The sequence below is a fragment of the Haliotis rufescens genome, unplaced genomic scaffold (genome assembly GCF_023055435.1).
Source record: "Haliotis rufescens isolate VD_foot unplaced genomic scaffold, xgHalRufe1.0.p SCAF_14, whole genome shotgun sequence".
Classification (NCBI taxonomy): Eukaryota; Metazoa; Mollusca; class Gastropoda; order Lepetellida; family Haliotidae; genus Haliotis; species Haliotis rufescens.
This window is the reverse complement of record NW_025963824.1, coordinates 36,355,172-36,427,260: the sequence shown is the minus strand read 5'-3', so window position 1 is coordinate 36,427,260 and position 72,089 is coordinate 36,355,172. Positions and strand designations below refer to the sequence as shown.

At 42.0% G+C, this 72,089-nt stretch overlaps 2 protein-coding genes across 5 annotated transcripts in view; both read left to right on the top strand.

Annotated features, from left to right (window-relative positions):
• LOC124113186 (deleted in malignant brain tumors 1 protein-like) overlaps positions 1-5,756 on the top strand; it is a 22,576-nt gene extending 16,820 nt beyond the window's left edge. The window contains exons 10-14 of the mRNA XM_046473460.2: positions 1,766-1,976; positions 2,355-2,557; positions 3,454-3,797; positions 4,696-4,806; positions 5,424-5,756. Coding sequence (XP_046329416.2) covers positions 1,766-1,976; positions 2,355-2,557; positions 3,454-3,797; positions 4,696-4,806; positions 5,424-5,682 — 1,128 coding nt within the window. The 3' untranslated portion in view covers positions 5,683-5,756. The remainder of the gene's footprint in view (positions 1-1,765; positions 1,977-2,354; positions 2,558-3,453; positions 3,798-4,695; positions 4,807-5,423) is intronic.
• Positions 5,757-31,061: 25,305 nt separating this feature from the next.
• LOC124113184 lies at positions 31,062-71,669 on the top strand. 4 transcript variants are annotated; one of them, XM_046473454.2, is made up of 22 exons: positions 31,062-31,462; positions 37,039-37,679; positions 43,495-44,418; positions 46,880-47,029; positions 47,685-47,853; positions 48,957-49,084; positions 49,721-49,787; positions 50,474-50,670; positions 53,197-53,364; positions 55,595-55,850; positions 58,515-58,630; positions 59,405-59,504; positions 60,500-60,781; positions 62,829-62,913; positions 63,660-63,748; positions 65,002-65,114; positions 67,049-67,216; positions 67,805-67,955; positions 68,645-68,698; positions 69,458-69,616; positions 70,037-70,153; positions 70,859-71,669. In XM_046473454.2, the coding sequence occupies exons 2-22, from the start codon at positions 37,113-37,115 to the stop codon at positions 71,200-71,202; spliced, it is 4,404 nt and encodes a 1,467-aa protein (XP_046329410.2). In that variant the 5' UTR covers positions 31,062-31,462; positions 37,039-37,112; the 3' UTR covers positions 71,203-71,669. The 4 variants fall into 4 exon arrangements, with proteins under 4 accessions (XP_046329410.2, XP_046329411.2, XP_048251334.1 ...); XM_046473455.2 differs by lacking the exon at positions 31,062-31,462 and adding an exon at positions 34,154-34,217; XM_048395377.1 differs by lacking the exons at positions 31,062-31,462; positions 37,039-37,679 and adding an exon at positions 41,697-41,785.
• Positions 71,670-72,089: the final 420 nt, after the last annotated feature.

Sequence of the window (72,089 nt, the reverse complement as noted above, 5' to 3'; positions counted from 1 at the left end):
CATAGATATTATCAAGGCGTTTTTTAGTGTTGATTACCCAAAGGTCTTTTAAGTCAACATTAAAACATATGCCCAAAACTTCAAAGTTGCCATCATGCCAATCTAGCTTTAAGTTAGGACAAAATCGGACTTTACTACCAGCCATACTGCCTATCCATATTGCTTTGGTTTTTTCAAAGTTCATTTTTAATCCTGAGATTTTGTAAAAAGTTTCAAGTGTATCCATGGCTGATTTTAATGATTTTTCCGAGCCATCTAAAAAAAGTTGGGTGTCGTCAGCATATTGGCCCAATGTGTGTTCAATATCGTGTAGAAGTATGATGTATCTCTATTGAGTGTTGACGGGGTAAAAAGAGAACTTTTACATGTATCTCTATTGAGTGTTGGCGGGGTAAAAAGAGAAACTTTAACATGTATCCCTATTGAGTGTTGACGGGGTAAAAAGAGAAACTTTAACATGTATCTCTTTTGGGTGTTGACGGGGTAAAAGAGAAACTTTAACATGTATCCCTATTGAGTGTTGACGGGGTAAAAAGAGAAACTTTAACATGTATCCCTATTGAGTGTTGACGGGGTAAAAAGAGAAACTTCAACATATATCTCCATGGAGGGTTGGCAGGGTAAAATGAGAAACTTTAACAAATTCCCTTTTATATCTTCATTATTACGAATCATGATACCGAGAATTTCAGCTACAAAAAGAAACAAATTAATGTAAATTATTTAAAATGTGATCGACAAAGATGTAACACTCTGGATATGTGACCTAAATATAATTTATCTTACAACCGTACTGTGGGCCAGTTGGTCTGCTTTGCGAAATAAACGTGATTTATAAATAAGGTAAATATTTGACTTGATGACATAAGCAAACAGAAACAATCTGCACTGTTGTATACGTAAACGGTTGCCGACAGGCTGTTGGGCCATGTGATAGTCACGGGCACGGATCAAGAAATGTTTTACTGCAAATGCTGGTCGAGGACAAATTGGTTGGTTGGTTGTTTATTGTTTAACGCCGCACTCAGCAACATTCCAGCTATATGACGGCGGTCGGTAAATAATCGAGTTTGGACCAGACAATCCAGGGATTGACAACATGAGCATCGATCCACGCGATTGGGATCGATGACATGCATCAACCAAGTCAGCGAGCCTGACCACTCGATCCTGTTAGTCGCCCCTTACGACAAGGATAGTCGCCTTTTACGGCTAGCATGGGTTGCTAAAGACCTATTCTACCCCGGATCTTCACGGGCCCGATTGGAGGCGAGTAAATAAAACCCCATTCCCTCACTCACTTTCCTGCCCATCTTCCTCTCTATGTTGTTTGTCAGTTAGAGGAAGACAGACATGTGTACACAATCTTCCTCTCTATGTCGCTTGTCAGTTAGAGGAAGACAGACACATGTACACCATCTTCCTCTCTATGTTGTTTGTCAGTGAGAGGAAGACAGACACATGTACACCATCTTCCTCTCTATGTTGTTTGTCAGTTAGAGGAAGACAGACACGTCTACACCATCTTCCTCTCTATGTTGTTTGTCAGTTAGAGGAAGACAGACACATGTACACCATCTTCCTCTCTATGTTGTTTGTCAGTTAGAGGAAGACAGACATGTGTACACAATATTCCTCTCTCTGTTGTTTGTTTGTCAGTTAGAGGAAGACAGACATGTGTACACCATATTCCTCTCTATGTTGTTTGTCAGTTAGAGGACGACAGACATGTGTACACAATCTTCCTCTCTATGTTGTTTGTCAGTTAGAGGAAGACAGACACGTCTACACCAACTTCCTCGTGGACAGAATATTTGCAACCGAGTCCAACAATATTGTCCGAGGTGAGAGGTGGAAGATACCAATCGCCTGCTCCGTGCCTCGTTCTGAATCCTTCTCCATCCATTATAATCCTTACCCGGATGTAAACACGCGACGTGAATCAGAAGTGGAGGAGACGAAGAGAAATGTCAAAGGTCAGATCTGGTTCAGAAAAATACACTCATGAATGTCTGTGATGAACATACAGTAAACTACGGGTTATAACGAACACGCTTATAACGAACTGACGGATATAACGAACTTACTTTTGGGTCCCGACTATTTGCTGTTGTTATACTGTATATATGCTTATAACGAACTACGGTTATAACGAACTAAAATTAGTAGTCCCTTTGAGTTCGTTATAACCGTACTTTACTGTAATTATCAAGATGGTATATATGTAAAGTGCATTGTTAGCACATGTTCAAGTGTCGTATTATAGCAGATATCATTGCTTTTTCATGTATTTTTTAAATTTTGAATATAGTTTTTTATGTGATGACATCTACAATGAACTGCATCGTCTTCAGTGACATCGATACTGGACTTTATTAACATGTCATGCAACGCTGGATCGTTTAACATCCAAATTGATCGCCACGCCCTGAAACAACTCTACCCAGCCTCTTCAGAGAAAACCATCGCCCTTTCCGATCCCACATGCACTGGCACCATCATCAACGACAACATCGTCATCACATCTGAAGCCAACTCCTGTGGAACTATCGTCAAGGTAATTGTCCCAGCCATTCAACGCGGTCATTCTAAGGAAGAGTGAGTGAGTGAGTGTGGTTTTACGCCGCTTTTAGCAATATTCCAGCAATATCACGGCGGGGGACACCAGAAATGGGCTTCACACATTGTACCCATGTCGGGAATCGAACCCGGGTCTTCGGCGTGACGAGCGAACGCTTTAACCACTAGGCTACCCGACCGCCCCTCTAAGGAAGAAACATTCATCTTTCGAGATTAGAATAATTCAGTTCTTGTTGATCAGGCGTGTTTAATGTTTAATGCTAGCTTCGGTGCTAGGATCATTTACTGTCAACAACAACGTGGCTGTTCAGGTTCCCGAGCCGTCTATTCCGACTTGCCTCCCTTGTGCGTGACAGAAATGCCCTGATTCTGATTGGTGGTTTGTCAGCATATCCGTACCCATGGCGTGACCGTCACACATCCAGGCGTGACCTAAACGTCCAGGCGTGTCCGTCACTCACATTTCGTGAGTTTAAGTGTTCCGTGGTCTAAGGCGCCGCGATTCGCTGTGCAGAGTTGCGTCCCTTGGGCACGCCAGAAACCTATGATTGTGGGTTCGAAACCCGGTTCGCCCCGATTATGTTTCTAGGTTTGTCAGCACCATACCCGTGCTCGTGGGATTCACCGAGGTGGTAAACGTCTGAGACCTGCATCACTTTGGGCTTTCCTCCCACATTAAGCTGACACGCCGTGATATAACTGGAATACTGTTAAAAGCGGCGTTAAACCCAACTCACTCACTCACTCACTCACTTTTACATTGTAGAATTGCACATTTTATACTTACAAACTTAAATTCACTGAAAGTATGATGTTGCAAAGAATTTTGTAATGCCTCATGTAAGTTATCTCCCCTTAATGTATCGTGTTCAGTTGGAATCAGGGGACCATGTCTACACCAACGTTATCGTGGACAGAGTCTTTGCCACCGAGTCAGTCAACATTGTCCGAGGTGAGAGGTGGAGGGTCCCCATCACCTGCTCCGTGCCTCGTTCTGAATCTTCCTCCATCAACTATCAAACGTACACGGATACAGATAGAAGACGAAATGCACTGGCAGAGGATTTGGAAGTGGAGCTCGTGAAGAGGATGGTCACAGGTCAAATTCGGCTCCAGCAGGATTTCCCGACCAGCATAACTATCTACGAGGACAAGGCGATGACGATCCGACAGTTCACAACCCCACAGAAGAGACTTGGGGAAGACATCTTTTTAAGGTATCGTCCAGCACAGAGCTACGGATGCCACATAACATGAAACTGCGAATGATGTACATATTCAGCCTGTGAGTGAGTGAGTATGGTTTTACGCCGCTCTTAGCAATATTCCAGCATATCACGACGGGGGACACCAGAAATGGGCTTCACACCTTGTACCCATGTCGGGAATCGAACCCGGATCTTCGGCGTGACGAGCTAACGCTTTAACCACTAGTTTACCCGACCGCCCTATTCAGCCTGTAGTTCGCCAGCTAAAGAATAATATAGTTCAGAATGTCAATCAGGAACAGAGGGCAATTGTCTAACAAACAATACCTTAACAGTATTTATCTGGTTTATAGAATTCATTTCCCGTAGTTATGGAACAAATCCGTCTGTCTGATAAAGCGGCTTAAACTGTATTGTTCTTATCAGTTTATAAAACAGTACAGAACAATTTATTCACTCCAAACCACCAGCGCTGGTACAACAGAGTACAAACGAATACGCATGTGAGTGAGTGAGCTTGGTTTAACGCCGCTTTTAACAGTATTCCAGTTATATCGCGGCGTGTCAGCTTAATGTGGGAGGAAAGCCCGAAGTGATGCAGGTCTCAGACGTTTACCACTTCGGTGAAACCCACGAGCACGGGTATGGTGCTGACAAACCTAGAAACACAATCGGGGCGAACCGGGATTCGAACCCACAATCATAGGTTTCTGGCGTGCCCAGGCGACGCAACTCTGCACAGCGAATCGCGGCGCCTTAGACGACTGGGCCACCCGTGCCCCCCTAATAAGCATGTACACATAAAGAATTAATACGTGACTAGGATGATCAAGATGAGTATCATCAACTGGTTACGATTTAATAAAGTAAGGACGTGACATGTGTTGACGCTTGTGTGTCGTGCCAGGGTACAACTGGACCAGGCTGACTCGGACTTGAAGCTTGTGGTGACGTCATGCTTTGCTCTACCGACATCCTCTGAGACAGTGGGCACTAAGTACTCCCTCACCGAGGGCAGGTATGTACAGCACTATCATGTTTATGGTGTGGCTCGCTCGCCCTTCTGTCAAGACATTCGAGCCATCATATTAAATGTGAACTAATATAATAATGAAGCAATGTCATGTACTTTAAAACAAGAAAAAGCTTTTAAGAGAATGTTTGAAGAAATATAGAGACGAGTCGATTAACGGTGAAAGTTATGGGATTTGCAGAGAACATTTTAAAATCAATCAACGACGTCATGGTCACCGATGACGTCACAATGTTGAGCAAAGCTGGCCCATTGCAAATCTATCTTGGCAGACATGTCTGTTTTGCAAATTATTTACCCAATCACATTATTGTATCCTTTCAATGGGATTAACGATAGCCACGGGTCGTTTATTGTCCACATCAAGCATCGTAAGATGAAGCCAAGTGTTTTGCATCGAAGTTAAAACATCACATCAATTTCAACACTCATAACGGCAATATCTTCAGTCGTTGTTTTTTTTATATTACATAGCATTGTACAAAAAAATGAATTAATTTGTAAAGATTAATGTAAGCGCCCCTTTGGTATTGTAATCTTGAAGCAATTACACCCCCGACCTTTCATTCCATTCCATGTATTAACTCTGCCATGTGTTCCAGCTGCACAGTGGACAGTGGGACACACGTCCTCAGGACAACCAACCACTACACAGACTTTCAGATGAAGGTGTTCAAATTCGCGGGGAACTACAACCAGGTGTACATCACGTGTGACGTCAGAGTCTGTCCGGTACAAGATAGCTCCGCCTCCTGCCAGCAGACCTGTCAATCACCGGGGAAGAGGAGCACTTCCAGACAGGAGGGGCGGAACAGAGTTAGGTTTGGCCCTGTCATAATTGAGGACTCGCCTGTCAACTGAGACCTGCCCCAACGTGTATCGTTGTCCCTCAGGCTCATGGTATGAATAAAGATGTTTTCGTCTTTCATAAACAAGCTGTGTCATTGGTCTTGTTGGTTGGCTAGTACGTAGTTATCTGTTGATGCCATGTGGAAAGATTGTCCGTGTCATTAGTTCAGAGTTCCGTGAAGATCCGGGGTAGAATAGGTCTTCAGCAAACCCTGCTTGACGTGAAAGGTGACATTGCTTGTCGTAAGAGGCGACTAACGGGATCGGCTGGTCAGACTTGTACATGTACGCGTATCGTATTGCATGGGTCGATGCTCATGATATCCATAACTGGACTGTCTGATCCAGACTCGATTATTTACAGACCGCCGTCATTCAGCTGGAATATTGCTGAGTGTGGCGTTACACAACAAACAAACAAACAAGCAAACTGTTGATGGAACAATGGGTGAGAAAAAACTCATGTGACGTTATGAAAAAAATATGAAGCAATTTTCAATTGTTTGCAACAGAGTCTGACGACACATTGCTTAGGTTGCTTCACAAATAATCAATGCAATTAAAAAACAACCATTAGTTCAGAGGTCAATGGTTCGAATACCGGTATCGCAATATGAGCGTTGGTTCGTAGCACTAATATAAACTCTTTGCTAGAGGATTTTTCTAATTGGTGAATGTCTGTTCCCTGTATCACAATTAGGGCTTTCATCCCTTGCTAAACCGACAGCCGTGACATTACTGAAATAAAGACTGTTCAGCTAATTCCACTCACGAGAGATAAATCATTTGTTGCTGTGTAATTATGAAATCCTAGTAACCGGTGGCACCCATCAACACATGCAAAGGCAAGTCAAATGTTCACCTGAACAAGTAAAATATAGAGAATTGCATCGAACATCATTTTTGTCACTGATGCTGCAAATTTGAAAAGTCATCCACATGTCTACCATAAACCTTTTTGAAAGCTGTTGAAACGAAAACATTTATTCCCTTTAAAAAATAGGGGATTATATTTTATTTGGTTAAAACCAATTATTAGAACAAAGATAAGACATTATTGTAGTGTTGACGACAAACATCTATGCAAGAACGCGCCACACCCGTGCGTAAGGTGTCATTCCAGATTTGATTTATCTCTGTGGGCCATTATTTATGTCAATCAGCAATGCGCGGAGCGTCTGGGGGCTATTGGATGCTGGAACAGACCTGCAACATGCAGTGACCAATACTCTGAATTGTTTACAGTCTGTGAAAGGCCAAGTGTTGTGCCGCCCCTTATAAATCGTCATAATGCCAACAGACGTCAATGGTGTTCACAACGTCGCCACTGGGGTGATCATCGCTGGTCGCGTGTCACGTTTTCGTGATTCACATTGCATTTCCTTGATGGGTGTGGTCGTGTCTGGCGCTATCGCAATTAACGCCAAGCAAATGTCAACCTGGCACCTCGTGACAGACTTGGCGGTTGATTGTTTATGATGAGGGCTGTCATCTCCAGGACAGAGCGAACCTCACTCCATATTGTGCAAGGAAGGGTCACTGGACAGTTGTAAGGGGACAACATACAAACACCCTTTCTTGGGTTGCAAGGTTGTGTACCCCGTTCCACAAAGGAATGTCAGCACTGAGACGATGTAACTTCCGTACTTTAACATAGACTTAAGATCGCTTTGTGCAGAGGGGCCCTGGACGACATCACCCATGCCCACGATGCACGAACCGTCAATGAAGACCCCCAGCAGGACACAATGACTACTCATAGTGAGGAACATATCCCCCGTGTGACCAACTCAACAATGATGACCTCCAGCAGGACACAATGACTGCTTATAGTGAGGAACATATCCCCCGTGTGACCAACTCAACAATGATGACCTCCAGCAGGACACAATGACTGCTTATAGTGAGGAACATATCTCCCGTGTGACCAACTCAACAATGATGACCTCCAGCAGGACACAATGACTGCTTATAGTGAGGAACATATCTCCCGTGTGACCAACTCAACAATGATGACCTCCAGCAGGACACAATGACTGCTTATAGTGAGGAACATATCTCCCGTGTGACCAACTCAACAATGATGACCTCCAGCAGGACACAATGACTGCTTATAGTGAGGAACATATCCCCCGTGTGACCAACTCAACAATGATGACCTCCAGCAGGACACAATGACTGCTTATAGTGAGGAACATATCCCCCGTGTGACCAACTCAACAATGATGACCTCCAGCAGGACACAATGACTGCTTATAGTGAGGAACATATCTCCCGTGTGACCAACTCAACAATGATGACCTCCAGCAGGACACAATGACTGCTTATAGTGAGGAACATATCTCCCGTGTGACCAACTCAACAATGATGACCTCCAGCAGGACACAATGACTGCTTATAGTGAGGAACATATCCCCCGTGTGACCAACTCAACAATGATGACCTCCAGCAGGACACAATGACTGCTTATAGTGAGGAACATATCTCCCGTGTGACCAACTCAACAATGATGACCTCCAGCAGGACACAATGACTGCTTATAGTGAGGAACATATCTCCCGTGTGACCAACTCAACAATGATGACCTCCAGCAGGACACAATGACTGCTTATAGTGAGGAACATATCTCCCGTGTGATCAACTCAACAATGATGACCTCCAGCAGGACACAATGACTGCTCATAGTGAGGAACATATCTCCCGTGTGATCAACTCAACAATGATGACCTCCAGCAGGACACAATGACTGCTTATAGTGAGGAACATATCTCCCGTGTGATCAACTCAACAATGATGACCTCCAGCAGGACACAATGACTGCTTATAGTGAGGAACATATCCCCCGTGTGACCAACTCAACAATGATGACCTCCAGCAGGACACAATGACTGCTTATAGTGAGGAACATATCCCCCGTGTGACCAACTCAACAATGATGACCTCCAGCAGGACACCATGACTACTCATAGTGAGGAACATATCTCCCGTGTGACCAACTCAACAATGATGACCTCCAGCAGGACACAATGACTACTCATAGTGAGGAACATATCTCCCGTGTGACCAACTCAACAATGATGACCTCCAGCAGGACACAATGACTGCTTATAGTGAGGAACATATCCCCCGTGTGACCAACTCAACAATGATGACCTCCAGCAGGACACAATGACTACTCATAGTGAGGAACATATCTCCCGTGTGACCAACTCAACAATGATGACCTCCAGCAGGACACAATGACTACTCATTGTGAGGAACATATCCCCCGTGTGACCAACTCAACAATGATGACCTCCAGCAGGACACAATGACTGCTTATAGTGAGGAACATATCTCCCGTGTGACCAACTCAACAATGATGACCTCCAGCAGGACACCATGACTACTCATAGTGAGGAACATATCTCCCGTGTGATCAACTCAACAATGATGACCTCCAGCAGGACACAATGACTGCTTATAGTGAGGAACATATCCCCCGTGTGACCAACTCAACAATGATGACCTCCAGCAGGACACAATGACTGCTTATAGTGAGGAACATATCCCCCGTGTGACCAACTCAACAATGATGACCTCCAGCAGGACACAATGACTGCTTATAGTGAGGAACATATCTCCCGTGTGACCAACTCAACAATGATGACCTCCAGCAGGACACCATGACTACTCATAGTGAGGAACATATCTCCCGTGTGATCAACTCAACAATGATGACCTCCAGCAGGACACAATGACTGCTTATAGTGAGGAACATATCTCCCGTGTGACCAACTCAACAATGATGACCTCCAGCAGGACACAATGACTGCTTATAGTGAGGAACATATCTCCCGTGTGACCAACTCAACAATGATGACCTCCAGCAGGACACAATGACTGCTTATAGTGAGGAACATATCTCCCGTGTGACCAACTCAACAATGATGACCTCCAGCAGGACACAATGACTGCTTATAGTGAGGAACATATCTCCCGTGTGACCAACTCAACAATGATGACCTCCAGCAGGACACAATGACTGCTTATAGTGAGGAACATATCTCCCGTGTGACCAACTCAACAATGATGACCTCCAGCAGGACACAATGACTGCTTATAGTGAGGAACATATCTCCCGTGTGACCAACTCAACAATGATGACCTCCAGCAGGACACAATGACTGCTTATAGTGAGGAACATATCTCCCGTGTGATCAACTCAACAATGATGACCTCCAGCAGGACACAATGACTGCTTATAGTGAGGAACATATCTCCCGTGTGACCAACTCAACAATGATGACCTCCAGCAGGACACAATGACTGCTTATAGTGAGGAACATATCTCCCGTGTGACCAACTCAACAATGATGACCTCCAGCAGGACACAATGACTGCTTATAGTGAGGAACATATCTCCCGTGTGACCAACTCAACAATGATGACCTCCAGCAGGACACAATGACTGCTTATAGTGAGGAACATATCTCCCGTGTGACCAACTCAACAATGATGACCTCCAGCAGGACACAATGACTGCTTATAGTGAGGAACATATCTCCCGTGTGACCAACTCAACAATGATGACCTCCAGCAGGACACAATGACTGCTTATAGTGAGGAACATATCTCCCGTGTGACCAACTCAACAATGATGACCTCCAGCAGGACACAATGACTGCTTATAGTGAGGAACATATCTCCCGTGTGACCAACTCAACAATGATGACCTCCAGCAGGACACAATGACTGCTTATAGTGAGGAACATATCTCCCGTGTGACCAACTCAACAATGATGACCTCCAGCAGGACACAATGACTGCTTATAGTGAGGAACATATCTCCCGTGTGACCAACTCAACAATGATGACCTCCAGCAGGACACAATGACTGCTTATAGTGAGGAACATATCTCCCGTGTGACCAACTCAACAATGATGACCTCCAGCAGGACACAATGACTGCTTATAGTGAGGAACATATCTCCCGTGTGACCAACTCAACAATGATGACCTCCAGCAGGACACCATGCCTGCTTATAGTGAGGAACATATCTCCCGTGTGACCAACTCAACAATGATGACCTCCAGCAGGACACAATGACTGCTTATAGTGAGGAACATATCTCCCGTGTGACCAACTCAACAATGATGACCTCCAGCAGGACACAATGACTGCTTATAGTGAGGAACATATCTCCCGTGTGGTCAACTCAACAATGATGACCTCCAGCAGGACACCATGACTGCTTATAGTGAGGAACATATCTCCCGTGTGGTCAACTCAACAATGATGACCTCCAGCAGGACACCATGACTGCTTATAGTGAGGAACATATCTCCCGTGTGATCAACTCAACAATGATGACCTCCAGCAGGACACCATGACTACTCATTGTGAGGAACATATCCCCCGTGTTACCAACTCAACAATGATGACCTCCAGCAGGACACAATGACTGCTTATAGTGAGGAACATATCTCCCGTGTGGTCAACTCAACAATGATGACCTCCAGCAGGACACCATGACTGCTTATAGTGAGGAACATATCTCCCGTGTGATCAACTCAACAATGATGACCTCCAGCAGGACACAATGACTACTCATTGTGAGGAACATATCCCCCGTGTTACCAACTCAACAATGATGACCTCCAGCAGGACACAATGACTGCTTATAGTGAGGAACATATCTCCCGTGTGACCAACTCAACAATGATGACCTCCAGCAGGACACAATGACTGCTTATAGTGAGGAACATATCTCCCGTGTGGTCAACTCAACAATGATGACCTCCAGCAGGACACCATGACTGCTTATAGTGAGGAACATATCTCCCGTGTGATCAACTCAACAATGATGACCTCCAGCAGGACACAATGACTACTCATTGTGAGGAACATATCCCCCGTGTTACCAACTCAACAATGATGACCTCCAGCAGGACACCATGCCTGCTAATTGTGGGGAACATATCTCCCGTGTGACCAACTCAACAATGATGACCTCCAGCAGGACACCATGCCTGCTCATAGTGAGGAACATATCCCCCGTGTGACCAACTCAACAATGATGACCTCCAGCAGAACACCATGCCTGCTCATAGTGAGGAACATATCCCCCGTGTGACCAACTCAACAATGATGACCTCCAGCAGAACACCATGCCTGCTCATAGTGAGGAACATATCTCCCGTGTGACCAACTCAACAAATACACAGTACAGTAGTGTCAAGGTTTACTTACAGTCACAGATACACAGTACAGTAGTGTCAAGGTTTACTTACAGTCACAGATACACAGTACAGTAGTGTCAAGGTTTACTTACAGTCACAGATACAAATACACAGTACAGTAGTGTCAAGGTTTACTTACAGTCACAGATACACAGTACAGTAGTGTCAAGGTTTACTTACAGTCACAGATACACAGTACAGTAGTGTCACGGTTTACTTACAGTCACAGATACACAGTACAGTAGTGTCAAGGTTTACTTACAGTCACAGATACACAGTACAGTAGTGTCAAGGTTTACTTACAGTCACAGATACAAATACACAGTACAGTAGTGTCACGGTTTACTTACAGTCACAGATACACAGTACAGTAGTGTCAAGGTTTACTTACAGTCACAGATACAAATACACAGTACAGTAGTGTCAAGGTTTACTTACAGTCACAGATACACAGTACAGTAGTGTCAAGGTTTACTTACAGTCACAGATACAAATACAAAACAGCTATACACGGAAGTAACACCTACGAAGTTGGAAAGCATTTGGAAAATGTCCATTTGCATATTCCGAATCCTGCCATTATTTCGTGAAGGGGAGCAATCTCATTAAAATCAGATCTTAGTTCTCGCTACCGCTAAACAAGGATCTGAGGACATCCCATTACGAGTCACGTCAGACCGACCTTTCGCAAACTCTGACGGACCAATGGAATTACTGACAAGAAGTCGACATTAGCCAATCAGAAGGCAGCTTTCTCGTGCTTTACGGCACTAATTTCAAATTGGCGACTACGTTTCGAAACATATTTTGACAAATTCTCGATTAAATATTTGAAACCTGAGCAAAAGAACGTTCTAGAATGGTTAATATATGGTCTAGATTGTATAGAATCAGTCGTTAAGCCCGTAACTATCGTTCGGAATACCCCGTTTTAACGTTTTCGAGGCTGCATGATTAGAAATCACATTCTGACTGTCACTTTCAATATCTGGTAAGCGACGCTCTGATTGGTCGGATGAAAGGTCGTTCTGACGTGACCCCTAATGGGATGTCCTCAGATCTTTGTTTAACGGTAGCAAGAACTAAGATCTGATTTTAATGAGATTGTGAAGTGGAGTTTATAAACAGAGCACAGAAAGTGGTATTGAGTAGTACCAATCCAAGATAACGTTCATATAACTGAGGCGACTACACCATCAGTCCTCTACATCACCAGACAAAGTGTTATGAATGTGTGTGAAATATTTATTTGTAAAGCACTAGTGAATCATATTGCCTACCGCTTTCCTATATAATCTGGCAGTTAAATATTCTCGCTAGGTGCTTCAGAGTTAAACATTGAACGAACCACTCTACAGTACTATTAATGTTTATGTAAAGGTATTAGGGGATCATTTTGAGAGAAACATCATGACACTTTAATCAAATATACATGGGTTTCCTATCTGTGAAATAGAATAGGGAAAGAATCTGTTAGAAAAAAACGTACTTCTGACGTAGGCGACTATACGCCCACTCCTCCATATCACCTGATGAATGCGTGACAAATGTTCATTTGTACAGCACTGTTAACCACACTTTCTTACGGAAGCGTAGTGGGGCCACGGTGAATGTTTTTTGCCAAGTATCTTCTACGTAGGACTTACTATCTCCTACGTAGGACTTAGTATGGCCTAGAATTACTATCTCCTACGTAGGACTTATTATCTCCTACGTAGAGCTTACTATATCAAACGTAGGACTTAGTAGGACCTGAGATAGTAAGTCCTACGTAGGAGATACTGAGATAAAAAACATTCACCTGGCCCTACGACGCTTCCGTACTTTCTACAGCTTGCTTTTATCTCACATTTAAATATTCCCGTTAGGTGCTTAACCTTTAATGAACTGTGGGCGTTAAGTGCCACCAGCGAGCTTCATACGAGAACAAATTGTGCTGAATAGGATTCTGCAAATGAGAATGTACAGATAAGCTTGTAGTTTATGAATTATATTAGATATTAAATACACGGTATAGCTTCAACAATCATTTATATTTTACACTACCGATGAAATAGTTTTATGACAAAACCTAAATGAATATTGACAACTTTTCTAAATTTGAAAATTGGATAGGGAAATGATCTGTTAACAAAGGACGAGTATGCTGCAACCTCATGCAATGGTCACTGCGTTGAACACTAACACATTCTCTGTTCGTTTGGTTTTGGCTACATATGGGAGATGCAATTAAGTAATAATAGTAGAAGCTTTATCTTGGAATTTGTAAACCGTTTAAAAGCCTCGTCTGAGCAAGATTGGCATGCAGCTGTTTCATCTAGCACTAAATCCCAGAGTTACTCTCTTTACAAAATTTCATTTGGCTTAGAAAGCTTTATCAAGGTAGTAAATGTTTCAAAATTCAGAGCTGCTCTTGCTCAGATGAGATGCTCCTCCCATCGGCTGCGAATTGAGACCGGTCGATATATTAAGGAAATTAGAGAACAGAGACTGTTTCATGTGTAACCAGAATTTTACTGAGGACGAATATCATTTTGTGCTTGTATGCAATGCTTATAATGATTTAAGAGCTGAATACATTCCTCCTAAATATTTTACAACCCCTTCTAAAAATAAATTTAATGCTCTTATGTCATCCACTAACTCTTAAATCATACGAAATCTAGCAGTCTACGTTTACAAAGCTTTTCGACTTCGTTCATTATATACAGTCTAAATATGTATTTGTGTATATGCATGTGTATGAATGTGTATGGATATGGATGTATATGTAAACTTGTGGTAATTCTTTTTTCTCCCTCTCTCTGTAAATAGTTCTGTGTAATAGGCCTACGGCCTAACACTTTTTGTGAATAAACAAACAATCTAGTAAGTGATATCAGGTTGCCCAGGGATTTCCTAATATACAAACGTGGCTTCTGCTGGTAATATAGTGTTGTTGGAAAAATAGATCAGTGTTTGTCAAAACTGCAGAAAGGAGTGAAGGGTCTTATTTCGTAGGTGTGGTATTGTCCCCGGGGCTGTCGCAGCAAATATTACAGATATCTGTTAAAATCGACCGAATCTACTGGGAGGTGACCATTAGGGATTTTTATTTGTTTGTTTGGTTTTGTTTGTTGTTTAACACCGCACTCGGCAATATTCAAGCTTTTTGACCACGGCCTGTAAATAATCGTGTTTGGACCAGACAATCCAGAGATTGACATCATGGGCATCGATCCACGCAGTTAGGATACGATGACATGCATCAACCAAGACCAACCTGACCACCTGATCCCGTAAGTCGCCTCTTAGGACAACCATAGTCGTCTTCTACGGCAATCGTGGGTTGCTGAAGACGATTCTAACCCGAATCTTCACGGGTCCTATTGACGCGGTATACCGCTAGTATGAATATATGTACCTTCGCCCAAGGAAGAGTACGTCTTTGTAAGCGTGTGTTTGTGTGCGTGCGCGTGCGTGTGCGTGTGTTTCTTTCTTTTTGTATCGTTGAATGCGCGCGCATTCGTGTATGTTATTGAAGGCCGCAGTAGTCCAGCTATATGTCGGCGCTTATAGTATACAGGTCGATAAGAAAACAATGATAGTACTTCTAACTGTCTTTAGCGGTTACAACCTCTCGCACCCGCCTCCATTCTCCGTGAAGATTCATCTGGAGAATGTTTGTATGCTTTGTTTGTCTGTTTGTTTTATAACGCTAAAACCAGCAATACTGAAACTATATGACTGCGGTGTGAAATAATCGATTCTGGACCAGATAATCCAGTGATTGACAGCATCAACGCCCATCCACACAATTAGGACCTCGTATGCTATGCATAAGCATGTCACCGAGCCTGCCCCGTTAAATGTAAGCTCTGAAGTCGCTGGTCACAGGTCTAGTCATCCATCGTATCATCACAAGGTTAACCACTAGCTTCTTTAACTGATAACTGACTGTTGATCTAATTATGTATAAGGCATATATCGCTTACCTTTTTCATTTCGGGTGGCAGGCGCGGTTGGATGGCAAGGGTTGTAATGAACATGCAGTTATTCATATGAACGTATCTGATATCTTTCTTGACAAGTTCTAAATAAAACCGGGGCGGTCGGGTAGCCTAGTGGTTAAAGCGTTCGATCGTCACGCCGAAGACCCGGGTTCGATTCCCGACATGGGTACAATGTGTGAAGCCCATTTGTGGTGTCCCCCGCCGTGATATTGCCTGAATATTGCTAAAAGCGGCTTAAAACCATACTCACTCACTCACTCACTCACTCACTAAATAAAACCTGCAGTTGATAGTTTAGTTCATATTTGTTCAACCAATGTCTGCTTTTGGCAGAGATGATTAATGTGGAGAGGGACTTTGAACTTTGTAACTGTTGTAACTTAAACTCAAATGCCTGGCACAGATTTGCTGTGTTGGAATAACACTCTCTTGAAAAATCAAATGGAAACAACAAAACATATTCGCCCGCTTGTTCGATATGTTATTAATATTAATATTATTCACTGCGTTTCCATCGACAGGCAACAGTTGCATTCAAATAATTAATAAAGAGTGGTTGATTGAGTGAGGTTTTACGCCGCTTTTAGCAATATGCCAGCAATATCACGGCTGGGGACACCAGAATGGGCTTCACACATTGTGCCAATGTGGGGAATCAAACCCATGTCTTCATCGTGACGAGCGAACGCTTCAACCAGTAGGCTACCCACTGCCCCGCTTAATGAAGAACAAACAGACACGAATTCAACAAGGTTGATAGACTACGTTTATTCCAGGTGGTATGAACATCAATAGCAAACAAATGTACGGATTAGTTCTGGCAGTCAGACATAACCATGCTGTCATGCTTCGACTTTGTCATACAACTAGCACTGGGTTGTTATGTGTTTCTTGGTTAAAGCCACACATTCCAGCGGCCTGTAGATAATCGAGACTTGATCCGACTATGCATTGACTACTAGTTTGCGTATTGATCCAAGTCGGGGACTCTGACACGCAATCAACCCAGAACAACCAGCATAGGGTAATGGGGATCAACTTAGACCTTGGCCTTCACAACTACATTGACATTGACATTCACGACATTGACCTGCAAAACAACCTTGACATTGACCTCCAAACAACCTTGACATTGACCTCCAAACAACCTTGACATTGACCTGCACAACAACCTCGACATTGACCTGCACGACAACCTTGACATTGACCTGCACAACAACCTTGACATTGACATCCACGACAACCTTGACACTGACATGCACGACAACCTTGACATTGACCTACACAACAACCTTGACATTGACCTGCACAACAACCTCGACATTGACCTACACAACAACCTTGACATAGACCTGCACGACAACCTTGACATTGATTTAAACAACATGTTGATAATAATTATTCCAAACAAGTGTCACACTGTTTGTTTGTAAAGACATGTACACATTATATTATGAACAACGACGTCAGGGTGCTAGGACATGTAAGGTCTGAGCCTGTACAACCGATTCATAAGGTCACTCTTGCGACACTAAGGGTTGCGGAGGGCTAGTACTTACCCGGAACCCCACGAGGTCATTCATTACAGTATCAGAAGGATAAAAGCTTCTTCAAATAGTCAAAGTTGTGTATAGCCAAAGCATATTCAGATAGTAATTTATGCGATAGGATTTTATTTTTCGTCCATTCAATGAATAGAAGAAAAACTCGGCATGCCCTCCATTCTGACAATAAACAACAATATCATCGCCTACTGTAATAGATGTAGAATAGCTTACAGTTTTGTGAGGACACTGAGCAAATGAATTTAAAACACCTGTCTCATCTACTATCTTTACGACACCCTTAGTGGATTTAAGTACTTCGATTTGGTTTACACCTATTAAGCATGTGTTTTCTCCAGCATTCTGCCTAAAGTTTACATTAAGGTTTGTTTTAGTTCTGTTGGTGAAGAGAAATGTACCGTTATAGTTCCTTATGGTGAACGATAGCAAATTGTACCGTTGAACGAAGAGTGAACGATGTTTAACAAACCACAGAAGCTTGTTTCCAAAACATGAAAAACTCAAGGTCTCAGAGTTGTGCGCATATACATCTTTCACATGAAGTCCCGTCGTCGTCAATACCTTAATGTGACTTCTGGGTGAAATCGTCATGCTAATGAAAACAAGGTGTCTTTTCTCATCATGTTGAAACATGCGAAAGTGGCCATGCAGAATAGTTATCTCCCCTGTACCATCAAAACAGAAGGATGATAAGGTACTGTCCACAGCTGATGTGAATGTCATATTGAGTAATCTACACCTGGAATGACTAAACTCTATTGTAGTATTGGATGCCACGCGGAAACCGGTGTCGAAACGTGTCTTGCGTGTCAGGTCAAACCCATATATTCTCTCTTTTTCATAATCTGCAAAATAAATGACATAGTTATTGTTTGTGTTGTAGCCAGAGGGCAGTACACACCTACATGTGAGAGTTCGATTATCTGATGTGGACGGGATCCGCACAGCGGGAGTAGCTGTAGTGTGGTCACTCTGCCTACCTGCTGCCACATCATGAGAGGCTAACATAGTCACATGATACTCTTCTCTGACGGCTGCTACACTGTCTTCTCTGATGGCTGCTGCACTGTCTTCTCTGATGGCTGCTGCACTGTCTTCTCTGATGGCTGCTGCACTGTCTTCTCGGATGGCTGCTGCACTGTCTTCTCTGATGGCTGCTGCACTGTCTTCTCTGATGGTTGCTGCACTGTCTTCTCTGATGGCTGCTGCACTGTCTTCACTGGCCGTTGATGACATGACATGGGGCATAGGATCAAGATTTCCATTTGTAAGACCAGGATGTACTGCCAAGTTATCTCTGAGCATACTTCGTATTAATAACATGGTCTTGGCATTTTTGCGGACAGTCATCACACTTTCTTGCTTTGCTGTGCCATCTGAGCATGCCATCTTCCTTATCACAGACACAAAACACTGCACTTTGTCTCGACCTCGTTCTCCTTGACAGGTATCACTCAACATGCATGTCACACTGCATTTTAAACCCTGGCTTCCATCTTCCGTTGTTATGTGGACTGGGGGCTGTGGGCAGCACAGGTCGCCTAGCGCTGTAACAAAAAGGAGTACGCTGGTTTTACCCATGAACATCGTTCAGAAAGAAGATAAGGACTTTTTCCGCTGCTGATATGAGACTTGTTGAGGAGGACAGCTCTATACTGTCTGCAGTTGACGAGTATCAATCCATATGAATACATAAATGATACTCATTGAGGGTATAGAGGTAATCGATAGAGTGTACTCGTTCTCGATTCCACCAGACTACTAAATTATATATACCGCATCAATTTAAAATTGATTGGAACTAAAGTTCAAAATAGATTCGAATAAAATGGATTTTGAGAACTAATTATAATGTACTTCCAGCATATTCAAACGGAAATATTGATTTATTCAGATTATTGTGTTAAGAAACATGTAACGTGTTGGAATGGAACGTTTAAGATGCTGGTAAACGCGTGGAGGTTTCTAACGCTACACTCCATATTTCAGAAATATAATTATTCTACCTCGACACAACCCTGACAACCTGATCTGTTAAGTCGCCTCCTACTACAAACCCAGTAAAGTTAGGATGTGTTCTCAGTCGCCACCTACTACAAACCCAGTAAAGTTAGGATGTGTTCTGAGTCGCCTCCTACTACAAACCCAGTAAAGTTAGGATGTGTTCTCAGTCGCCACCTACTACAAACCCAGTAAAGTTAGGATGTGTTCTGAGTCGCCTCCTACTACAAACCCAGTAAAGTTAGGATGTGTTCTGAGTCGCCTCCTACTACAAACCCAGTAAAGTTAGGATGTGTTCTGAGTCGCCTCCTACTACAAACCCAGTAAAGTTAGGATGTGTTCTGAGTCGCCTCCTACTACAAACCCAGTAAAGTTAGGATGTGTTCTGAGTCGCCACCTACTACAAACCCAGTAAAGTTAGGATGTGTTCTGAGTCGCCTCCTACTACAAACCCAGCAAAGTTAGGATGTGTTCTGAGTCGCCACCTACTACAAACCCAGTAAAGTTAGGATGTGTTCTGAGTCGCCTCCTACTACAAACCCAGTAAAGTTAGGATGTGTTCTGAATCGCCTGCTACTACAAACCCAGTAAAGTTAGGATGTGTTCTGAGTCGCCTCCTACTACAAACCCAGTAAAGTTAGGATGTGTTCTGAGTCGCCTCCTACTACAAACCCAGTAAAGTTAGGATGTGTTCTGAGTCGCCTGCTACTACAAACCAAGTAAAGTTAGGATGTGTTCTGAGTCGCCTGCTGCTACAAACCCAGTAAAGTTAGGATGTGTTCTGAGTCGCCTCCTACTACAAACCCAGTAAAGTTAGGATGTGTTCTGAGTCGCCTCCTACTACAAACCCAGTAAAGTTAGGATGTGTTCTGAGTCGCCTGCTACTACAAACCAAGTAAAGTTAGGATGTGTTCTGAGTCGCCTGCTGCTACAAACCCAGTAAAGTTAGGATGTGTTCTGAGTCGCCTCCTACTACAAACCCAGTAAAGTTAGGATGTGTTCTGAGTCGCCTGCTACTACAAACCAAGTAAAGTTAGGATGTGTTCTGAGTCGCCTCCTACTACAAACCCAGTAAAGTTAGGATGTGTTCTGAGTCGCCTGCTACTACAAACCCAGTAAAGTAAGGATGTGTTCTGAGTCGCCTGCTGCTACAAACCCAGTAAAGTTAGGATGTGTTCTGAGTCGCCACCTACTACAAACCCAGTAAAGTTAGGATGTGTTCTGAGTCGCCTCCTACTACAAACCCAGTAAAGTTAGGATGTGTTCTGAGTCGCCTCCTACTACAAACCCAGTAAAGTTAGGATGTGTTCTGAGTCGCCTGCTACTACAAACCCAGTAAAGTTAGGATGTGTTCTGAGTCGCCTGCTGCTACAAACCCAGTAAAGTTAGGATGTGTTCTGAGTCGCCTCCTACTACAAACCCAGTAAAGTTAGGATGTGTTCTGAGTCGCCTGCTACTACAAACCCAGTAAAGTTAGGATGTGTTCTGAGTCGCCTCCTACTACAAACCCAGTAAAGTTAGGATGTGTTCTGAGTCGCCTCCTACTACAAACCCAGTAAAGTTAGGATGTGTTCTGAGTCGCCTGCTGCTACAAACCCAGTAAAGTTAGGATGTGTTCTGAGTCGCCTGCTACTACAAACCCAGTAAAGTTAGGATGTGTTCTGAGTCGCCTCCTACTTCAAACCCAGTAAAGTTAGGATGTGTTCTGAGTCGCCTCCTACTACAAACCCAGTAAAGTTAGGATGTGTTCTGAGTCGCCTGCTACTACAAACCCAGTAAAGTTAGGATGTGTTCTGAGTCGCCTGCTGCTACAAACCCAGTAAAGTTAGGATGTGTTCTGATCCTAATTCCCTGTGGATTCTCTGGCGTATAACAACAAATTGAATAGGAGGATTTCTAATCATGATGAAAGTTTGAGCCCCTGTATCATGATTCTGTCTGGCGGTGTGGAGTTTAGGACTGAACATTGAAGAATGATCTGCTTTCACCCTGGTTCTTAGCAATATTCCATTTATCTGTTAGAAATTGATTTCTACTTTTATGATGGTGAATGCCAGATTGAGAACTTTTGCGAACCGATCGTTTAATATTTCTGATGGGGAGTAGGTGGGGGGTAGAAAATGTACGAAAGGGTTAAAAGATGCTGTCGACAATGCTATTGTATTATTTCAAGTAGTAAATATATCTGAAGAAGTGCATTTAATACAACGTTTAATAAATATGAAAGAAAAAATTATATTTCCACAATGTTTCTAAATTTACAAGAATGAATTCCTGAACAAACAGCAGCTGAATTTAGTTTCAAACTCCCAGGCTTGTATACCTTCTGAGAAGATATTTACTAAACTAACTATAACGACAAACCGACAAAGCCAATGTAAGAGTGAGTGAGTGAGTATGGTTTTTCGCCGCTTTTAGCAATATTCCAGCAATATCACGGCGGGGGACACCAGAAATGGGCTTCACACGTTGTACCCATGTCGGGAATCGAACCCGGGTCTTCGGCATGACGAGCGAATGCTTTAACCACTAGACTACCCGACCGCCCCCCAATGTAAGAGGAAAGGTACCAGAAATGCAATAGATGGGAGGAACATATGTTGAGCAGAAATGCCCGGCAATCAATAACTTTTCCAATATAAAAGCGATGTAACTCTGTCCGTAATCATACGAAATATCTATTGAACATGTAAGTGTATATGATAAGCATGCGTTAATGGCACCCTTCAAGTAATCAACTATCACCAGGTGTTCGGTAAAAAAGGTGAGCGTATCTTGTCTTGTCGGTTGCACCCGTCACAAACACATGCAAAGACAAGTCAAGGGGGCACATATAAAAACACGGTAACATGCAATGAAGTCTACAAATCAAATTAGAAACAGTATCGAAAATAAACAATAACCAACATAAAGAAATATAAATACTGCTTCATAAAACAGAATAGCCCACAGATAGGAACTCAAAATGCAGTCACAGGCAAAGGCAAATTATAACAAGTTGTTAATGTGAGTTACTGGAAGGTAATAACTCTACATATATATTTGTCTTTGGAATTATAGTTTTGACTGGATTGACTTGTAATGAAATATTTTCAGAAGCAATATGTAAACAAATTCCAAAATAATAAATTGCAATTCTCCCCAGCAATTCTTGTGTTCTTTACACGTGAACTGTCTGGTTATTTTGCACTCTTATCAAGAGGATGTTTTAAGCAGGCAGCTGCCTTTCTTTGGTTCGAATCCGACATTTCTCCAGTTTGCACACGTTGTTGATCAGCGCTACACCTGTGCCCACAGACTTCATTCAAATGGTAAGCGCATGACCTGTCGTTTGACGCTCCCCTAACACATGAAGCTGACATAACTAAAAATGCAGTTCAATGCAGCGTTTAACCTAAATTCAGTCGCCCCATGGATTGACTCATCATTGACTGACATTGAACCAATTACTTTGTTCTACAAGAATGTATCGACAAGAAGAGCTTTTTTATAATTAATAAATTTTGTTTATTGTTCGAGGGCATTTACGCGGTTTTACAGGACAATAGACAGAAATATAGCATGGCAGCTTGACCAAAGCTAATTAAAGTAATATCTATTACAATTAATGACGTAAGTAACTTTGTTAATTTATAAAATTCAGTTGGATTATTAATTGGATTGTTGGTGGATATTTATTATGTTTAATGTTGACACAATAATGATAAGGTTTAAAAGATTGTTATTTTTCGTTAAATAACCAAAAACAACATTTTCTTTGGATATTGCTACCGTATTTTGGGTAATATCCAAATTTCCTTTTCTCGCCAGATGGAGCTCACTTTCTTACATTCCAAAAATATATGTATAACATCTTCTGCTTCATTAGAACAGTAGCTGTAACTTGTACTGTCTACGTATCCCATTTTATCAAGAAGACAGTTTGTTGGCAATATATGATTTAAAATTTGAAACTGGAACCATTGTATACTCAACAACAAAAGTTCCTGTGACACCAATATTTTAGTGTATTTTTCAAAGAAGTAAAGTTTGATTTTCAAAATTGTAGTACATGTATGGATTCAGAAAAAATCAAAAACAAATTACGCAATTATTCAACATTACGAAATGCCACGCCTGTCCGAAAATGAGCGTCTGCGAGCCATTTAACGTCCACAGAAACACCATTTGGTGTTTATGGCAACGTTGGCCTCAGACGAATGCAGTCAGAGACCATCCTCGGAGTGGCAGGCCACGCGTAACTGCAAGAAGCATCCCTGGCCTTCGACGAATATCTTTACAAACCGTACGTCGTCGCCTCAGATGTGCAGGGATTATCGCCAGAAGACCCGCCAGACGTCCCATTTTGACAGCAAACCACCGCCCATCACGTCTACAGTGGTGCAGACAGCGTCTACGCTGGACGGAAATGCAGTGGGGACAAGTTATATTCAATGACGAGTCTCGTTTTCACCTCAGCCACAGCGATGGACGGATTCGAGTGTACCGAAGTCGAGGTGAACGTTACGTCAATCATTGTGTCATGGAAGAAGATCGGTTCGGGGGCGGCAGCGTTATGGTATGTGGTGGGATTACAGCAAGACAGAGGACCCGTTTGATAGTGGTAGAGGGAAATCTCAATGGACAGCGCTACAGCGACGAGATCAATGGCCCTGTTGTTCTACCGTTTTTGCGTCGTCATGGCCCAGGTATTACCTTTCAACATGACAACGCCCGGCCTCATATTGCTCGACTTGTTCAACAAAACAACGGCTCGCTCCCCTGATCGCTCACCAAACGAGCACATGTTGGATGAGATTGATCGGCGCCTTCGACGTCAACCACGTGTTCCACAGACACTCCAGGAACTTCGAAACATGCTCCAGCAGATATGGACAGATATCCCACAGGACTTTGTGCGACGCCTGGTCCATTCCATGAGACGATGTGTTGCTTGCATCGCAACCAGAGGTGGACACACACGCTTTTAAATTGTAAATTGACATTTTGGCATGGTCATGGTTTTTTTTATGAAATAACGCATTTTCTGAAGTCAGTATGGCAAATTAAACCATTTGAACATTTACAGGAGTCTTTTATCTGGTGCAAACCGAAATTGTTTCAGATTTGGTAAAAAACATAACTTTGCATTAAATCGTATTCAATGTCACAGGAACTTTTGTATACTCTCAGTATAGTTAAGTCACGCTCGTGCACCTAAACGGGATAGAATTGACCCTGTCCCTGTCGTGTTCTTCAACATCGTGTCCAAGTCCGTACTCCCATTTAGCAAAATGATCATGTCTCTCACATATATTTGTCATAGGTTTTTGTAGAAATACTGCGAACTTGAAGATGATATATATGACATGGTAAAAAGGGAGATTGTGGGAAATTGCAAATTTTGATAATCATTGGCTTCGACAGTATTGTTTAACAGCAAGAACCTGTGTAGGTTAAAAAATTGGTTTTCAAATTGAAAACGGTTTTAAAGGTTCCTAATGACATAAATTGTCAGTTATTATCTAGAAGATTATTAACGAAACGTATCCCTTTTACAAACATTCTTTATAGAATATACTGGTATTTCCTATTTCTATGTTCTCGTTATGCCATGTATATTGTGCTATATTGTCATTTATACGCTCGATGTGGGTGTTATCTATGAATTACCACCAGGCTTTATTAAGGTCCTCATAGTATATATTATTTATCTTGGTAATCATTTGTAATCTTAATGTCTTGCGGGTAATTTCGAATGCATTAAAGGGTCCAGAACGAGGTATATTTAAGATGAATAATCGACACCACTTTGATTTCGAATTTGATGCTCTACGTCCCATATCTTTTGGCAATGTATTAATTCTAGTACTGTGGGACATTTTATACCTCCGTCTAATGTTTCACATATAATTTGACTTCTCTTTTCTTTGTCGGGTTTACCTACCCAAATGAATAAGAAACGTTTAAGCTTAGTATCTGATGGATATGGTAGAGATGAAAATAAATGCTTACATTTTGGTAGAATTAGTGATTTTAGCACGGTATACCTCCGTAAGAGAGTAAGATTTCTTGAAGATCAAATGCACAAGAGTGTTTCACATATTCGCAATGCATTATCATAATTCAAGCTGATCATTTCGTCGAGATCAGTACTGAATAATTTCAAGTAGATCGAACGGATCTTGCCTCCAATCCAGGTTGACATGTCAATCTTGACATAGTTTTAATCTAGAATGCTTTTTTGATCCTACCCAGAGTATCCCTGTTCTGTCTATGTGAACTTTTAAGCCAGAAAGTCCAGCACAGAAACTGAGAACCTGTAGTAGGGTCTAGAGAACAAGTTGTGCCATCTGCAAATCGTGAGAGTAAATATATAATATTACCAATCTTAATTTCTTTTATGTCACTGTTGTTTATAATCATTATTGCTAGTATTTCAGCACATACTATAAAGACATAGGGAGACAAAGGATCACCTTGTCCGCAACCTCTATATATTTTTTTTAAATGGGGATCCAAAGCATTCAGCTGGTACACATGATTTAATTACGTTGTTAAATTGTTTTATCCATCTTCTTATTGAATTTCCAAAACCAAGAAGAGCTGCCAACAAACTGAAAGACAATTACGCAAAGATACTCTGCTTAAAAGTATTCTGTTTTAATAATTCAACACAGCAATAATACACCAGTACAAAAATACAGGGGTAGAGACACACAGGACTATACTAATACACTCCTTCAATAACGCTACAATAATACAGCAAGTCCACAATACGGTAAAGGTAGCCTCAATTTAAAACTTCCTTCTGATTATCAATTCTGAATTAAATGATTATGCACCTTACCAAAACGTGTTCAGTAGAGGTAAAATGAAATGAGCTTTATCGTCGCGTTCAAGATTAGAACACTTATATTGTGTGTTCAGCAAACACCAGTGCATACTTTCTGCCTATACCCGAGTACTTTTCATAGTGGATGTAATTCAAGCTGAGGCACAGAGCAGAGGTTGGGTAACCATCCCTCTCTGACAGTGGCCAAGATTCAGTTGCCAGAGACTATTCACCCGATTTTGAAACGCCATATCTCCTCCACAAAGAAATGTCGTGTCACGCTCTATGTAACTTAGCTTGCTTAATGGTAATTAGGTTAATGGTCATCACTACAAAATATGTGGTACAATGGTCACACTATGTGGCAACAGTAGTAAACAATATGATGACATAGGCCTTAATGATAAAGTCATCGCACTCACGAATGCACACTTAAATAGTTTGAAATCAAGCACGGGGTCAGACTTGAAGCAGTATGATGGAAACGGGTGGAAATGTCAGTGTTTTCCGATAGGTTTCCGGTGTGATGTGACTCGAAACGCCGTCGTCTCTCATAATATATAGATACAGTCTCCATAGGCTTCTACCGCCAACATTGTTTCTGTGTCTGAAATAATGTATCCATGTAACGCTTCCAGATTGTTCCGACCTGTGAAGATCCCGGGTAGAATAGGTCCTCAGCTACCCATGCTTGCGTGAAAGGCGACTAGGTGACTAACGGGATCGGATGGTCAGGCTCGCAGATTTGGTTGATGCATGTCATCGTATCCCATTTGCCCGGATCGATGCTCACGATATCAATCACTGGATTAGTCCAGACTCCTCGATGTTTTACAGACCGACGTCACATAGCTGGAATATTGCTGATTGCAGCAACAAACAAACAAATTCCAGATTGTTCTATTGCCAACAATGATATAGAAAGTGACGAGATATATTTTATGACAGCTTCACTCGGCAAACACTTTCTGTGTGGTAACAGTATTTGAGCTGCCGTGGCGTTGGGATGTCAACATTGATGCAACATTATTATCAGAAAAACACCCACAGTAGACACAGATCTATAACAATAAGAAACGTATATAACCAGTTCTGTTTGGTTGTTATCACTTCTAATTTGAAAGATACTATGTTGAAATTTCAAGATACTATGTTGAAATTTCCAGATGTCATGTTGAAATGTCGAAGTTAGTAAGTTGAAATTTCAAGATAATGATTTTGAAATTTCAAGATAATAAGCTGAAATTTCAAGATGTTATGTTGAAACTTAAAGATGTTGGCCATCTTCCCGAGGCAAGAGAGTTAACTGATTTTAAAAGTCCAGTTTCCAACCTTGCCGAACCAGGCTGGAATTCCTGGGCTCGATCGTAGGGCCACCAGTGGTTATTATGAGTTATGTCCCTTCTGAGCCTTCTCCTTTGGACCAATCCAATGCCATCACTTGCATTTGTTTCACACAAAATGGCGGGACCCAGTCAAGACGATCTGATCGATAATCAAGATCTATTTTGTGATAAAACGGCTCTTACATCGCGAAGTGCATCAAATCACGTGAGCACCTTGATTAAAAACATGAAAGGGTTTCGAAAATATCTGTTGACAACGAGTTGGCGGTGCACATGCTTTGCAAATCCTGAAATCGACCGAAATCTGCACGACAGTTTACGAACCGGATTTCGATTTCGGTTCGCGATTTTGATTGGACTATGCATAGACTCGTTAGTCCAGCCAAAATGTAACTCCATAATAGCAGCCTAGTTCGACAAGGTTGGAAACTGGACTTTTATGAGTTGCTCAGGAGGATTGATTCAATACCCCAGATTTCACTATTATGTAGGATTACAGGCTCGATTAATGTTTTGAATATTTTACAAGCAAGAGCTATAAGTAAACTGAAAATATAAATTTCAGACAAAGTATAAAAACAATTTCGGTGAAGTCTATCTAAAACACATAACCTAAATACAACAATAGTGTATGCAGAAAATGTTAATCGTCTGTTACATGTTTGCGAGATAACACGCGAAAAAGTAAAACACGTGCACCACGGACAACTGCAAATGCACGTGCGGGTAAGGGTATAACACGATTGCAACGGCAAGTCAGACATCCACAGTGATAAAAAAACACAAAAGAAATGCCACGACTCACAGTCGAACAACGTGAACGAGCCTTGGGTATGATACAGATTGGAGCCACCCACGCCCATATTGCACAAACCTTCGGTTGCTCCCGTGTTGCCGTTACCAACTTGATGCAACGTTACAGACGGACAGGGCGGACCGCTGACAGGCCAAGAACAGGCAGACCCGGGGTGACCACGCCCCATGATGACCGGTACTTGCGTACCTTGCACCTCCGAAATCGCTTCCTGACGGTGACGTCATCGGCGACAAATGCCTTAGGTCACAGGGTTAGTCGACAGACAGTGGCCAGGAGACTCAGGGCTAATGGAATCAGGGCTTTTAGACCATACAGAGGACAGCTATTGACAGCGCAACATCGTCGTCTGCGATTGAGATGGGCCCGGACTGTACGACGTTGGCAACGACGTGACTGGCAGAGGGTTGTCTTCACTGACGAAAGTCGATTCTGTATGTTTAGGGCTGATGGAAGACAACGTGTTTACCGCCGAAGGGGTGAACGAACGGCGGCATGTTGCGTGCAGGAGGTCGTACCATATGGTGGAGGGAGTGTCATGGTGTGGGGAGGGATCTGTGGGCAGGAGAGGACACAGCTAGTCATTGACGGAAACTTGACAGCTCAGCGTTACATGGATAACATTCTTCGTCCAGTTGTCCTACCATTTCTCCAACAGCAGCCACGTGGTGTCATTTATCAGCATGACAACGCTAGAGCCGATACAGCCAGAATTGTCACTAACTTCCTCGCAGCCAACAACGTCAACGTCCTGCCGTGGCCTGCACGCTCACCCGACATGTACCCCATAGAACACCTCTGGGACTTGATGGATCGTCGTGTTCGACAACGACCACACTCTCCAGCCAACCGGCAAGAACTGATCTTTGCCCTCCAAGAAGAATGGGGTCAAATCCCACGTGACCTCATCAGACGACTGACTTTTTCTGTGCGTCGAAGAGTTTTTGCGTGTATTGAGGCATTTGGTGGTCACACACGCTACTTATGACTCGTTATTGAACGTGAGCGATTGTTTATGTACTCTGGCTTTTGTCCATGATTCTGAAAGCTCGAGTTTTGTACCGCACCCAACTTTAGGGGGTTCTGACGTCATTCTCGATCGCGGTATGATTGTCATTTTCAGTGTTGATTATGTTGATATATTGATCTTCTCAATACACGTTACTTCATGCATGTATGTTTTGTTGTTTTTGAGCAAGAGTGATTTCAAACTCTGGTAGAGTTTCTTTTGGACGACAGTTTATATCTTGGTTGAAATGGTAGGCTGAATTCGAAGCCTTTTTCAGGAGAGGTTTAGCACAATTTTAAAGTTTAGCATTTGCTTCAAATGTAATTCCTAAGAAGTAATATCTGTCCCTCACTAGTTCTCTTGTATCACCCACGGTCCAAATATTCTTTTCTTCCATTTTACTTAATTTGCCAAACACCACAACATTTGTTTCGTCACCATTAATCGTTCAGTTATTTGTTGCACAAAATACACTCAGGCCATCAAGTAACACATGTAGGCATTTGGGGATCGGCCAATAGTTCTAAGTCATTGGCAAGCAACAAATGACAAATGTACAAACCATTAAGTGTTACATTATTACGAACAGATTTGACATAATATGTTAGATCATTGAAGAATAGAAATAATGTTGGAGACAACATGCATCCTTGTCATACCCCGATGCTGTATTTAAAGAATTGTGAAATGCACTCGTCAGTTTTACCCTTAACAAGAGATATCATATAGCGATCCTATTACGTTTAATACATGTCCTGAGATTTTATTTGATAAAAGCTGTGTTGAGAGTAGTGATCTATCAACTGAATCAAAGGCCTTTTGAAAGTCTACAAAGCAAGCGGATAGTATGTTGTAGTGTTATTTATGTTAAAATAACAAATACCTCATCTGATGTTCGGTAGCCGTTCTAAATCCAGACTGACAGTGGTCTTGTAAAAGAGCTTTTACCACGTATTCCATTATTCTTTTACGTATAAACTTGCAAAATAGTTTCTTCATTACCTTATCTTCGCCTGGACTTCTGTTTGTTTTAAATTGTTTTATAAAAGTGAGAATTTCATGAGCTGTTATTGGTTTATTAAGACTGCCACACATATCTCTTTGTTTTAGTGTCGAGAATATCTCGGGAGTCAGTATACTGTGTCTGAGTGGGGTATTCATGTTAAACTGCGGCATGGTATCTCATTGTGCTAGCACTATATATCGGCATTAGTCCGGACTAGTACAAGCAGCCACACACACGTGCGTGCACGTCGCTACATAAGTGTAATAATCTTGGAAGCGACGTAAAACCCCTTTTCACCTCACCACATATTCTTTCTAGCATCACTGACATAATGTTATACGTCCTCGTTATCCTCGTTATAACGCTACTGATGGGGTTGTCGCGTCCCCCATAGTTGACTATTCGTTCAATAGCACATCATATTGATATACGAACGTAATCCTGTTTTACCATACATTAATTGGATTGTCTCTTTTTCAAATGTTAACGAACGCCTTATGATGGGGACTAGCGCTCGTTTGTAGCAAGAGGAAATTCTGTATTGCGCATTTAAAGATGAACTATGGCTTTTCCAGGAAAGCCATTTTTAGCGTACCGTCATCCGGGCGGAATAATAGGGGCGCCAGACGCCTGGCGGCTGCAGTATCGTAAACCCCATTTTCGCTTCATGACACTGCGTCAAACAAAGCATCGAGTGACTGTTTAAAGATTTGGGTATTCCTTCTCCAAAACTCAAAGAATCGTCTCACTCAAATCAGCGGTTGACATTTACACGGGTTCCTTGCCCCTGTTAATATGACTCAGGCGTCAGAAGTTGTGTCATACCATCACATGATCACAGCAAGGGACAAATGATATCATTCGGAAAGATCAAGGACCTGGAATAAAAGTCAAAGGGTAGAGTTCAGCTTACTTCGTCGCCTTACGTCGGTAATGGGCAGTCACGTGGTATAAACACACAGTCGACATTTTGAGGGTTGCCAGCGTGACTGCGTTTGTGGTGAATGTATAACCTTCCTCGGTGTAAGTATTGTCTGCATTCATATTGATGGCTATGATTATGTACATAACTATATTAGTTAAAGACACGGTGGTGTTCAATATAATGGTCACACATCGAGGGGATTGTGTACCCGACTGTGTGGACAGTTGCCTTGTCATACAGCTAGTGTATTAAACGCTCTGCCAGTTGTATGACATCATCTATGGCCAGGGAACAAAACACGCCTAATGACTATATAGAAAGTCCTACATGAATTACCTTACTGTAATAGACCTGTGAAGATCCCGGTTAGAATTTGTCTTCAGCAACCCATTCCTGCTTGACGTAAGAGGCGACTAACGGGATCGGGTGGTCAGGCTCCCTGACTTGGTTGATGCATCTGATCGTATGTCATTGCGTACATAGACGCTCATGTGAATCACTGGATTGTCTGGTTCAGACGCAATTATTTTCAAACTGCAGTCATATAGCTGGAATATTGCAAATTGCGGCACACACTTTCGAAATAGTGAGAGAGTTGTGTTTTACCCCACCTTTAGCAATATTCCAGCAATATCACGGCGGGGGACACCAGAAATGGGCTTCACACATTGTACCTATGTCGGGAATCGAACCCATCTTCGTCGTGACGAGCGAACGCTTTAACCACCCGACCGCCCCCACTTTCGGAAAAAAGACTGGCATGTGTAACTCGGGAAACACGCACGCCCCACGCCACAAACGCCTCCATTACAATTAACAATGTTTACACACGCATAAGTCTACAACGGATAACAGAAATACCAGCTGGTGTCATATTGCGCCTACGAGGATAGAGTACTCTGAGCCTTGGGGGAACCTAAAGCCTGTGCCCAAATAATTCTTGAATGATTTGAGCCGAGGATTGGATTGGGTCTCCTCCACCGGCCAGTCGTTGTTTTGTTTGTTTGTTTGTTTGTTGTTTAACGCCGCGCTCAGCAATATTCCAGCTTTATTACCGCGGTCTGTAAATAATCGAGTCTGGGTCAGACAATCCAGTGATTGACATCATGAGCATTCGAATACGACTACATGCATCAACCAAGTCAGCGAGCCTGACCACCCGATCCCGTTAGCAGCCTTTTACGACAAGCATAGTCGCCTTTTACAGCAAGCATGGGTTGCTGAAGACCTATTCTACCCCGGATCTTCACGGGTCCAGTCGTTGCTGAAGCCACTTAATGCCGAGTGCCAGGAAGGATACACCGGTAATTCATCTGAATTTGTCACACTCAGCTTAACACAAGGGTCTTATCCTGTTGAAAGTCGTCATTGAGGTCAAGTGTTGTGTAATTATGTCTCAATGCACCAACCGTATACCACAGAGTCATCGAGATCTAGAATTAAACAGACGCCTGGCTGTTGGTTTGAGTGGCAGGTGATGAGTGGTGTATGCTATCCGTGGAACTCGAGGAGTTTGCCTCTCAGAACGATGTGGATGAAAATACAGCCCCAAGACTGTAACTCCATCTTCACTGGTGGTGTTAGACTAACATTTAGTCTCTGAAATCTTATATTACACAATATCCTTCTTGACTCTAAAAATAAAAAAAAATCTCTATGCTGATTTCAGATGTGGAATAGAGCTAGCTTGAGATGGCTAGACTTGCTTTTGTATGCATTTCTAGATTATTATTTTTTCATAAAATAAATATATTCCACGGTCATGGTGCAGGACTATGGTGGTGTTCATAAGGGAAGCAATTGCAGTTGCTATGTACCACCTAAATTAACGTCCGCATGATACTATATACCTTACCAGATGTACTGGGTCCTAATTTTCTGTTTGATTTATCGCGTCCCGTTTTCATGCTTAATGTTTGCACTGGGTAACAGTCCAGGTGTGTGATTGTGTGTAGGGTTGAAAGCCGCCAGGGCACCTTCAAAACATGTTTCGAAACATATTCCATTAAAAGTAACCTTGAAAACATGCCAAACACACAGCAAACTCATACCGTGTAGAACGTCAACACCGGAGAAACATCTACATCATCTGCCGGAACACAGTCCATTTGGGTCAAATGCAAACTGAAAAGTATATGACTGGAAAATCAGTGATGACACCAGGTGTTGGCGGAATGGGTACGCTTGTCCCGCTCACCAGGCAGAACCCGCCACACACACACGTTCCATAAAAAGTAAGTGGATGCTGCCTCACCGCGCACATCCGTACTCCTGCCCGGCGAGCGGCCTGCAAACCAAATAATCATGTGACACGATATCGCGTTTACTCCTCGTATTGAAACTAAAGACGATGTAATAATTTGCATTTACGTCTGCATACAAAAGACGTTTTAGTAGTATCAGTCGGGGTATATTAGGCTAACATCTAGTACTCTGCAATGAACATATCTCTACAGAAAAAAACGTTGTTAGGTTATCTTAATAAAAAATATAAGAAAAGGGAGCGCAGAGACTCCTCAATTCCCGATACTGCAGTAATCTAGACTTGCCAAACATTATAGACTTGCATGGGCTGATTAGATATATTTGTATCAGGGTTTGTATGACAGACTAAATGTATGTTAACTTATAATATATAATATAATATACATAATATGATGAGTAGTAACTAGCCGCTCTACGCTGTGATTGCCAGGATAAGTTATGAATTTAGACCCTGGGAGAAACCCCGTACTATAAATAGAACAGCCCCAAGCGGTGGCATGTGGTCCTTTGCACACGGGCTTATGCTTCTATAAGCAGAATGTGAAGCCAGGCCGCGTAGTTGGAGTAGGCCGCGTAGTTGGAGTAGAGGTAAGGCAGGCTGTTGGTTCTCCTTTATAATTATGTGTTGAACAGACTTTGAAGTATGCTGATGGTATAACTACATGCATGTCAGCGGTGCTATGCTGTAACTAGGGCAGCTGATGGACGGAGTGGTATTTGTCCAAAACACCCATTCCCCTTTTCTGGACCGACTAAACTCTTTAACATTGTCCAAAATAAGGAGAAATTTGATGTTGCGCAAGACGCCAACGCGCTTCAGAGAGGCATTTGGGGTGTGGGCTCAAGCGTAACAGAGCTGTACATCATTTTATCATGACTACCTCCCATGAACAGACTTAAAAAACAATATTTTGTCAAGTGAGGTGAGGTGAAATGGGGTTTAACGTCGCGTCCAAGATTATTGCACTTATATAGCGACGTGCATGTACGTGTGTGTGTGTGTGTTTGGCTGCTTGTACTAGTCCGGACTGATGCCGATTTTTAGGGCTAGCTCACTGAGATACCATGCCGCAGTTTAACATGAATACCCCACTCAGACACAGTATACTGACTCCGAGCTGACCAGTCCTTGTATTAGCCCCGTAATGCCGAGCGCCAGACAGGGTAACAACAAGTACCATTTTTTAACGTCTTTTGGCATGACGCGGCCGGGCATCGAACCCCGGACCTTCCGCTCTCCGGGCGGACGCTCTACCATTAGATCACGGAGGCGGTCATTTTCCCAAGTGACAACACTGGCCTAAGAATACGCGGATAAAGGCTTCTGATCATTCTTTATTATGGCCATCTCGCAAGCGGCGGCTTATATTTCCCCTCTGGATTAACACTGACCGGAAGTGTGCAAGAACGAACATTTAGACAACTTCTTGCGTGGATCGATGATGGCAAACATATTAGTCCAGATTATTTACAGGTCACTGTCATACGTGCAGCGTTAAACAACATGCATCACTGCAAGTACCTGGTGTATACTGGTAGAACGGGTTTATGATCGACAACTCGACACCATTTTACTGTGTCACTCAGAGCTTTACGGCATGTTCGTGAGGTTTGTTTGTTTGTTTGTTTGTTGTTTAACGCCCCACTCAGCAATATTCCAGCTACATGACGGCGGTCTGTACATAATCGAGTCTGGATCAGACAATCCAGTGATTGACATCATAAGCATCGATCCGCGCAATTCGGATACGATGACATGCATCAAGCAAGTCAGCGAGCCTGACCACCCGATCCTGTTAGTATCCTTTTACGACAAGCATAGTCGCCTTTTACGGCAAGCATAGTCGCCTTTTACGGTTAGCATGGGTTGTTGAAGACCTATTCTACCCCGGATATACACGGGTGACATTACGATTTGATGTCAGGCTGGTGGAGTATGCCTGACACATGAAACATGAGACATTACAATTGGACATTACAACTGGACATTACAGCTGGACATTACAACTGGACATTACAGCTGGACATTACAGCTGGACATTACAACTGGACATTACAGCTGGACATTACAGCTGGACATTACAACTGGACATTACAACTGGACATTACAACTGGACATTACAGCTGGACATTACAACTGGACATTACAACTGGACATTACAGCTGGACATTACAACTGGACATTACAACTGGACATTACAACTGGACATTACAGCTGGACATTACAACTGGACATTACAACTGGACATTACAGCTGGACATTACAGCTGGTCATTACAACTGGACATTACAACTGGACATTACAACTGGACATTACAGCTGGACATTACAGCTGGACATTACAACTGGACATTACAACTGGACATTACAGCTGGACATTACAACTGGACATTACAACTGGACATTACAGCTTGACATTACAACTGGACATTACAGCTTGACATTACAACTGGACATTACAGCTTGACATTACAACCGGACATTACAACTGGACATTACAACTGGACATTACAGCTGGACATTACAGCTGGTCATTACAACTGGACATTACAGCTGGACATTACAGCTGGTCATTACAACTGGACATTACAACTGGACATTACAACTGGACATTACAGCTGGACATTACAGCTGGTCATTACAACTGGACATTACAACTGGACATTACAACTGGACATTACAACTGGACATTACAACTGGGCATTACAACTGGACATTACAGCTGGTCATTACAACTGGACATTACAACTGGACATTACAACTGGACATTACACCTCGATATTATAATGTCCCTGGTATATGCGACAAACATATGTCAATTAAATGTCAATTGTACAAGTCATAAGTTCAATTCACTGCTGACGAAACATGACTTGTTAGATATAATATCAAATGCCATTATCAGGAATAATCTGTAAAAGGGTCAGCAAATAATATCAAGGAGAAGAATTAACACAGTTCATAGATGATTTTCTTTTCAAATCCTTACATGCTACCAGGGTCTGGTGGTAGAGCGTCCGCCCGGAGAACGGAAAGTCGTGGGTTCGATCCCCGGCTGCGTCATACAAAAGGATGTTAAAAGATAGTACTTGTTGTTACCCTGTCAAGCGTATCACATTAAGGGGCTTAAACAAGAATTGGTCGAATCTAAGTCAGTATCGTATGCCTGAGAGGGGTATTCATGTTAATCTGCGGCATGGTATCTAAGTAGGCTAGCACTATAAATCGGCATCAGTCCGGACTAAGTACAAGCAGCCACAGACACACGGGCATGCACGTCGCTATAAAAGTGCAATAATCTTGGACGCGACGTTAAACCCCATTTTACCTTTCACTTCACTTTACGTGCTAACAGGAACGTACATGTGCATGGTCTGTTTATAAACCTTTTTTGTCATTATGTTTACAGGATAAGCTTTCCAAGACACCAAATCTGTGGACCAGATTGAAAGTGATGACGTGATTTCGGATCAGGCCTCTACAATGGATGTTACAAAGGACGAGAGCCCGCCCAGCGTGATAGCTGTTAGCCATCATGATACTGATGATGTTCAGGGTGCTTCTGGAGGTGGGGAGACGGGGGAGACTCCCCATGACTTACACAGCAATCCGTCTGGTGCTTCCAGGTTCAGTGTGTCACATTCCGGAGAATCGCGGGAGAATTCTGAGACTGGAAACAAAAGGGACCTGAGTGTCTGCAGCAAATGGAAAGTAACCGAAAGGCTTAATGAGAAAATGCTTGCCTCTCGCAAACCTTCATTACTGGCACCAATCGCTAAGTGGATTTGGACATTACTTCTTGGACTGTTGCTTCTCGCATGCCTGTCAGCCAGCAAGTTGTCTGTCGTTGGTCTAGCAGAGAGATTAAACAACTCTACAAGAGGAGCCATATCTGCGAGCACCAGAGACGGGAGAATAGAAGCTATTCGTGTATTTCTGATGATAGCCATGATTCTACTCGTGCCGTACTGTTTCAATCTTCTCAGAGCTTTGTTCCTGGCGACCTTCAGGAACGACATGCCGTGGCCAAGCAGCAAGTCTTTAATAATAGTCAGTATATTCAGGAACGACATGCCGTGGCCAAGCAGCAAGTCTTTAATAATAGTGAGTATATTCAGGAACGACATGCCGTGGCCAAGCAGCAAGTCTTTAATAATAGTGAGTATATTCAGGAACGACATGCCGTGGCCAAGCAGCAAGTCTTTAATAATAGTCAGTATATTCAGGAACGACAAGCCGTGGCCAAGCAGCAAGTCTTTAATAATAGTCAATATATTCAGGAACGACATGCCGTGGCCAAGCAGCAAGTCTTTAATAATAGTGAGTATATTCAGGAACGACATGCCGTGGCCAAGCAGCAAGTCTTTAATAATAGTCAGTATATTCAGGAACGACATGCCGTGGCCAAGCAGCAAGTCTTTAATAATAGTCAGTATATTCAGGAACGACATGCCGTGGCCAAGCAGCAAGTCTTTAATAATAGTCAGTATATTCAGGAACGACATGCCGTGGCCAAGCAGCAAGTCTTTAATAATAGTCAGTATATTCAGGAACGACATGCCGTGGCCAAGCAGCAAGTCTTTAATAATAGTCAGTATATTCAGGAACGACATGCCGTGGCCAAGCAGCAAGTCTTTAATAATAGTGAGTATATTCAGGAACGACAAGCCGTGGCCAAGCAGCAAGTCTTTAATAATAGTCAGTATATTCAGGAACGACATGCCGTGGCCAAGCAGCAAGTCTTTAATAATAGTGAGTATATTCAGGAACGACATGCCGTGGCCAAGCAGCAAGTCTTTAATAATAGTCAGTATATTCAGGAACGACATGCCGTGGCCAAGCAGCAAGTCTTTAATAATAGTGAGTATATTCAGGAACGACATGCCGTGGCCAAGCAGCAAGTCTTTAATAATAGTGAGTATATTCAGGAACGACAAGCCGTGGCCAAGCAGCAAGTCTTTAATAATAGTCAGTATATTCAGGAACGACATGCCGTGGCCAAGCAGCAAGTCTTTAATAATAGTCAGTATATTCAGGAACGACATGCCGTGGCCAAGCAGCAAGTCTTTAATAATAGTCAGTATATTCAGGAACGACATGCCGTGGCCAAGCAGCAAGTCTTTAATAATAGTCAGTATATTCAGGAACGACATGCCGTGGCCAAGCAGCAAGTCTTTAATAATAGTGAGTATATTCAGGAACGACAAGCCGTGGCCAAGCAGCAAGTCTTTAATAATAGTCAGTATATTCAGGAACGACATGCCGTGGCCAAGCAGCAAGTCTTTAATAATAGTCAGTATATTCAGGAACGACATGCCGTGGCCAAGCAGCAAGTCTTTAATAATAGTCAGTATATTCAGGAACGACATGCCGTGGCCAAGCAGCAAGTCTTTAATAATAGTCAGTATATTCAGGAACGACATGCCGTGGCCAAGCAGCAAGTCTTTAATAATAGTCAGTATATTCAGGAACGACATGCCGTGGCCAAGCAGCAAGTCTTTAATAATAGTCAGTATATTCAGGAACGACATGCCGTGGTCAAGCAGCAAGTCTTTAATAATAGTCAGTATATTCAGGAACGACATGCCGTGGCCAAGCAGCAAGTCTTTAATAATAGTCAGTATATTCAGGAACGACATGCCGTGGCCACGCAGCAAGTCTTTAATAATAGTCAGTATATTCAGGAACGACATGCCGTGGCCAAGCAGCAAGTCTTTAATATTAGTCAGTATATTCAGGAACGACATGCCGTGGCCAAGCAGCAAGTCTTTAATAATAGTCAGTATATTCAGGAACGACAAGCCGTGGCCAAGCAGCAAGTCTTTAATAATAGTGAGTATATTCAGGAACGACATGCCGTGGCCAAGCAGCAAGTCTTTAATAATAGTCAGTATATTCAGGAACGACATGCCGTGGCCAAGCAGCAAGTCTTTAATAATAGTCAGTATATTCAGGAACGACATGCCGTGGCCAAGCAGCAAGTCTTTAATAATAGTCAGTATATTCAGGAACGACATGCCGTGGCCACGCAGCAAGTCTTTAATAATAGTCAGTATATTCAGGAACGACATGCCGTGGCCACGCAGCAAGTCTTTAATAATAGTCAGTATATTCAGGAACGACATGCCGTGGCCAAGCAGCAAGTCTTTAATAATAGTCAGTATATTCAGGAACGACATGCCGTGGCCAAGCAGCAAGTCTTTAATAATAGTCAGTATATTCAGGAACGACATGCCGTGGCCAAGCAGCAAGTCTTTAATAATAGTCAGTATATTCAGGAACGACATGCCGTGGCCAAGCAGCAAGTCTTTAATAATAGTCAGTATATTCAGGAACGACATGCCGTGGCCAAGCAGCAAGTCTTTAATAATAGTCAGTATATTCAGGAACGACATGCCGTGGCCACGCAGCAAGTCTTTAATAATAGTCAGTATATTCAGGAACGACATGCCGTGGCCAAGCAGCAAGTCTTTAATAATAGTCAGTATATTCAGGAACGACATGCCGTGGCCAAGCAGCAAGTCTTTGATAATAGTCAGTATATTCAGGAACGACATGCCGTGGCCAAGCAGCAAGTCTTTGATAATAGTCAGTATATTCAGGAACGACATGCCGTGGCCAAGCAGCAAGTCTTTGATAATAGTCAGTATATTCAGGAACGACATGCCGTGGCCAAGCAGCAAGTCTTTAATAATAGTCAGTATATTCAGGAACGACATGCCGTGGCCAAGCAGCAAGTCTTTAATAATAGTCAGTATATTCAGGAACGACATGCCGTGGCCAAGCAGCAAGTCTTTAATAATAGTCAGTATTTTCAGGAACGACATGCCGTGGCCAAGCAGCAAGTCTTTAATAATAGTCAGTATATTCAGGAACGACATGCCGTGGCCAAGCAGCAAGTCTTTAATAATAGTCAGTATATTCAGGAACGACATGCCGTGGCCAAGCAGCAAGTCTTTAATAATAGTCAGTATATTCAGGAACGACATGCCGTGGCCAAGCAGCAAGTCTTTAATAATAGTCAGTATATTCAGGAACGACATGCCGTGGCCAAGCAGCAAGTCTTTAATAATAGTCAGTATATTCAGGAACGACATGCCGTGGCCAAGCAGCAAGTCTTTAATAATAGTCAGTATATTCAGGAACGACATGCCGTGGCCAAGCAGCAAGTCTTTAATAATAGTCAGTATATTCAGGAACGACATGCCGTGGCCAAGCAGCAAGTCTTTAATAATAGTCAGTATATTCAGGAACGACATGCCATGGCCAAGCAGCAAGTCTTTAATAATAGTCAGTATATTCAGGAACGACAAGCCGTGGCCAAGCAGCAAGTCTTTAATTATAGTCAGTATATTCAGGAACGACATGCCGTGGCCAAGCAGCAAGTCTTTAATAATAGTCAGTATATTCAGGAACGACATGCCGTGGCCAAGCAGCAAGTCTTTATTAATAGTCAGAATATTCAGGAACGACATGCCGTGGCCAAGCAGCAAGTCTTTAATAATAGTCAGTATATTCAGGAACGACATGCCGTGGCCAAGCAGCAAGTCTTTAATAATAGTCAGTATATTCAGGAACGACATGCCGTGGCCAAGCAGCAACTCTTTGATAATAGTCAGTATATTCAGGAACGACATGCCGTGGCCAAGCAGCAAGTCTTTGATAATAGTCAGTATATTCAGGAACGACATGCCGTGGCCAAGCAGCAAGTCTTTAATAATAGTCAGTTTATTCAGGAACGACATGCCGTGGCCAAGCAGCAAGTCTTTAATAATAGTCAGTATATTCAGGAACGACATGCCGTGGCCAAGCAGCAAGTCTTTAATAATAGTCAGTATATTCAGGAACGACATGCCGTGGCCAAGCAGCAAGTCTTTAATAATAGTCAGTATATTCAGGAACGACATGCCGTGGCCAAGCAGCAAGTCTTTAATAATAGTCAGTATATTCAGGAATGAGACATGCCATGGCCAAGCAGCAAGTCTTTAATAATAGTGAGTATATTCAGGAACGACATGCCGTGGCCAAGCAGCAAGTCTTTAATAATAGTCAGTATATTCAGGAACGACATGCCGTGGCCAAGCAGCAAGTCTTTAATAATAGTCAGTATATTCAGGAACGACATGCCGTGGCCAAGCAGCAAGTCTTTAATAATAGTCAGTATATTCAGGAACGACATGCCGTGGCCAAGCAGCAAGTCTTTAATAATAGTCAGTATATTCAGGAACGACATGCCGTGGCCAAGCAGCAAGTCTTTAATAATAGTCAGTATATTCAGGAACGACATGCCGTGGCCAAGCAGCAAGTCTTTAATAATAGTCAGTATATTCAGGAACGACATGCCGTGGCCAAGCAGCAAGTCTTTAATAATAGTCAGTATATTCAGGAACGACATGCCGTGGCCAAGCAGCAAGTCTTTAATAATAGTCAGTATATTCAGGAACGACATGCCGTGGCCAAGCAGCAAGTCTTTAATAATAGTCAGTATATTCAGGAACGACATGCCGTGGCCAAGCAGCAAGTCTTTAATAATAGTCAGTATATTCAGGAACGACATGCCATGGCCAAGCAGCAAGTCTTTAATAATAGTCAGTATATTCAGGAACGACAAGCCGTGGCCAAGCAGCAAGTCTTTAATAATAGTCAGTATATTCAGGAACGACATGCCGTGGCCAAGCAGCAAGTCTTTAATAATAGTCAGTATATTCAGGAACGACATGCCGTGGCCAAGCAGCAAGTCTTTATTAATAGTCAGAATATTCAGGAACGACATGCCGTGGCCAAGCAGCAAGTCTTTAATAATAGTCAGTATATTCAGGAACGACATGCCGTGGCCAAGCAGCAAGTCTTTAATAATAGTCAGTATATTCAGGAACGACATGCCGTGGCCAAGCAGCAAGTCTTTAATAATAGTGAGTATATTCAGGAACGACATGCCGTGGCCAAGCAGCAAGTCTTTAATAATAGTCAGTATATTCAGGAACGACATGCCGTGGCCAAGCAGCAAGTCTTTAATAATAGTCAGTATATTCAGGAACGACATGCCGTGGCCAAGCAGCAAGTCTTTAATAATAGTCAGTATATTCAGGAACGACATGCCGTGGCCAAGCAGCAAGTCTTTAATAATAGTCAGTATATTCAGGAACGACATGCCGTGGCCAAGCAGCAAGTCTTTAATAATAGTCAGTATATTCAGGAACGACATGCCGTGGCCAAGCAGCAAGTCTTTAATAATAGTCAGTATATTCAGGATTTTGTTCCACAACGCCTCTTGTGTTCTACTGCGTTTACAATAAAATGTGATTCAGAATTCAAAAGTGTTTTTATCGACCCTCCACTAGCAATTCTAAATGCATAATTGCAGGATTTAAACAAGAACAAGTGCCTTAATGGCACACTTACAAATCGCATTTGTTAAAAAAATACCTTGTGACATTTTCTCTTATGAGAGACCACTGATATATACACTTCGGGACAGGGAACATAAACACAATTTGATGAAAATTATATCAAATTCTATCAATAATAAAATATAATATTCAACGTCCAACAGAAGATGACCATCAGTCTCGATCATCTGCCAACTCCTTTGGGGGTAATACGTAAATATCGAGAAACATGTTTGCCCTGATAGTATTTGAATGTGGGCATCAATTCTCGAGGAAAGGGTTGTTCAATCATCACAATGTTTCAGAAGTGGGTCCAAATCCTATTATCTTCCGTCCAAATGCCAGATCCGCCATGGTATTTATTCTTGTTTGACATGCCGTAAACCAAGCTCACTCACTCACTCACTCTTACACTCAAACACTCACTCATTCATACACTCACTCACTCACTGAAATGCTAAATTTATGTTTTTCAGGGAGTTGCTGTTGCCGTAATGGAGGCATTTGGACTGTGTTTGTTTGCATTGAAAGTGTTGGTCAAACACAAAGGCTACCTTGCCATACTTCTCATGAATGCTGTGTTTGTCGTACCATTCCTTGTCAAAACAGTCTTCTACGCAACAAATCGACGACAACATCGAAGAGGCAAATGGATCTTTGATCATGTGCTTGGGGGCATCTTTCAGATCACTGGTTTTGGCTTGGTTGTGTTCCTTGTTTCAGAACAAGACAGTGGTGATATATGGCATGTGTTCGTTGCCCTTGTCTGTCTCACTGTAGCCTGGGTCCCACACATACAACAACTGACCGTAAATCCGACACGGAGACCTGACGAGACATCTGACGGGACTGGAAATGGTGTAGAAGACACTGAAACCAGCGTTGCTGGAGGCGGTGGACAATCAACCAATCCAACTACCCAAGTCGTCATTACTACATGGAAGATGGCAATGATTTCCAACTTTGTTAAAGTTGTCAGTGTGCTTATTTTCAGCTATATATTGTTTTTTATTGATGGCAACGTCTACACTACTGATACTTCTGAAGAATTCCTTGAGGCATGGAGGTTTATCGTCAACAGTGATTTTAATTACTTTCTCACAAATATAATTACAGTACTGGTTGGATACTTTGTGTCGGTACTTGCCTGCCAGACTGGCTTACAGAAATGGGCCTTCGCTGTCCCTATCTGTGTGACCGGTCCTCTCTTCCTGGTGGTGATGTTGGTGAAAGACTGGTGTACTTTTGTCATGCCATTCTCTCCGGGGGCGTGTGTAGACGACTACAGTAAGGTATGGGCAATGATAGCAGCCACAGCGTGTTTCTTCCTGGCTCATCTTCTGTCTGCAACATTGCCGATTTTCAGAAGCAAGTCCACCATTCTCCAGAAGGAATCATCAGTAAGTATTCTGGTTTTATCTGGTATAACCAATGAAGTTAAGGGATGTAATATGGCATACAACGTACACTATTTCTTTCAAGTCTACGTTGTTTGTTTGTTATCCCCCCCCCCCCCCCCCCGGCATATAATGCGGGGGGATATAGTGATCAGCCAGTCTGTCTGTCCGTCCGTCTGTCCGTCCGTAATCATTTCCTTTTCCGGGGCAGAATTCGAAAACCATTCAGTGTATTTGATCGAAACTTAGCAAATCTATCAGGCACATACTGAAGTGGTGCCTTTTGATATTTTGGGATTTTTCTCATTTTATTTTTTTTTAATTTTTATGGAATGAAGTTGGACATAGACTCAATTAGGGATGGGGTCCGTTTCCGGGGCAGAATTCGAAAACCATTCAGTGTATTTGATCGAAACTTGGCAAATCTATCAGGCACATACTGAAGTGGAGCCTTTTGATATTTTGGGATTTTTCTAATTTTTATTTTTTTAAATGTTTATGGAATGAAGTTCGACATAGACTCAATTGGGGATGGGGTTCGTTTCCGGGGCAGAATTCGAAAACCATTCAGTGGGTAAACAATGTATGCTTCTAAAAGAACATTCAACTGTAGACTCATTACATACAGAATTGCACATTTACTAGTGGTTACTTTACAGACAGCTGCCGGGGAGATATGTCATCTTTCTGATGACTCTTGTTTGTTGTTTATTGCCGAACTCAGCAATATTCCAGCTATATGACGGCGGTCTGTAAATAATCGAGTCTTGACCAGATAATCCAGTGGTTGACATCATGAACATCGACCAATGCAATTGGGATACTATGACATACATCAACCAAGTCAGCGAGCCTGACCACCCGATCACCGGACCCCCTTTGCTTGGCAGAGTAAGCTTACTGTAGGTCCCGAACAGGATTTCTTGAATATTCATGTCCGGGAATGAGAAGGGTTGTATGACATAAGGCCATTGTGGCTATATTGCACTTTACGGGTGAGTCAGACAGCTGTGGGACGTTGCTCATAATATCAATCATCGGTTTGTCTGGTACTCGATTATTTACAGTGAAGTCATGAAGACTGTTTGATCGGATGTGTGCATTGTCCTACATGATATTGTGATTGGAGCACCTTTAAGTTCTTGTTCTTTTCAAGTTTCCCTGGCTTTCAGTTGGGTTTTAAGAGGTGTGGAGGTGGTGAAGTATGTTTCAATACCTTTTTAATTACTTACCAACCTCTAAAATGTCATTTAAACAGTGCGGAAATATAGCAGGAATCTAGCTGACATCAATGTAAAACAACAAACGAAGATATAGGAAATGATAAAACCATCATTTCAGAACCTGTCCGCTGCTCATTATGACTGTAAATGGTATCCAGAAGCATGCTTTCAATGTTAACCTCTTATGACTTCCAGATAGTGTGGCAACCAATCAATCTTGTCAGTTTTATGATGATTGGTTGACACAAGCAAAAGGTATCATTTCAAAAACCCGAGGCCATATTCACTTAAAGATTGAAGTTGTATTTGTTGACGTTCATCAGCTGATGAACGTCAACAAATACAACGTTAGTCCTTATATTGACAGATGCATCAATCAAAACAAAACAATCCATTAAACATAAATTTTTAATTATTTAAAACGAACTATATCAGCGCGGAGAGTCGTAACTTCATCCGTCCCAAACATTCCATTTGGAGTGACATCCCTTGGTTTTACAAACGGCAGAAACTGGCGGCTACGACAACGTCATTTGCTTAAAATAAAAGTTGCACCCAGTAAAGTTAGCGTTGGAAAGAAACCCAGACCCGGCTGATGCTGAAAATGGATTGATAATATTTTAAGGCAAGAATGCAGTATACCGGACAACTTCCGCCATTTGGGTAAGGGATGTGCACGAGCTTGTCGCCTCGCTAAAACAACAGGGGTCACTCAACGGCCTGAATTAAATGCTTTCGAAAGTAAATGAAATGTTTAATTACCAAAGTTGATACAAAATACTTTATTAGTCAAACAAACATGGCGGATTGGTGTCCGGTATACTGCAGGTGTACCGTAACGTTCTGTGAACTTTGGGCGTGTCTTTGAGTGGTGATTTCTTTTGGTAAGTCGAGCATTCTCTGTTAAAGCTTCGAATGGACGCTTCATTTCGGTGACCCGACATATACATGATCTGTCTGACTTCAGAGCCTGCATCATTCAAAGCCTAAATCGATGTTGCTCTCAGTTTATGTTTTATGTTATTTTTAGACATTGAGGAATTCCCGCAAAGTAGTTCTGTATGTCTCCGCGCGATTGACAACGTAATCACGCGACACACTGACGTTCATCGGGAAATGATTGACAGACAGCTTGGTAGTCTTCACCAAGGCGAGGTCACCCGCTACTGTCAATAGAACACTTTCAAATTATATATGTTATATTGTGGACATATTAATTTTGATAATTTTATCATCATCAGATATTCTGGCTGCCGTCTTACAATGGAGTCTTGCTGGAACAGTGGTTGATGCTCAACATGCAGACAAGACCACGTGAACAGCTGCGACCAGGACCACACAAATCCCACACCAAGAGTCAAGTGTACATCTGCACCACCATGTACAGAGAGGTGACCTCGTGCATTTTTCCTGAATTCATTTTAATGTTAGGGAAACAGTTTCAAGTCAACGCATTTTTTCATTGAAGAGATAATATACAGATGTATGGGTTTTGAGTCAAAGAGTGTGTTCACACTTCAGTTCTAGTCATGTCAAGTTCTAATGGATTTAAATGAAAACGTTTACGTTTTAATATGGTCTAGATACTAGGTTGGTTGGTTGGTTTGTTGTTTTACGCCGCACTCAGCAATATTACAGCTATATGACGGCGTTGACCTACATCAACCAAGTCAGCGAGCCTGGCCACCCGATCCCGTTAGTCGCCTTTTACGACAAGCATAGTCGCCTTTTATGGCAAGCATGGGTTGCTGAAGATCTATTCTAACCCGGATCTTCACGGGTCTGGATACTAGGTATTATTTCAGTGATCTATTCATGTAAGTTGCGTACAGATTTATCTTTTCTTCCCTATGGAATCTGTTTTGGCATTAATGCGAGACTGATCAGTATCTAAGACTGGCGTTTTGTGTTTAGAAAGTCAAGGCTGACCAACACATATAAGTGAATAACCATTCTATTTTCCCCTGTAAGAGATGTTCGTGCAGGTATGAGATAATACCTGCCTCTTTTGTTATCTTGTAGTAATGTTCGCTTTTGTATCACCAGAATGAAGTGGAGATGCGACAACTTCTCCAGTCCATCAATCAAATCAATTTGGCACGTGCTGATGATGACAAGTTCTTTGAGTCCCACGTCCTCTTTGACAGTGGAATACAGAAGAAAACCATCTCGGAATTTCCGCTACAACTTCTGACTCTGATCGAGGAAACTCTAGGCACGTTTTTTTTGTTTTTTGGGGGGTTTTTTTATTAAAAAAAAAAAAAAAAAACAACTCTAGGCACGTATTTACCTGCTGGAGGTTCCCTCTGCTGTGAGGGGGGATCCACCTACGATCTGCCTTTATTGTGGAACAGGAGTGGCAAAGTCGTTTTTGGCGCCGGAATTCGAGTTGCTTGCGTTAGGCTTTCCAACAAACCTCTAACTGTGGGTTAGAATCCCGGATCGCTCTCATTGTATATTTATGTCAGCTCGGGCCTTTATACCCCAGGAAGCTGACACGCCGTGATAACATTGAAAGTTTGTTTGTTTGTTGTTTAACGCCGCACTCAGCAATATTCTAGGTGTATGACGGCGCATCCCAACCAGACAATCCAGTGATTGACATCATGAACATCGATCTATGCAACTGGGATACAATTACATGCATCAACCAAGTCAGCAAGGTTGACCACACTATCTCGTTAGTCGCCACTTACGACAATTATAGATTGCTGATGACCAAGTCCAACCCAGAATCTTCACAGAACGATACGATTGAACGCTTTTCAGAGGACATGTAACCAGTACAACTGTACTGAACTTGCACTTAGCAAATTTTTAATCGCTTCATACTAACGTAACTACCATACTTTACTATTTTACGCCATATTTGAGCAATATTCCTTCAGTATCAAAGCCTTGGGAGGGAGAGGCTATGCGTGGGGAAGAGAGGTGGCACCGGCAATTGTCGAACACATACGAGTACGATTGGGCCCTGGTAGTCGTCTGAGCGCTATTACTATCCCACACGTCGGCGAAGACAAAATCTAAGGCTCCAGGGGCCCTTTCAGCACTGACGAATTGGAGTCCCTTGCTGAGAGAATGATGTTATACAATTCACAACAAATTAAGGGCGGTCGGGTAGCCTAGTGGTTAAAGCGTTCGCTCGTCACGCCGAAGACCCGGGTTCGATTCCCGACATGGGTACAATGCGTGAAGCCCATTTCTGGTGTCCCCCGCCGTGATATTACTGGAATATTGCTAATAACGGCGTAAAACTATACGCACTCACTCACTCACAACAAATTAATGTCTAACCTCACGCCTCCTCCCCTCCAGGTATTATGACAGACAACTGCACGAAGGTGGAGACACCATACGGAATGAAGTTGAGTTGGAACCTGCCGCAGCCTTCTTCCAAAGTCAGACCAATGACGTTCAACATACATCTGAAGGACGGACGTAAAGTAAATCACGTTACATCGCATATATATTGCCATTAAATGAAAAAAGGAGAGTGCATTTATAATGCCGTTGTGGGTAAACAATAAAAATCACTGAGAACAGGAAACTGTCTTTAGTTTATACGAACAATATTATTTTGAAATGTTACGGGGTTTCTCCGCGGAGCAGGTTTCTACAAATACACGTGCAAGAGTGATGGGAACAATTCCTGTTGTTTATTAATGCCATTTAACCGTGTGATTTGTCAACTATTATCCTCGGGATGATCAAGGATAATAACAATCATGAAGATAACTCCAGTGAAAAGGATGGTATTAATCATTGAGCAGTTTTGTGGTAGAAATATGTAAAGTGGTATTGCTTGTCCAATCATATTTTCGATATGTTTACGCAACATAACTGTTTTAAAGTTTAATTATTGGAATTCTTAATATTCAAAGGAAGATACATCTCTATTGTTTTCTCCACTTTGGTGAGATTGTTGTTTTTGATGACTGACTTACACTTTTTTTATATATTTGAAGAGACTTGCAAATATCAAATGTGTGCGTCAACCTGTATGGTGTTTTTGATATCTTTTGTCAGATCAAATATCTCAGATCAACATATTGTGAATATGTCCCACGGTGTGGTTGCAGGTTCGAAATAAGAAACGATGGAGCCAAATCATGTACATGTCCTACGTGGTCGACTTCCTGATGACGTGTAAGTACATGTAGCTATCACTATGTCAGATTACTTCACTGTTTAGGGACCGACCACTGGATATTCTTGGGGATGAGATTTTGTATCGAGACTGGAGATTTATTCGGCTGCAGCCAGATAAATATTTTTAAAAACATACTGCGCGTTCGGTTCCATATTCAATTTTGCGCGGTTAAATCTACAGGTGACCTAGCTCTACATTGAAAACACAGCTCGTTTATCTCCTAACTGTGTCACTTAGGTCTGCTGGTGATATATCATGTTCTGTCAGACGGTCTGCCTCTTCTGATGTTATTGTAGGACCTCTGCGTTATAGTGTCCCATGATATATTATTCATTAGTTTGTTTGTTGTTTAACGCCGCACTCAGCAATATTCAAGCTATATGACGGGGGTCTGTAAATTATCGAGTCTGGACCAGATAATCCAGTGATTAACATCATTAGCATCGATCCCCACAATTGGGATACGATGACATGCATCTACCAAGTCAGTGACCACCCGATCCCGTCGTTCGCCTCTTACGACAAGCATAGTCACCTCTTACGGCAAGCATGGGTTGCTGAAGACCTATTCTATATTATCTACAAGAAATTAACAGTTTATGAATTGATACTCTTTCAAAATATAATCTTAGTTCATGTTCCAAAGAATATAAGGACGCTCTCATCCCCGTTATATCATCAGCGAATGATGAGGACTGCTACATCCTGACCACCGATGCCGACGTCAAATTTACTCCAGACTCGGTTGAAGCCCTCCTTGACCTCATGACACGTGACCGCTCAGTTGGCGCAGTATGCGCACGCACCCACCCTATCGGAAGTGGCCCACTTGTATGGTATCAAGTGTTCGAGTACGCTATACGACACTGGTTCCAAAAGGTTTGTGTTTTCTAGATCTCATTGCAATACAATCCAACCCGACATTTATCGTATCCGCATGTTTGTTTGTTTGTTGTTTAACGCCGCAATATTCCAGCTATATGACAGCTGTCTGTAAATAATCGAGTCTAGACCAGCCAATCCAGCATCTTCCCAAGGCAAGTGAGTTAACTGACTTTAAAAGTCAAGTTTCCAGCACTTGCATTTGTTTCAAACAAAACGGTGACGCCCAGTCAAGACGATCTGATCGATAATCAAGATCTATATTGTGATAAAACGAGTCTTACATCGCGAAGTGCATCAAATCACGTGAGCACCTTGATTAAAAACATGAAAAGATTTAGAAAATATCTGTTGACAACGAGCTAGCGGTGCACATGCTTTGCAACTCCTGCAGTCTACCGAAATCTGCATGACACTTTACGAACCGGATTTCGATTTCGGTGCGCGATTTTGATTGGACTATGCATAGACTCGTTAGTCCAGCCAAAATCTAACTCCATAATACCAGCCTAGTTCGGTAAGGGTGGAAACTGGACTTTATAGTCGGTTAACTCACTTGCCTCGGGAAGATGCCAATCCAGTGAATGACATCATGATCACCGATCAACGCAATTGGGATACGATGACATGCATCAGCCAAGTCAGCGAGCCTGACCACCCGATCCCGTAAGTCGCCTCTTACGACAACCTTTTACGGCAAGAATGGGTTGCTGAAGATCTATTCTGTTGTTATGTTCTGGTGCGGCGTTTAACAACAAACAAACAAACAAATGTTAGGTTCTGTGACTTGTGCGTCATCGAATAGTCATGCATGAGTCTTTGTTCGCATATCAGACGCTGATTTGTCTGTTCCAGAGTGTAACATATGCAGCTCACGATGATTGAAAACAAATGTTCTTATTCTTTCTGTTTGTGAAAATAATTGCTTTTTCCTACATTTCTGTAAAACACAAATAGCACAGCCGCTATAATTAAGATTGATATCCATGCATAATATATGGCTTATTTGGAAGCAACTCTTTGTGACGAACTGATCCTGTTTTCAACCTGAAGAAGGCCTGTTTAATTTCAGTAAGTTCGGGTTGGCTCATGAATTGTGTAGGTTGGATTGTCGGTATGCGAGTTCGTTTTAACACCGCTATGATGAGTATTCATTCACACCAGGGCGTGTTTGCTTGATGTGGGGTGAATTCCCGAAAACTATGCAGACCTTTACCTTTTTCATGGTGCTGACAAACCCTAAACCTGAATCAGAAACCAAATCATACATATCTAGCGTCGTAGACTACTGGTTCACCAGGGCCCCTAGTTAATTTTTGATGTTATTTTATCTAGCCTGTCATCACAAAACAACTTTTCTCTGAAACTGTTTTGATGATGAGAATTTGGATTTTTTAGGCTTGCTCAAACTAATAATAAGTTTATTGAAGTGGATTCATTTAAGTTTAGTTCATATGTATTGTGAATTGAAAAGTATCGAAATTCAATATTAGCACGGGGATTTTTTTATTTATATAAATACTTTCTTTGAAAGTGAGGCAAAATATTTTGTTCCTACCCACAAAATAATATTTTATTAAAATTTGTGTTGGTAATAGTTGAAGAATTTATGTATTTTCCAGCATTTTCAAGAACAGAAAATTAATGGTTAATAAGATGGTTAATAAAACCATTCATGAATATGAAGAAAATATGTGGCGCAGAAAAGTTTCTGTCAATACAGGTCTTTCACGCTTCATGCTAATACACACAAAGCTTACTCACCGTATATTATGGCAACTAGCATATCTGTACCCAGAACAGAGGTCAAGTTTAACATTTTGTGTTAGAGTTTCATCACGTAACAAAACTTCCAGGGACTGTTTATTGTGTAACAAGCATGCCTTTGATTATGATAATCACATCATATTACATTGTGAAGCTCTCCTGCAGGAAAGAAATGAACTGTTTTCAACCTTTATTGATCTGCTTGATGTTGAAACCTATGTCCAGTTGGAATCACAAGATGAAGAAGATATGTTGTCATTTTTCTTTGGTGCTGATACTCACTTCTCACAATGTATTGATATAGTTACATGGGAATCTGTTATACTGATATTTCCTGCTTATGTACTTACACTAAAGCCTTACCTTGATTATGTCATCTGATCTAACCTTTTGTACTGTGTGAATGGCATGACACTGGTGCTACTGTCTTTTATTGTATATATGTACAGGTAATGTGAGTTTGTGTGAATACGTTTGATTAATTATGTATAATCTTCGGATTAACTTCTGGAGGAAATAAAGAATCTCTCTCTCTCTCTCTCTTTCTTTGAAAGTGAGGCAAAATATTTTGTTCCTACCCACAAAATGATATTTTATTAAAATTTGAGTTCGTAATAGTTGAAGAAATTATGTATTTTCCGGCAATTTCAAGAACAGATAATTTTCTTTTCAAGAATCACATCAATGAATTGTAATGTTTAGGTAGACACGAGGGCAACCCAGACACTGCATTCATTGATCTCCGTGTATTTCCAGGCAGCAGAACATGTTCTGGGGTCGGTGCTCTGTGCTCCAGGGTGTTTCAGTGTGTATCGCTGTGTCGCCCTCAAGGAGATCCTCACAGTATACTCCACCAATGTGGAACATGCGTTTGACTTCCTGACAAAGGATATGGGAGAGGATCGCTGGCTGTGTACACTGATGGTGAGCAGTGCGCTGTGTTGAATGTAGGACCAAGTGTAGGATATGGGAGAGGATCGCTGGCTGTGTACACTGATGGTGAGCAGTCACTGTGCGTTGTGTTGAATGTAGGACCAAGTGCAGGATATGGGAGAGGATCGCTGGCTGTGTACACGCATGGTGAGCAGTGCGCTGTGTTGAATGTAGGACCAAGTGCAGGATATGGGAGAGGATCGCTGGCTGTGTACACTCATGGTAAGCTGTGCGTTGTGTTGAATGTAGGACCAAGTGCATGACATGGGAGAGGATCGCTGGCTGTGTACACGCATGGTGAGTAGTTCGTTGTGTTGAATGTAGGACCAAGTGCAGGACATGGGAGAGGATCGCTGGCTGTGTACACGCATGGTGAGTAGTGCGTTGTATTGAATGTAGGACCAAGTGCAGGACATGGGAGAGGATCGCTGGCTGTGTACACTCACGGTGAGCAGTGCGTTGTATTGAATGTAGGACCAAGTGCATGACATGGGAGAGGATCGCTGGCTGTGTACACGCATGGTGAGTAGTGCGTTGTGTTGAATGTAGGACCAAGTGCATGACATGGGAGAGGATCGCTGGCTGTGTACACGCATGGTGAGTAGTGCGTTGTATTGAATGTAGGACCAAGTGCATGACATGGGAGAGGATCGCTGGCTGTGTACACGCATGGTGAGTAGTGCGTTGTGTTGAATGTAGGACCAAGTGCAGGACATGGGAGAGGATCGCTGGCTGTGTACACGCATGGTGAGTAGTGCGTTGTGTTGAATGTAGGACCAAGTGCAGGACATGGGAGAGGATCGCTGGCTGTGTACACGCATGGTGAGTAGTGCGTTGTATTGAATGTAGGACCAAGTGTATGACATGGGAGAGGATCGCTGGCTGTGTACACGCATGGTGAGTAGTGCGTTGTATTGAATGTAGGACCAAGTGCATGACATGGGAGAGGATCGCTGGCTGTGTACACTCACGGTGTGCAGTGCGTTGTGTTGAATGTAGGACCAAGTGCAGGACATGGGGGAGGATCGCTGGCTGTGTACACTGATGGTGAGCAGAGCGTTGTGTTGAATGTAGGACCAAGTGTAGGATATGGGAGAGGATCGCTGGCTGTGAACACCAATGGTGAGGAGTGCGTTGTGTTGAATGTAGGACCAAGTGCAGGATATGGGAGAGGATCGCTGGCTGTGTACACTGATGGTGAGCAGAGCGTTGTGTTGAATGTAGGACCAAGTGTAGGACATGGGAGAGGATCGCTGGCTGTGTACACTGATGGTGAGCAGAGCGTTGTGTTGAATGTAGGACCAAGTGCAGGACATGGGAGAGGATCGCTGGCTGTGTACACTGATGGTGAGGAGTGCGTTGTGTTGAATGTAGGACCAAGTGTAGGATATGGGAGAGGATCGCTGGCTGTGTACACCCATGGTGAGGAGTGCGTTGTGTTGAATGTAGGACCAAGTGCAGGATATGGGAGAGGATCGCTGGCTGTGTACACCCATGGTGAGGAGTGCGTTGTGTTGAATGTAGGACCAAGTGCAGGACATGGGGGAGGATCGCTGGCTGTGTACACGCATGGTGAGGAGTGCGTTGTGTTGAATGTAGGACCAAGTGCAGGACATGGGAGAGGATCGCTGGCTGTGTACACTGATGGTGAGCAGAGCGTTGTGTTGAATGTAGGACCAAGTGCAGGATATGCAGTAAGGGACGGTTTTTTCTGAATGAAGGAAGCAAAAGATTTTAGGTGCAATCACAATACACTTCTTTGAGGATATCAAGCAAGTCATGGGATATTTCTGTATTTTTGTAAATTCATTGAACATGGGTTTTGTAGAGGCAAATGTCAATAACTTCAATGAACATCTTGGTTTCTGAAATCTAAGGGACACAACCCTGTACAGTGATTTGTGTGGTGACCATTGCCACATAGGCGTTCACGTGTTTCTATTGGCTACTTTAATATGGAATGATACATGATGTCGTGTCTGTTTTATGGGAGTGTGGGTTGTCGAGGTTGGGAGTGGGGCATTTGACAATAAATGAGAGAATCAATTTTTCAGTGTCATATTTATTTTTGATTTATTTGAAAAGTTGTGTCTATGGCGCAGAAACATGAGTCATTCAAAACCCTGGCCCACACCCAAAACAACCACTGGAACCGCCACTGATTTATTTACTTCATGTAATAGTTATCTAATTGTGCATATTCCCAAACATAATCTTTCAGGTTCAGAGCGGTTGGAGAATTGAGTACTGCGCAGCCGCTGAGAACTCCACACACTGCCCCAGTGAGTTTGAGGAGTTCTACAAACAGAGGCGACGTTGGATCGCCTCAAGTATTGGCAACCTCATGCTGCTGATCAAACAGTGGCAGATCATCCGACTGTTCAACTACCGAGTGTCCCTGCTGTACATTGTCTACCAGGGGGCGCTGCTCTTCTCCACTCTGATTGGTCCGAGCACGGTCATCTTGATTGTTTCAGGTAACACATGTTTATCAATGCCTCCTTTCTGAGGCATTCATACATGTGTGTGCACATGTAGTCCTGCACCATGACCGTGGAATATATTTATTTTATGAAAAAAACATAATCTAGAAATGCATACAAAAGCAAGTCTAGCCAGCTCAAGCTAGCTCTATTCCAAATCAGCATAGGGAATTTTATTTTTATTTTTAGAGTCAAGAAGGATATTGTGTAATATAAGATTTCAGAGACTAAATGTTAGTCTAGTGCACATGGTGCAGACTGGAACACATAATAATTTATGGAATTAGACCTTTATCTTTCTCTCCGATTCACATAAATATGAAATTATTGTCACAATAATGTGGTTTTAATGACAAGACTGTTTAACGTGAATTGCAGGTGAGAAGTATATTAGAAATAATCCTTAAAGTTAGAGTGATTTAAACAGATTTTTACCACAAAAAACTATTGCTAATATCACTTGCGTTTGGGTTTAAATACACAGTATACATATTGCAAAAAAACACAAATCACTAAAAAGGAAACATTCCGTGTTCTTTTATAGGTAATTACCTGTTTTGTTATAGAGATGATTATCGTGTTTTATTCTAAAGATTGTTCTGCTTTATTATGACGTAGATTGTTTTGTTCACTTGTGGTGATTAAACTTTTTTTATTTTAAAGGTTATTATCATGTTTTATTATAAAGGCGATAATCGTGTTTGATTATAAGGTAGTTATCTTGTTTTTATTACAAGGTGTGTATCTTGTTGTATTATTGAGGTGACTATCTTGTTTATAAAGGTGTTGATCTTGTTTTATTATAAATGTGATTTTCCTGTTGTGTTATAAAGATAATTATCCGGTTTTGTTATAAATATGGTTATCTTGTTTTATTATAAAGGTGATTATCGTGTTCTATTTTAAAGGTGATTATCTTGTTTCATTATAAAGGTGATTATCGTGTTCTATTTTAAAGGTGATTATCTTGTTTCATTAAAAAGGTGATTATCGTGTTCTATTTTAAAGATGATTATCTTGTTTTATTATAAAGGTGATTATCTTGTTTCATTATAAAGGTGATTATCGTGTTCTATTTTAAAGGTGATTATCTTGTTTCATTAAAAAGGTGATTATCGTGTTCTATTTTAAAGATGATTATCTTGTTTTATTATAAAGGTGATTATCTTGTTTCATTATAAAGGTGATTATCGTGTTCTATTTTAAAGGTGATTATCTTGTGTCATTAAAAATGTGATTATCGTGTTCTATTTTAAAGATGATTATTTGGTTTTATTATAAAGGTGATGATCTTGTTTCATTATAAAGGTGACTATCGTGTTCTATTTTAAAGGTGATTATCTTGTTTCATTAAAAAGGTGATTATCGTGTTCTATTTTAAAGATGATTATCTTGTTTTATTATAAAGGCGATTATATTGTTTCATTATAAAGGTGATTATCGTGTTCTATTTTAAAGGTGATTATCTTGTTTCATTAAAAAGGTGATTATCGTGTTCTATTTTAAAGATGATTATCTTGTTTTATTATAAAGGCGATTATATTGTTTCATTATAAAGGTGATTATCGTGTTCTATTTTAAAGGTGATTATCTTGTTTCATTAAAAAGGTGATTATCGTGTTCTATTTTAAAGATGATTATCTTGTTTTATTATAAAGGCGATTATATTGTTTCATTATAAAGGTGATTATCGTGTTCTATTTTAAAGGTGATTATCTTGTTTCATTAAAAAGGTGATTATCGTGTTCTATTTTAAAGATGATTATCTTGTTTCATTATAAAGGTGATTATCTTGTTTCATTATAAAGGTGATTATCGTGTTCTATTTTAAAGGTGATTATCTTGTTTCATTAAAAAGGTGATTATCGTGTTCTATTTTTAAGATGATTATCTTGTTTTATTATAAAGGTGATTATCTTGTTTCATTATAAAGGTGATTATCGTGTTCTATTTTAAAGGTGATTATCTTGTTTCATTAAAAAGGTGATTATCGTGTTCTATTTTAAAGATGATTATCGTGTTTTATTATAAAGGTGATTATCTTGTTTCATTATAAAGGTGACTATCGTGTTCTATTTTAAAGGTGATTATCTTGTTTCATTAAAAAGGTGATTATCGTGTTCTATTTTAAAGATGATTATCTTGTTTTATTATAAAGGTGATTATCTTGTTTCATTATAAAGGTGATTATCGTGTTCTATTTTAAAGGTGATTATCTTGTTTCATTAAAAAGGTGATTATCGTGTTCTATTTTAAAGATGATTATCTTGTTTTATTATAAAGGTGATTATATTGTTTCATTATAAAGGTGATTATCGTGTTCTATTTTAAAGGTGATTATCTTGTGTCATTAAAAATGTGATTATCGTGTTCTATTTTAAAGATGATTATCTTGTTTTATTATAAAGGTGATGATCTTGTTTCATTATAAAGGTGACTATCGTGTTCTATTTTAAAGGTGATTATCTTGTTTCATTAAAAAGGTGATTATCGTGTTCTATTTTAAAGATGATTATCTTGTTTTATTATAAAGGCGATTATATTGTTTCATTATAAAGGTGATTATCGTGTTCTATTTTAAAGGTGATTATCTTGTTTCATTAAAAAGGTGATTATCGTGTTCTGTTTTAAAGATGATTATCTTGTTTTATTATAAAGGTGGTTTGTGGTTCGCCTGTGGCGTGGGCACTTGGGTGTCGGGGTACCTGCAGCTCAGTCTCTGTGCCAGCTTCATCTTCATCTGTCTTTACACATCAGACAAGACGCAGATTCTGGTACCTAGTCATAATTTCCACATTCTCATGAGCAAATGCGTCATGGGGAAATAACAGCCTGTCTCACGTCAGCCCATTGTTTATTGACTAACCAATCACTACACTGTGTCGGCATGTACAAGTCACGGGTGTGACTGTACATTAATGAGTTGAGGTCGAATGGGATATGATTTATTTTTTTCAAGACTTAATAATGGAGTCTGGACCAGACAATCCAGTGATTTACATGAGCATGAGCATGACCACGGAGGTCGTCGGTACATTAATGATGACTAGAACACTAATAGCGTAATGTCATAGACACGATACGTTATAGGGAAGATAAAGAAAACAACATTGGGCGATACAATTCCCAAAATGTGTCGACTGCCTCTGTAGTCTAGTGGTAGAGCTTCTACCCGGAGAGCGAAATGTCCGGGGTTCGATCCCCGGCCGCGTTATGCCAAAAGATGTCAAAAGATGGTAATTGTTGTTACCCTGCCATTGAGCTCGGCATTAAGGGGGTAAAACAAGGACTGGTCGGCTCGGAGTCAGTATACTTTGTCTGAGTGGAGTATTCATGTTAAACTGCGGCATCGTATCTCAGTTGGCTAGCACTATAAATCGGCATCAGTCCGGACTAGTACAAGCAGCCACACACACACACACACACACGCATGTACGTCGCTATATAAGTGCAATAATCTTGGACGCGACGTTTAACCCCATTTCACCTCACCTCACCTCACCTCACCTCACCTCACCTCACCGAAATGTGTCATTGTTGTTTTGTAGACTGCGAAGCTGCTGACAGTCATATATGCCATGGTGATGACGGCACTGGTCGTGGGGGCGACCATTCAGATAGCGGACAACTTTAACCAACTAAAGTCGGGTAGGTTTCCAAGTTTCACCAAGGGGATTTCAGGCTGGTGAAAGTTGAAGCGTTTGGTCACTCGTCACAGCAGAATGTATCAGTATAAGGTAATCTAGAACTTGTGTGAATCATTCAACTGAATAATGGTTATTCATAGATCAAAATTTTAAGATGCCAGAATGTGTTGTAAGGATATTATATTCCTGCAATTCCTCTTTACTGCCACTCTTAGAGGATCACAGTCATGCTCACTGTTGCATATCATCATCTTCAGTTCACGTGAAGATCCGGGAAGGAGTAGGTCTTCAGCAACCTTTGCTTGCCCTAAAAAGCGACTATGCTTCTCGTAAGAGGTGACTACGTCCTTGGTTAATTAGTCATAACTACTTCTTAAGTTACTCACAGACAATATCATCCGAATGGTTTTTCGTTGGCAGATGGCCGTTGGATATGTACCTCTACTAGTACACCATCTTCATAGGGCACCAACCATTTAATATCCTGAAGGATAGGGAGGTTGGAATATATGTTTGTTTTCTAGCGTCAGTGCTTCAAGAGGTGGGGTTTAACGTCGCGTCCAAGATTATTGCACTTATATAGCGACGTGCATGTGTGCGTGGCTGCTTGTACATGTCCGGACTGATGCCGATTTATAGTGCTAGCCCACTGTTAAACATGAATACCCCACTCAGCCACAGTATACTGACTCCGAGCCGACCAGTCCTTGTTTTAGCCCCTTAATGTCGAGCGCCAGACAGTGTAACAACAAGTACCATCTTTTAACGTATTTTGGTATGACGCGGCCGGGGATCGAACCCCAGACATTCCGCTCTCCGGGCGGACGCTCTACCACTTGATCACGAAGGCGCTCCTGTTTTGTTTGTAAAATCTAGCGATACATTACTAAATTACTCTAAAAAAATATAAAAGAAAATGTATACACATTATAACAACATTATAAATTCACAGCTCCGTTGGCGATACTGTCAAGGATGGTTAACTTTATTCTTCAGATGATGGAACTGGATTTCAAGTATCAACGGAGAACCTTTTTGTTTCGGATAATGGATCGGGTATCCCACATTCAGTGAAATCCTTTCTTGGAAGCAGTACGTCCGTGTCACCAACGACAATCTACCTGTCGTCAATCGCGTCTGTGTTCATCGTGGCTGCTCTGCTTCACCCGAAGGAGATGTTATGTCTCATATACGGCATATGCTATCTTCCGTGTCTGCCCTCCGGCTACCTGTTACTGATGATCTACAGCGTGTGCAACATCACAGACAGAAGCTGGGGTATACATTGTACATGCTGGCAGTGAGTGAGGTCGATTTTACGCCGCTTTGAGCATTAATTGGGTTACATCACGGCGTGTAAGCTTGGTGTTAGGGTGAGTAAATGAGTTTGATTTTACGCCGCTTTTAGCAATATTCCAGCAATATCACGGCGGGCTTCACATATTGTACGCATGTCGGGAATCGAACCCGGGTCTTCAGCGTGTCGAGCGAACGCGTTAACCACTAGGCTACCAGACCGCCCCCTGGCTGGGTGTTAGAGAACATTTTAACCACGTTGGTGAAAGGAACCAGAACAAGGATCTAAACGTAGAAACACGAATATATGATGCCGACCAACCATTCTCTCACACTTAAGGTACGCATCAATAGCGGCGCCTTGTACCTTATAGCCTTATAGCCCCTGGCCCACCCCTGAGCCCAAATGTTGATATGAGTAGAGTTTTGAGTCACATGATTCTTTGTGTGTCAGCGTCGAGGGGAGATTGCCTTAAGAATGGACTACCATGGGGACCGGGGGTTAGACTCGGCGACCTCACTGAAAGTGTATCATAGTGCCTCGATGACGTGTAATATAGCAAGAATGTTGAGCTAAATAACAGTTATACCTTAAATTCAGAAAATGATTTCTTTTTGGTCAATCAGAGTTATCAAATCACGACTTAAGCAGCAGAATTGACAAATAGCGAATCTCACCCGAGTGTCTTTTGATATCAAATATATCAACACGAGTTGATAAAAGTGAAAAAATTCCGAGGCTTGCCGAGGATTTTTGCCACTTTTATCAACGAGTGTTGATATATTTGATATCAATAGACACGAGGATGAGAATTTATTTATCATCCAACATCATTCTTCCAACTTTTTCAATTTGTAGACATTAATTAGCAGTGTCTTCAGTGTAAAAAAGTACTGAAAACAGCTTCAGTGGCAGAGCCATTAGTGATGTCATTTGATTGTGGCGTCATGGTAACCAGTGACATCACAATGGTCTGCAAAACATTGTGATGTAATTTCATTGCAGCGATATCTAGAGTGTAGATATCGCTTGATCTCATCCAAGCGATATCTCCTGTGGGAGCCAGTTTCGGATGATAATACGTCTTATCAATGATGGTTGGTATACTTTCAAAGCATGTACATGTACAATTATGAGTGAGGATTACAAGTCAAAGAATGGGTGACAACATACATATAGGGCGGATTATGTATTCCAAGCCCTGAGGAGATTAACTTCGGGGCGTCCACTTCGGGGCGCACACTTTCGATGTCTTAAATATACTTGAGTAAAGTATATTCGTGGGAAAAATATCTTTGAGAATATACAGCGCCACACATTGTTTATAGGCTACTTTCGTGATGTCCTTAGTTTAGATCTACAATTCAATTAAAACATTGAACACAATCAGTCCTGCTTATTATCCTCGCTAACACCAGAAAGTCTACGTTGAAGACTGTCAAGGCTGCGCGTTCGTTTGCACACTCAACCTAGCACATAAACATTAACAGACAACCAAGTGCTATCCGTGAAGGTGCGGGGTTGAATAGGTCTTTAGCGGCCAACGGAAACATGATTAACCTGTAAATGTGAAAAGACGCCCCTCCCTCGCTTCTTGTTTACTTTGAGAATGTCTACATATTCAGATGACAAAGACTTGAAAGACATACTTCACCAATTCCATACTATTTAACCATGTAGTTTACCCGTGAAGATCCGGGGTAGGATAGGTCTTCAGCAGTCCATGCTTGCCGTAAAAGGCGACTATGCTTGTCGTAAGAGGCGACTGACGGGATCGGGTGGTCAGGCTAGCTGATTTGGTTGATGCATGTCATCGATCCGAATTGCTCATAATGTCAATCACTCGATTGTCTTGTCCAGACTCGAATATTTACTGACCGCCGTATACCTGGAATATTGCCGAGTGCGGCGTTAAACAAACTACAAACAAACAAACAAAACATTGCAGACACAGAATGTTGGTGTCCTATACAAACACAACAACAGGTAGGCGAGGCTGTTCACTAACACTTGGTAACGCGTCTCCAGGTACTCGGGAGAAGAAATCGTATGGAGAAGACCAGGGGAAACCAGGATACAAGCGGCTACAGAAGATCATGGAGATCATATGTTTGTGAGGCATTTAATTTGTACCATTTATATTTTCCTAGAGTGAGTGAGTGAATATGGTTTTACGCCGCCTTTAGCAATTTTCCAGCAATATCACGGCGGGGGACACCAGAAATGGGCTTCACACATTGTACCCATGTCGGGATTGGAACCCGGGTCTTCGGCGTGACGAGCGAACGCTTTAACCACTGGGCTACCCGACCGCCCCTATTTCTCCTAGAATAGCTATGACTATCATATTGTGTTTTCGGAAATATCTTTTCAATATCCTTCATACAAATCTAGAAATTCATACTTGATGTTAATTTATTGAAATGGGAAACCTAATGACTGAACCGCAATGCATGATGTCTTAACGACAGTCAGCAAGAGTCAAACTATTTCACGGCGTCCTGTAAATGCCCGAGTCGGGATTAAACAAACAAGACCAAATCAGTCACGCCTAAGATCCAGTCCACGGAACCTTCATACAGCCTGTATTGGAACTTGGGGTCTTATTCGTACAAAATGCCGCGATCGGTTGGTTTCTGTTACGCCGAGTGAGTGTGGTTGTACGCCGCCTTTAGTTATATTCCAGCAATATCACGGCGGGGGCACCAGAAATGGGTAGGTCGGGAATAGAACCCGGGTCTTCGGCGTGACGAGCGAACGCTTTAACCACTAGGCTATCCGACCGCCCCCTGGCACCCCGAAGTGCATCAACTTGAATAAGTATTCATACCAATTCAATCATCTGTTACTTTGCTGCAGTTGCTGTGTGAAACGGCCAACCCCCGCTGACAAGTCCCTCGTAATTGAAGTGCCCCCTTTTGAGAAATGGGCGTCAAGCGAGGATCTAAGTAAGTCACTTAGCAACGTACTTCAACATCTAACTTTACCACGTATTTCAGCATGTGCAATATGCAGCCTCAAAACAATGTATTTTAGCCCACCTCACTGACCGTGTCATTCCGTGATCTATAGGGTATTTGTCGCAGATATCTAGTTTTATCTCTATCTGCAACTTTTCAGGACAATTAATCAAAAATGATAATATATCATCTGAAGTTTCCTCAGAAAACAATATGTGGAATGCTGGACTTCCTCATAGTTCATATCAATGTGAAATGTTTGGATATATCCTCGGCTTTCTGCTGATGTGTTTCTTTTAATATAAAACAGAATATCTGTTCAGATTGACAAAATCAAAACAAGGGAATTTGTCCAAGAAGTTTAGTTTCAGGTAAATCGAAGATAATTGTTCAAGAATTGTCAAGTAGACAATTACCTTCCACTGATCGGCACACCTCAACTATAACAACCAGAGCCCAGTGAAACTCATCCTTTGTTTAAAATATAGATGTATGCAATAAAGCTTTAGAGTGACAAACACTGTATGACAAAAGGGAGGACTTTCAAATAGCAGACTTTCTCTTAATATCGAGCAAAACTGCAGCATTTCACTTTTGAGGTGCAAGCGATCTTGCTCTTTCAGATTTCAAACAGCGTCATACAACTCTTGCTCAGAGGACGTTTGATAAGGGTAACACCATCCAATTCCTTATATAAGTGAAGCTTTTATGACCTGTTACCTTGGACACGTGGTGGACATTTCCAACTTTGACGCATCGGTGACAAAAAATGTGTCCGATGCAATATCCCTATATATCATATTTCCAGGTGTCATTTTCAGTTGAACGATTTAGTAATTTGCTGGGGCGGGCATATTTTGGTTGTTGGGAAGTTATCCCTGACAGTTTTTGCTCCCAGTTTTATCAAACATTGACGGTAAGCCCGTGAAGATCCGGGGTAGAATAGGTCTTCAGCAACCCATGCTTGCCCTAAGCGGCTATGCTTGTCGTAAGAGGCGACTAACGGGATCGGGTGGTCAGGCCTGCTGACTTGGTTGATGTATCCCAATGGTGCGGATCGATGCTCATGACATCAATCACTGTAGTGTCTGGTCCAGACTCAATCACTTACAGACCGCCCTCATATAGCTGGAATATTGATGAGTGCGGCCATAAAGAACAAACAAACAAATCTTTCAACCTCAGATTTAAAAACATTGTTCGTACATCATCTTTCAACCTCAACCTGATATTTCATTTAGAGCCTGGCTCTAGCAGCGAACGGCGTTCGGTGGATGATGATGATGACGATGACGATGACGATGAGGTGTACATACCTATCCCCGTGGAGGAGTGGCTTCCCCCGGAACTCAGAGTAAGAACATACACACGTATCTTCATAGAAGGCGAACAGTAAGATCAGATACTTTAACATGTGTCTCCACAGATAACCATGTATCTTCATAGAAGGCGAACAGTAAGATCAGATAGTATAACATGTGTCTCCACAGATACACCCGTATCTTCATAGAAGGCGAACAGTAAGATCAGCTACTTTAACATGTGTCTCCACAGATAACCACGTATCTTCATAGAAGTCGAACAGTAAGATCAGCTACTTTAACATGTGTCTCCACAGATACACCCGTATCTTCATAGAAGGCGAACAGTAAGATCAGATACTTTAACATGTGTCTCCACAGAACACACGTATCTTCATAGGAGGCGAACAGTAAGATCAGATACTTTAACATGTGTCTCCACAGAACACACGTATCTTCATAGGAGGCGAACAGTAAGATCAGATACTTTAACATGTGTCTCCACAGAACACACGTATCTTCATAGAAGGCGAACAGTAAGATCAGATACTTTAACATGTGTCTCCACAGAACACACGTATCTTCATAGAAGGCGAACAGTAAGATCAGATACTTTAACATGTATCTCCACAGAACACACGTATCGTCATAGAAGGCGAACAGTAAGATCAGATACTTTAACATGTGTCTCCACAGAACACACGTATCTTCATAGAAGGCGAACAGTAAGATCAGATACTTTAACATGTGTCTCCACAGAACACACGTATCTTCATAGAAGGCGAACAGTAAGATCAGATACTTTAACATGTATCTCCACAGAACACACGTATCGTCATAGAAGGCGAACAGTAAGATCAGATACTTTAACATGTGTCTCCACAGAACACACGTATCGTCATAGAAGGCGAACAGTAAGATCAGATACTTTAACATGTGTCTCCACAGAACACCCGTATCTTCATAGAAGGCGAACAGTAAGATCAGATACTTTAACATGTGTCTCCACAGAACACACGTATCTTCATAGAAGGCGAACAGTAAGATCAGATACTTTAACATGTATCTCCACAGAACACACGTATCGTCATAGAAGGCGAACAGTAAGATCAGATACTTTAACATGTGTCTCCACAGAACGCACGTATATTCATAGAAGGCGAACAGTAAGATCAGATACTTTAACATGTGTCTCCACAGAACACACGTATCTTCATAGAAGGCGAACAGTAAGATCAGATACTTTAACATGTGTCTCCACAGAACACACGTATCTTCATAGAAGGCGAACAGTAAGATCAGATACTTTAACATGTGTCTCCACAGAACACACGTATCTTCATAGAAGGCGAACAGTAACATCAGGTACTTTAACATGTGTCTCCACAGAACACACGTATCTTCATAGAAGGCGAACAGTAAGATCAGATACTTTAACATGTGTCTCCACAGAACACACGTATCTTCATAGAAGGCGAACAGTAAGATCAGATACTTTAACATGTATTGACGGGGTAAAAAGAGAAACTTCAACATGTATCTCTATTGGGTGTTGACGGGGTAAGAGGAGAAACTTTAACATGTATCTCTATTGGGTGTTGACGGGGTAAGAGGAGAAACTTTAACATGTATCTCTATTGAGTGTTGACAGGAAAAAGAGAAACTTTAACATGTATCTCTATTGGGTGTTAACGGGAAAGAACGAAGATATGAGAAGTGTGAACAGTGTGACTTCATTGACAGAGTCATCATTGACAGATTACGGGTGTCATTTTACCCATGATATCCCGCATCCTTGAATGAGGACGCCCGTAATACAACATCATTGGTTTGGGTACCCCAGGTGGACATAATTTGACCATGACTATGAAATAGCAGTGTCTTTGTTTTCAAAGTTAATTTTGTCATAATGTCAAGAGAGAGAATCTCGAGGAAGCTTCACAAACAACAAACAATAGTTGAGTGTGGTCTCTATGTTCTTCAAAAGGAACACGGCTCACTATTCAGGCAGCATGGGTTTCACACTACTCTCTTTATATCTGGCATGACCGAGAGCGAGCTGGACGACATCGGCATCAAGGGCAAAGGGCCCCGCCAGAACCTGCTGCAGATGATCGAGTCACTGCCTGCCTTTGAGATAGACTACAAAGTACCGGTAAGATGAGTGAGCGAGTGAACGCCACTTTGTGTATTATGTCAGTTATATCACAGGGTGTAAGCGTGATGTGGGAGGAAAGCCTCACATGAAGACTTAGAAGCTTACCACTTTGGTGAAGCCCACAAACATGAGTATGGCGATTACAACAATAGAAACATAGCCATGGCGCACCGGGATTCAAATCAACTTGAAACCTACACAGAGGTAATTCGATGAGTTTGTGAAATAACTTCAGACAAACCAGCGATGGCTATAATTGTGAGCAACTATCAAATCAAAACAAGAGAACTTGGTCAAGAAGTGTAACGTTTGCTTCAGGGATGTCGGTGAGCAACGATCAAAGCCGTCCAGAATGAGTGAGTGAGTTGGGTTTAACGCCGCATTTAACAGTATTCCAGTTATATAGAGGCGTGTCAGCTTAATGTGGGAGGAAAGCCCGAAGTGATGCAGGTCTCAGACGTTTACTATTTCGGTGAAACCACCCGATGTAGATTGTTCGAGACCTTTTCTAACCCGGAATATTGATCATTTGAGAAAATCAACATCTTGGTTTTCCAAGTGACAATAACGACATGTTTCTTTCAGAGCAGTGTTATAGAATGGCTGGAGACTATCGGCCTGTCTGAGTATGAGCAGAACTTCAAGAGGAACAACATCAAGAAGACCAAGGATCTCAGTCTACTGAAGTCATTCAGGAGGAAGGAGATAGAGAAGAAACTCAAGATCACAATGACCGGTGAGGGTCTGACTGCTTTATACTAATTATTGGATGGAACAAATGAGGTCCTGAAACTTTGTGTTCTTTCTAACATCATGTAAAAGATTTATAAATGAAGTCAGTTATGAATGGGTATATACCAAGTGAAGACAGTCCTGACAAGATTGAAGTTGGTATACAATGAAGGAGAAGCTAATGGACAGGACAGGTGTTATAGGAGGCTGGGAAAAATGTGACGTAATAAACAAGGGATCAAAACTGTACTTATACAATAAACTCAGAGAGTGGCTAGCTTGATTGTAAAGTGGATTTAGATTAAAGGATTATATTATATTCACATGTATTGCGGAGGAAAACTCCCTGGTCACGATTGAATGATGGCTGTTTTATGTGATAGGCTCTCACGTGGAGCTTGTGCTTTCTCCAGTTACTATTTATTACATAAATTGCATTTATCAGTTACTGTCCTTACACTGGAAATAATCAGTAAACTCCGAAAGTCCAAACGGTTCCTCCTATGCTGTGTGGGTGAGACTGGGACTATGACTGTAGGCACATCTGATACGTTATTCCCCAAGCCACCGAGTCTCAGCTGTCAAGCCACCACCTCGCTTCTCACGACATAGATTGCTGGGGACAAAGCCTAACCCATATTAGCCACAGGATGCTGCCGAGGTTAATAATCCTATGGCAGTATTTTATTGCAGGTCACATCAAACGGCTGATTTACGCTATACAGAAGCTGCGGCAACCAACTAAAGGTAACACATCTTCCTCAGTCCCTCCCTGCACTCACTCACTTGCTTGATAAAGATTGGAACTTTTAGAGAGTTCTAGGCTACGTGAAGAACAACGTTCCTGTGGCTATATTCATGCGGGTTAGTCAGGTAAATGTCGAATGGATGCATCACTTCGGGTTTCCTCCAATATAAAGGGCGGTCGGGTAGCCTAGTGGTTAAAGCGTTCGCCGTGCAGTGTGTACATAGGTATGTCAGGTGCAGTGACATGTGTTTGTCAGGTATAGGGTATATTCAAAATGTGAATTCCAGAGCATAATCGTCCTGGATTATCTGCCCCTAAGGTTGTGACTAAAATTATATCGATAGATCAGTTTAAATCAGTGATGACACCAGGTGCTCTCCAAAAGGGTTCGACCCCTGAAGATTCAGGGGTAGAATAGGTCTTTAGTAAGCCATGCTTGCCGTAAAAGGCGACTATGCTTGTCGTAAAAGGCGACTAACGGGATCGGGTGGTCAGGCTCGCTGACTTGGTTGATGCATGTCATCGATCCGAATTGCGTGGATCGATGCTCATGATATTAATTCCTGGATTGTCTTGTCCAGACTCGATTATTTACAGACCGCCGTCATACAGCTTGAATATTGCTGAGTGCGGCGTAAAACAACTAACCAACCAACCAAAAGGGTTAAGTATATTCTGCCTTACCGGCAACACTCGCTACTCAGACGTTGCACATAAAGAACTCGATGAAGTATTGATGTACGTCTTCATACTACCAGCTGAGAAGAAGGCGGCCGAGATGAAAGCTCTCGTGGACAGGTCACCAACACGACTCCTCAGAAATTCAAACATTGCCGAATATGATTTCTGGCAACGGCTGATTGACGAGTGCCTGGAACCTGATAGCAAGGCCTTCGGCATTGAGGCAGAGCTGAACGGTACAGTACCAATACTACATATACTGACACGATGCGTCACTGGTGTGTCTAGACTTTGGCTGGTGTATTGCCGAGTGACATTATCGACAGAAGATCCCCCGATTATAAAACATAGTTTGGCGGAATCCGGGATTTTTTACCAAAGTTGTAGACGTGTGGTAATTGTGTCCATTTAGACATTCCTCCACAATTAGTCTGGGAACTGGCCATATAATTAAAACAGTCGGGATCAACAGGGATAATTCACCATGTAGTTCACTGGTAAAATAGCTCAAAGATCCTTTGTCCAAAGTCTGTAATCTAAAAGGTCTAATATGTAAGTGATCAATTTTTCAATGACGTAAACATTCCGTCTGCCATGTTCCAGTCCGCCTGTCAGGTCAAATATTTTATTTTCATTTATTTATTTACTCTCCACAGCTAGACTAGGCGAGCTGAGGAATACGTGGCTCATGATTCTGGTTGTCAGCAACTTAATGTGGCTCATTCTCATCATTACTTTACCCCAGCTCACCGTCCTGGGAACAAGCCCATTAGGTGCGTAGCCCGTAATGTCTGATGAATGGTCCACAGCAACATATTCAGGTCGTAAGAGAAGACTTGATCGATCCAGTTGTCAGGCTCAGTGACTTGGTAGATTGTAGCATGGTACCTTGATGGCGTTAATCGCTGCTCATGCTATCATCCTCTGGTTTGTATGGTTCGAATACTTACTGGCCACCATGATATGGCTTGAACTGGCGAGTTTGGCTGCAGCTGCTTGTGTCAAACAGCACTCACCTGTTGAATGTTATGTCATTCCTAGATTATGATCTGAATGAGTATTTGTATATTGTGGTCCTCATTTCGAATCCATGACATTTCTGGAATTTATACAGTAGTCATCATATTGTGCAGTTCATCATATTGTGTGTTTTTTTAAAATTTCAATTCAATGTCATTTATTTTTTCTGTACTTTAAAGTCACATAAACTCCACATGCTCTCTGTTACTCAAATGGGTTTGTTTGTAAACGGGGACGGTGGGGTAGCCTAGTGGTTTAAGCGTTCGCTCGTTACGCCGAAAACCTTTCGATTCCCAACGTGGGTACGATATGTGAAGCCCATTTCAGGCGTCCCCTGCTGTGATATTGCTGGACTATTGCTCAAAGCGACATAACACCATACTCAATCACTCACTCACTGTTTGTAAACGTGTGTCACCTCTGATGTTGTTTCAGCTGTATATTGATGTGATTTCCAGTTCTGAGTTTGCTGCTTATCTTCGGCACCCTGCTGGGGATCCAGTTCCTGGCGATGCTGGCCCACCGTCTCTCAACCCTCGTCCACTTCATGGCCAGGGCCCCCTTCAAGTGTGGCGCACCGATGAAAACATCCTGGTCCTTCGAGGGCCAGCGATGCTGTCATGATCATGAGACCCAAGATGATGTGGAGGCCATCAGAACAATAAGGAATGATGAGGCAAACATTCACGAGTCACGGAGAAGACAGCTGATAAGAAACAGTTCTTCTGGAAGTATTTCTGAGACAGCTCCCTTGATAAGTCATTCACAAGAGAGGGAGCTCAAAACACCACCATTCTTGTAGCTAAGCTTCGATGATTTACTGCTTTTCTGTCCCCAGTTAATTAGCATGTGGCGTGTTGTACTTTGTTTATGTTTACATTTCCGTTACATAGTGTCACAGTTGTTATACGTCTCTGTGTAGACACATGTTGAATACCCATGCATCATTCACCTCATCAAACGTATTACATAAAAGCGTTATTTAGTCAGGACAAAATCATTGAAGCTGGTGGACCAAACTTCGACAAAATATTGTATTTGCATTCCGTACAGATATGACTTTCATTCTGTAAAATTGTTGGGTAATTACAACTTTCACAACTTTAAAACGTGGAGAAGTGGTTTGCCATACACATGACTTGAGGTGTGAGGTGAAATTGAGTTTAACGTCGCGTCCAAGATTATTGCACTTATATAGCGACGTGCATGCACGTGTATGTGTGTGTGTTGCTGCTTGTACTAGTCCGGACTGATGCCGATTTATAGTGCTAGCTCACTGAGATACCATGCCGCAGTTTAACATGAATACCCCACTCAGACACAGTATACTGACTCCGAGCCGACCAGTCCTTGTTTTAGCCCCTTAATGCCGAGCGCCAGACAGGGTAACAACAAGTACAATCTTTTAACGTCTTTTTGTATGACGCGGCCCGGGATCGAACCCTGGACCTTCCGCTCTCCGGGCGGACGCTCTACCACAAGACCACGGAGGCGGTCCACACATGACTTGAAGTCATGTTTAATGCTTTAATCTATTTCGAAGCTTTGCAAAGGATATATATGACGTTTTTTCAAGCACTTTCAGTGTAACGCTCTCTTTGTTGAAAATACGTCCTTGTTCAACTCAGTTATGTAATATTATGATATAATTTCAATCTACAATGGACTTTGTTTTTTAACATTATATTC

Bases quoted from the DNA above. Each gene is read 5' to 3' on its own strand.
- LOC124113184 (XM_046473454.2), top strand. From the start codon at position 37,113: ATGGATGTTACAAAGGACGAGAGCCCGCCCAGCGTGATAGCTGTTAGC. The intron at 44,419-46,879 runs GTAAGTATTCTG...TATCATCATCAG, and splicing joins TTCTCCAGAAGGAATCATCA to ATATTCTGGCTGCCGTCTTA. The intron at 49,085-49,720 runs GTAAATCACGTT...GTGTGGTTGCAG, and splicing joins ATCTGAAGGACGGACGTAAA to GTTCGAAATAAGAAACGATG.